The sequence below is a fragment of the Gossypium arboreum genome, chromosome 3, assembly GCF_025698485.1.
Source record: "Gossypium arboreum isolate Shixiya-1 chromosome 3, ASM2569848v2, whole genome shotgun sequence".
Taxonomy (NCBI): Eukaryota; Viridiplantae; Streptophyta; class Magnoliopsida; order Malvales; family Malvaceae; genus Gossypium; species Gossypium arboreum.
This window is the reverse complement of record NC_069072.1, coordinates 21,871,762-21,943,850: the sequence shown is the minus strand read 5'-3', so window position 1 is coordinate 21,943,850 and position 72,089 is coordinate 21,871,762. Positions and strand designations below refer to the sequence as shown.

Genomic DNA, 72,089 nt, shown 5'->3' with positions numbered 1-72,089 from the left:
ATATTTTTAAATGGGTATAGATGATTTTTATCAAGTATCGATAATTTTAGAAAGGTATTGATACCAAATGTCCATTCTTTTTTCTAAGTGCAGTAATTTCCCAAAATGCAATATTTGAAGTCCTAATGTACTCTAAAGGTCCTAATTGACTCTTAGATAAATTCTAATGTTTTCATGTGCATGAAAATGCAGGAATTAAGTGAGATTCATATGATTTATAAAGTATTACAAATTCATAAAAAATGACTAAGTTAATCAACTAAAGTTTAATCAAGCAAGTTCAAGGGCATCAAAAGTAAATTATGCTAGAAAAATATGGTCAAAGTAGATTAATCAAACACTTTAAACTCTCCCTATCTTTTTGCATATAAGAGCCATGGAATCATGCAAGCATGCTTTTTCAATACATTTTAAATCATATACAGTTTAAAAATCATTCAAAGTGCATAGAAAAGATTAAACATAAAGTCAAGTCAATGTGGTTAAACCTAGTTCTCTCTTAAGTGTCCAAAATCTTTTCTTATCTAATGGTTTTGTAAAATTATCAACTAATTGATGCAAAATGTCTACATACTCTAGAACAATATCACATCTTTGGACATGATCTCTAATGAAATGATGTCTTGTTTCAATGTGTTTAGTTTTAAAATGTTGGATGGAATTTTTAGTGCGAAAAATAGCACTAATATTGTCACACTTGATAGGAATGGTATCTATATCAATTCCATAATGCTTAAGTTTTTGTTTCATCCATAAAACCTGAGCACAACAACTACTAGGAAAAATGTATTTCGCTTTAGTGGTTGACAACGTAACACTATTTTGTTTCTTTGAAAACCATTAAATTAACTTGTCGCCTAAGAATTGACAAGTATCGGAGGTGATCTTCCTATCTAATTTGCAAACTCCAAAATCCGCATATGAGAAAACATGCAACTTAAAGTATGAATCTCTAGGATACCAAAGTCTTAAATTATAAGTGTCTCTAAGGTACCTAAAAATTCTCTTAACGGCTTGTAAATGTGATTCCTTAGGGCATGATTGATATCTAGCACACAAGCGACCACTAAACATAATATCTGGTCTACTTATGGCAAGATAAAGCAATGAGTCAATCATGGATCTATATTCCTTAATATCAACACATTTACCTTCATCATCTTTGCCAAGTTTTGTAGAAGGGCTCATTGGAGTAGCTTAAGGTTTGAGAATGTTCATCCAAAACTTCTTGAGCATTTTCCAAACTTCAACTACTAAAGTTCTTTTGGAAATGCTATTGATACTGCCCAAAAAGTATCGATACTTTTTTTACCTGGAGCAATACCGACTTGTTTTAAAACACTTTTAACTTGATTGAAAATACTTAAATCGGTTGAAATAATTTTAACTTGATTAAAAGTTGATTCAAATAGTTTTATAAGAGTTCAAAATAGTAGGTTCAAAATTATATCTCTTAGACATCATTTGAAATACAAATTTGCCAATTTTTTTGTTCAACTTTAGTTTTTCTTAAAAACAATTTAATTTATTATATCAAAACACATCATCAAATAAAGAAATTTTATATTCCTAGATTGTTCTATAAAGAATTACTACAGAATTTTTTATAGAAATTGATATTCTTGCTATATTCCGCTTAGTGCTCAGTGGATTGTTTTTATTAGTACAAAACGTAAACAATCATTGGGCTTCATTGTATCATCGAGGTTCATTTGACATTAGCTCTTTAGGACACTATAATATAGGTGGAGGTGAAAAGAACTTTAAAGAAAGTGACGTTGATACACACCTTGAAGTCTTCATTAATTTCTCATAAGTTCATTTTTATCCCCACACACCAACATGTTGTACATATTAATCATTAAAAATACACACCTTGAAGCCTTCGTTTATTTCTCATAAGTTCATTGCTATCCCTACACACCAACATACTGTACATATTAAGCATAGCAACCATACATCCATAAAAAGCAATATATACCATATGTCAAAATAAAAAAAATGGAAATAAAATTGATTTTACCAAGATATATAAAATACGAAATCTTATAATTAATGAAAATATGGGAAAAAAAAGTAATTTGATGGGCACTTGTGCAATTTCAAAATTTTAAGAATTTAAAAAAAAATTGAAGGATTAAAATTGATATTTTACAAGGTGAGGAAGAAATAAAATGGGAAACCTTATTTAAAAATTAAATTTTCAACTTTAAATTAAATTGGAGGGTCGGTGCAAGTGATAGGCTAGGATGGTAGCACGCGGACTGACCAAGGCGAGCAACGATGGTGTAGGAACGATGCAGCTGCCAAACCGAAAAAAGAATGGTGGAAAACGAGAAAAAAGGAAAAATTTTGGGTTAAGAACCTCCAATTTTGAGTGGGATTTTTTGTGTTTCTTTTTTTTTTGTCCCTTTTCATACAAATTAATTTTCTATTTATAGTAAAAAACCTTAAAGATCCTAGATTAATGCAACTTAATGATTTAACTAATCTACAATATAAAATTGAAAATTAAATAAATAAAACTATTTATATAAAATTAAATTAAATTAGTCTAAGAAAATAATAATAAAATAATACATATATAATAATGCTAATCCATCTACCTCTTAATTAATTAATAATAAATTCCATAATTATTCTAGTATAATTCTAATAATAATCACCCTATTCTAATAATTATCCTAAAAAATTTAATAACATAAAATCATATTCTAAATAAACTATAATAATAATAATAATAATAATAATAATAATAATAATAATAAACCAACACATATATGATTATAATATTTTTTTCAAATAAGAAATTTAAATTTATTATGATTATCATAACTTTTGTTTTAATATAACTATTACGATATTTTTTTTCACCATTGTAAATTGATTATAATTATTTTTAAATGTCAATTAAATAATATGATAGAAAATAAATAGTATTATTGTCAGTTCAAAAGTTTTTCAAACTCATTTTTTATATATACTAGTTTCTAATGCACATGCATTGCATGTGATTTCAAACATTTAATTTTAATTTGTTTTTAAATAACATATTTTTAATTATCATTACCTATCATAGATAATAATATTTTCTTCCAATTTTAAATAATATACAAATTTGAATTTATATAAAAATAAACTATAATATTATTTTAAAATTTTAAAAAAGTAAAGCAACATGCAATAATTTTAATAATAATTTATGATAAATATGAATAATATTCGCAATTTATAGAATTTTTAAAATTGCAAATGAAATTATATATAAATTACAAATGCAATTATACATAAAAACATATACAAATGCTAGTTTCTTTTAATTTTAAACAATTTTAATAATGTTCAATAAAAATAATAAATTAAATTATAAATAAAATATCTACCAATCTATAAGTGAAAAATATACTTAATTATATACATAAAAATATCCATAAAATTGTACATAAAAATACATATGACAATATTCAAACAATGTTATAAAGTAATAGATAAAAATATACACGGGTTATGCATAAATATATACAAAAACCATAAAATATACATAAAATAGTATTAACCTCAATACATTCATGAAAATATAAATAAAATTATCATGCTTATTATCTTAAAGAAATAATTTATCATCATAAATCCTTGTTGTATATTAATAATCATTACATAAATAAGAGTTATATATAGTACATATCAATACATCAAGTTTATTCTTTAAACTGATAATTATAAATAAACCATACGTATATTGTACATATTAATCATACTAGTGATATATCCATAAAAAGAGAAATACATCATATACATACGTAAAACAAAATTGGAAATAAAATAGACTTTACCAAGGTTATGGAGCCATAGAATTAACCACAATATGAGGAGCAAAGCTATTTGACAAGCACTTTTGCAATTTCGACTAATTTACCTAAAAAAGTTCATTTCCAAGCATATTTACGGAAATGGGTCGATTACAGAATTATTTATTGGAAAAGGACGGTTTTGGCAAAACGCTCCTACGTGGACGCGTTTTAAGGGGAAAATGTCAGCAAATCGTGCCCTTAGGGGAGCGTTTTTGCCACGTCAGCCAAAAACGCACTGACGAGGATGCGCTTTACGGACATGGCAAAAACGCTCCCCCTAGGGACACGTTTTGCTCCGTGTTTTTAAACCCAACAGCTTTTTTTTTTATACTGTTGGGGGGTCTAACGGTCAAAAAAAAGTATAAAAACCCCATCCTATTATTTTACACATTATTTCTTCACATTTTAGCAAAAAACCTCTAAAATTTCTCCCTAAAGCTCTCAAATTTCTCATTAAATTTCTCAAAGCTCTTTTTAATTAGTTATTTACTTTAATTTTTTTCTAAATTAGTATTATTTTTTTATAATTTCAAAAATATTTGATCGTGTTAGCAAGGGTCGGGAATTAATTAGTCTCGATCATAAACATATCTCCGTCAAACAAGTGAAAATGGTAAGGGTTAATTTTAATTTGAATACTATTTAATATTTTTTTCATTTATGTAATTTTAATTAATTTCAATTTTTTGAATAGTATTTAATATTTTTTCCATTTATGTAATTTTAATTAATTTGTATTTTATAATTTTTTATAACAGTTTGTAGATCGGGTATTACAATTTTATATTCGTAATATGTTTGGTTTGCCATCATCGTTGATAGAAAATTACTTGAGGAAAGCGGGTTTTTGGCACGCGGCCGCTATAGGTAGGGGGTGCAAGTTGGACCCGAAACTCATCAGCGTATTAATAGAGAGGTCGAGACCTGAGACGCACACATTCCATCTCCATGCAGAGAGTGTACTATCACTTTAGAGGACGTCCAGTTACAATTAGGATTGCCAGTGGATGGGTCAACACTCACCGGGTCCGTTCAATCTGCTGATTGGGAAGCCATATGCTACAATCTTTTGAGTGCGATTCCGAATAATATTTACGGAGGTCGAAGCGAGATGAGCTGGTTACGGGACACATTCCCGAAGCTGGGGAATGATTCAACTGAAGTACAAAGAATACGATATGCTCGGGCACACATCCTTGAAATGCTTGGAGGTTATCTGATACCGGACTTGTCATAAAACCTTGTACATCTAAGGTGACTGCTGAAACTCGTTGATTTTAGAGCAGATGGTGAACTTAGTTGGGGGTCTGTCGTGTTGGCAACATTGTACCGGAGATGTGCAGGGTGACACCATCAAATGAAGCCAAAATTGGAGGTTGCCTATCACTACTACAATCATGGGCTCGGTTTTGCTTTCCATTTTTACGTCCTCGAATGAACCACCCAATTACATTCTCACTCATAATGAGGTAAAATTTTTATTTGATTTAACAATTATTCCATAGATTTAAAATAAAATTGTATGTTGAAAATTTATTTAATTAGGTGGAACTATCTGGCGAGTTATGTTGGAATACCTACCGCTCTTGAAGATATACGGCTTCTATTAGACCAACGGTCGGAAGCGCAAGTAAGTATTAAATAATATATATACATAAAATAGTCATTTCATATTTAGTATTTAGTATTATGTATACAACTAATATTTTAATCCAGTTCATATAGTTTCAATAGACACCATACGAGGATCCGATAATACGGGCAGTAATTCCAGAAGAATTCTTTCAAAATTCAAACATTTGGCATGTTAAGGTCCCATTAGTCAACTATGTTATTGTTGAGATGCACTAGACAGATAGAGTGTTACGGAAATTCGGTTTCCGACAACTGACTCTTGAGGAACTTGAGGTGCTCAATAACTAGCACAGAATCGACTTATGGTGAAAGAATACGAATTCGACGGTATTCTGGCCTGAATATATCAAAATTTGGGAAACCGGTATGATCATATACCTGATCGTGAACCGATCATTGTCCAAGAGTTAGCGTGCGCATCGAATTCTATGCCATGGTTTAGGATCCATAGCAAGCCATATTTGCTGTCAGAAAAGAAAAGGCGTCGGCAAATTCGTGTCGAAAGGGAATGATGGGGCCCTTTAAATTCAATAAGAAGGGATAATGGCACGGGCCCATCAACAATGCCCACACAATCACAGCCCTAGCGCCTCAACCAATGACACCCACAGCAGAGCCCCTTCAGATTATGCCAGGTGCGTATCCTAGCCCTTATATGTATCCTAACCCTTATATGTTTCCTTTTTCTAGTCCTATGCCATGTTGGAACACATGGCCTGGTGCATCTCCTTTCCCGATGACTTCGACTCAATCTATGATATATAGGCCATCATCGCCAGAGGGACTGCACGAGGCACCATCGATGAGCTCATCTCATTACCATTCCTCATTGCCTTATGGGATTCAAACACCTCCATCGTGGGTGATGCAAACACCTCCACATTCTTTATTCTACCAAGGTAGGTCTATAACACCCCTAACACGTATTCGTCACCGGAATAGGGTTACAAGGCATTACCAGACTTATACACTAACATTTATACAAAACCGAGTCATAAATTTTGCATTCCAGATTAATTCTTTTCAAATTTCATTATAAAGTCCCTAATATGGTCCTACGGGGCCCAATACATGTTTTAGAAGTGGTTCGGGACTAAACTGCCAACTTTGGAACTTTTTCCTTGAAGATAGGGGCATGCCGTGTGGCCAGCCCGTGGGGCTCCCATGGCCGTGGGGCCAGGTCGTGGGCAAATCTGACTTGCACACATGGTCGTAGGAATAGCCCGTGTGACATAAACAGAGAGCCACACGGCCTGAGCACACGCCCATGTGACTTGGTCGTGTAAAAACATGATTTTTGACCATTTTTAAACTATTTTCACAAGCTAAACACATCTAATTCATGCCCAAACATTTACTAATAGTTCTTAAATCAAATATCATTCATTATGCCATTCAAACTTAGAAAATATTCATTCATTCACTTCAATACCTCTTAAGGATTATATACCATAATTCATATCAAAATTAAACTACATTATCATACTAGTCAAACTCATATAAGTTTAACTTCCAAAATATGCATATTTCATACCATGCTTCAACAACTTTCATGACTGTTCACTATCATGTACAAAATAACACCTTAACAACCTAGGTACATGCCATTTTACCAAAAGAAAAGTATTCACCACTTTAAGTCCTGGATTGGCTTGGATGCTAAGTTCTTAGCTTTCTTTCGTACCTAGTCCTGCGCACGGAAAAATACCGTACACTGAGTATACACTCAGTGGTATTTCTATAAACTAATACTTAAAACAATAATAAGCCATATATATACATTGTAACTTAAACTTTTTACTTTCATAATCTTAATCGCTTCACCCCTTACATTCATTGTACATCTCTTCTCTGTAGTTAAGCAATTCATATATATTTATATTTCATGTCTTTTGATAACGTAAACATTTGTAAATCAATCACAGTCACTTAATCAATACCAGACAGTCTTCAGTACTTTCATTTACCCCTATCAACATAACTCGGACCTAAACGGATATGCGGATCCAACCCACACACGGGGGATAATATACAGTGTTTCATCGGCCGAAACTGGAATACACCGTAGGGTAACGGTAACAGTAACAGTGTAACACCCCGAACCCGAGACCATCGCCGGTGTCGGACACAAGGGGTTAACAAGCCAAGTTCACATATTTTGCCCCCCAATTTGACATTTCCAGTCAGGCTGGAAAACTGCGTCACCGTCGCCTTAAAAATCATATCTCGAGTTTCAAAACTCGGAAACTGGTTTCGTAAATTTTCCCTGAATTTAGACTCATATATCCATCCATGGATTTATTTCTAGAATTTTTGGTCGGGCCAATTGGTACAGTTTATTAGTTAAAGTCACCCATGTTACAGGGATCGACTGCTTTGACCTTCGCGCGTTATAACTTGAATATCTCTCTGTACAGGGCTTTAATACTGGTGCCGTTTGTTTCTAATGAAACTAGACTCAAAATGGAATCTGTACATATAAGGCATGACTCCTAATTCTTTCTGGATAATTTATAGTAAATTTTTAAAGTTGCGACAGGGGACCCAGAAACCGTTCTGGCCCTGTCTCACAATAGCTCTAATATCTCTTAACATGTAACTCCTATGACCATTTCGTTTCTTCCATATGAAAATAGACTCATCAAGGTTCATTTACATAGCTTATTCACTATTTAATACCATTCCTACAAATTTTGGTGATTTTTCACATTCACGTCACTGCAGCTGGCAGCATCTGTTTTAAGGTAGGTCTTACCTATTTTGTAGTCTCCATGAACCAACTAGTCTTGCCATACATAGGTTCATATATGATCATTTTAACCATACCAATGGCTGATCATGTGACCAACATTCCCATCTCCAATCCATAATCACATCATGACACCATATATATATATACAAACCGCAAATAGTCTAAGTTCAGTACTTCACTTTTACGAGCCATTTTCGCATGGCCGTACACATATACATCACAGATATTTAAACCAACAAGGGTAGTCCTATACATGCCATTTCAAAGTTCAACCAAAATTTATACCAAAATAGAGGCGTTGATAGTGTGGATGACTTCGACTTTAATGATCCCGAATCCGATTGCTATCGGCGTAATCTATAAAACAGAGAGCCAAAGCAACGGGTAAGCATTTTTATGCTTAGTAAGTCTCAAGGAATAAAATCAGCTTTAATTTAAGCAATACATTCACATAACCAAATGCATCATTTCATTAATACACATTCTCATAATCATTCTTACTTCACACTTCATCATTATATACTTTCACAAAGTATCAACCATTCCAATAGCTGAAATTGTTAGTCGATTGAGCGAATGTTGCTCAAATATATCGACTTTCCAATGCACATATAAACGTACCCTATTCTTTGGGCTTTTCGAGCGTACTAATTGAATTTATTACAGCAACCAACACTCACCTCCAGCCCAAGCTTCTTGAATACAACCGGATATAACCACGTGCACGAATGCCTTGGTCTTAGCCGGATAGAATGACTCGCACGAATGCCTTGGTCTTAGCCCGGATGTAGCCACTAGCACAATTGCCTTGGTCTTAACCGGATATAATTTCAGCATAATTGTCTTCGGGCTTAGCCCGGTATCATTCAATTTCTCATGCACACATACATCAATAATCATTGGACATACATATTTCATTTTCGTTACTAAGGCTCAAACACAATTATAATCACTAGCATAATCGCCGGGACTTAGCCCGGGTATCATTCGAATACTCATACACACATAAATCAATAATCAATACATCCATATTTCATTCCACATAATTCAATTAAGGTCACTTCTTGAGGACTTACCTCGGATGTTGTCGAACGGCTTTTACGGCTATTCGATCACTTTTTCCTTCCCCTTGTCCAATTGTGGCCCTCTAAGCTCTTGAGCTAATTCAAACAAATTCAATTTATTAAAACCTCATTGTGCTAGCTTATGGCGAATATGACAAGGAGTTTAAATGGTCAAATGGCCACCCTTTAGCTTGAATACACAATGGTCATGCACATTTTATACTACATCAAGCAATTCAATACAATTCATTCGGGCATCAAGGAAAAGCTAAGGCCTTCAATAGGCTACCTAAGGCCGAATATACATGTCCATGTTGAGGCCAATTATGCACTTAATACCACACAAAAACAGCATGCATTTTACTAGTTAATGCTTTGCATGTTGTAGCTCAAAACTTATAATATAGCATCAAGCACTCATATGTGTGCTAGGCAGAATGTGCTTGCAATTTTACAAGCATTCTTCAACATCTTCTTCTTTAAACAAACATATTCATCACTTACTTCATAGCCAAAACATCATGTGCAAACATATATATACATATATGAGCATGGCTGAATTTCAAGGTGTCCATAGCCATCTAAAACACAAATTTTAACTAACATGCAAGAAGCATGAACCATGCTCATGAATGCATCATGGCGAATACATCATAATCATGCCCTTTTATCTTCAATCATGGTTAAACAAAAGAAAACTCAAAGTCTTACTCAAGATGGCTACAAAGAAATTTCAAGAGTAGACAATCCATCATTGCATGCATCATCATCAAGCTTCACACTTAACATGCAATGGCTTTATCACAATACCAACCTTGACCAAATACCACTTCCATGGCATAACAAGGATTTGAACCATGGCTAACATGAACATCAAGTTGGCAACTAAAACATGCATGAATCTCATGACACAACCTCATACATACCTCAATCTTGATGCAAGTTTAGCCAAATATCCTTCTAGATCTCTTCTAAACAAAGGAAATGAAGCAAAAATCTCTTCTTCCTCTTAGTATTTTTGGCCAAAAGGAGAGAACAAGGATGAACAAATTTTTTGTTTTCTCTTCTTGGTTGCACTGCAATGGGGAATGCTACTCTCTCACACACATTTTTTTCATTCTTTTCTTACCCATGCTTATTTGTTTATTATTTCTCCCTAATGCCCAACAAAACATGTTTCATGACATGTTTAGCCCATATCTCTTTGTCATGGCCGGCCATCACTTGTAAAAGGGAATTTGACATGCAAGTCCATTATTTTGCATGCATGCTTTAATTAGTCATCACACATTTCCCTATCGTACTTTCAAAGTTCACTACTAAGTCCTTTCTTGTGGAATTCACCTTTATAACACTAAATCAATCATCATAAAATGTCATACATGAGCACACACATATTATAGGCATCAAAATAAATTTTTAATTATTTTTATGCCTCGGTTTTGTGGTCCCGAAACCACATTCCGACTAGGGTCAATTTTGGGCTGTCACAAACAGTAACAGTCATAGTCAGGTACGAAGTACCTCTTCGGAATGAATCTGGAACAGTCACAATAGTCGACACATATAGTGTCTCATCGACACACAGTCGAAATATCCCTGAACACTTCCAATCCTATGGCATGCCAATTGTATCCGACTAGCCCGACACTGTTAATAGGGTATTCAAATCGTTTCATTTCAATACAGAAGTAGTAACAGTTTCCATCATATCATTCATTATACATTCTAACTATTAAAATAACAATTACATTGTATTAAATCATTAAGCATAGTTTATAGAAATACAAACTGAAATTCTCGGGTTTATTCGATATCCTCGTTCACTTTCTCCTTTCCCTTTTTCGATGATGTTTCCGATGCTACGTTGACTACATAAAATTTAACATTTAAAATTATCAATATATGTTATTTAATAACACACTCTTTAATTTCCATGTAACTTTTACTATATTTCCAATTAGGTCCTACCACCATAACTATTCTTTTTCTTCAGATAACCTTATAAATTTCATTTTATACCTACTTTAAACAAGTTTCAACTCTTAATTTTCAATATAAAACACCAATTCTACAATTTAAACAATTTAATCCCTACTATAAAAAAACTTATATCTATCTTTACAATTTAATCTATCTCCCACTTCTAACTTGAATTTTTATCAATTAAACCCATAATTCTTTCATTCATTCAACTTAATCAATATCTAAAAATTCAATAACTTTCTAAATTTCAACATAACTCAAATAGTATTTCTTCTTAGGATTCTATAGACACCATGATTACAAGAAAAGGGATTAAAATAACTTACCACTTAAAGCTTGAACCTTAAAACCCTATTTTTCCTTTCTTTTTCTTTCCATTTTTCTTTCTTTCTTTCCCTGTTCTGTTCGTGCCCTTCTTTTCCTTTTTCTTTATGTTTTGTTTCTTTTATTTATTATAACTATTATATTATATCATTATTATTATATTTTAAATTATAATTATTATTTCTTAAATATTAAGTAAATACATATATATTCATACATTTGTACCAATTAAAATAATACACATGTATTTATACTTACCACACACTTGTCACTTAAGGTTTATTTGCTAATTTAATCCTTTGAATTTTCTCTATTCTACAATTAAACTTTTACGCTATATTCAATCTAGTCCTTTCACTAAATTAGCCTTAATTCAAGCTAATTCACTTAAACAAAGTCTAATTAACTACACTACTAGCTTCATAAATATTTCTAATGAATATTTACGAATTCATTTTACAGAAATTATGACTCGAAAATTCAATTTTTTCTTTGACCTTAAAATTGGGGTCGTTACATTTCTCCCCCCTTAATAAATTTCGTCCTCGAAATTTACCTAAAAAGATATGGGGGTACTGTGATCTCATTGTATCCTCTAATTCCCACGTTGCTTCTTCAATATTATGACTTCTCCACAATACTTTTACTAAAGGAACTTGTTTATTATGTAATTCTTTTACTTCACGTGCCATTATCTTAACCGGTTCTTCTTCATATGACAAATCAAGTCGAATCTCTATATCTTCAGTTGAAATCACATGAGATGGATCTGATCGGTATCTTCTCAACATAGAAACATGAAAAATATCATGAATCTTCTGTAATTCAGGAGGAAGAGCTAAACGATATGCCACCGGTCCAATTCTTTCTATAATCTCATACGGTCCAATGTATCGTGGACTCAATTTACCCTTCTGACCGAATCTCAAAATTTTCTTCCAATGAGAGACTTTAAGAAATACTTTGTCTCTAACTGAGTATTCAATGTCCCGTCATTTCAGATCTGCGTACGGTTTTTGCCTATCGAAAGCTGTTTTCAATCGTTCTCGAATCTTTCTAACAGTGTTTTTCGTTTCTTTAATTAATTCTGGACCAACCACTTTTCTTTCATTCAGTTCCATCCAACACACTAGTGATCGACATCTCCGACCATACAAAGCTTCATACGGTGCCATTTGAATACTTGATTGATAACTATTATTATATACAAACTCAGCTAATGGTAAATAACGTTTCCAACCTGATTCAAAATCAATGATAATAGCTCGGAGCATGTCTTCTAAAATCTGAATGACTCGTTCTAACTGTCCATCAGCCTGTGGATGAAAAGCTGTACTAAAATGAAGTCGAGTACCGAAAGACTCATGTAACTGTTTCCAGAACCTTGATGTAAACCGTGTATCCCGATCAAAAATTATTGATACAAGAATACTATGTAATTTTACAATTTCCCAGATATTAGTTTCTGCCAACTTTTGAAGCGACCAATCTATTCTGACTGCTATAAAATGAGCTGACTTTGTGAGCCGATCAACAATTACCCAAATAACATTTTTCTTACCAGTTGACATCGGTAACCCAGTTACAAAGTCCATCGTTATGCAGTCTCATTTCCATTCAGGAATATTAATAGGCTGAAGTAATCCAGTCGGAACTTGATGTTCAGCTTTAACTCGCTGACATGTTAAACATTTAGCCACATATTCCACTATATCTTTTTTCATACCTGGCCACCAATACCTTTCTCGTAAATCACGGTACATCTTCCTTCTTCCGGGATGTAATGCAAAAGAACTGTCATGTGCTTCTCGAAGTATTAAGTCTTTCAACTCTGAAGTAGTTGGAATACAAAGTCGATTCTGATATCTCAATCAATTATGCTCATCAATGCTAAAATTTTCTATCATATCATTCTGCACCATCTCTTTCTTCTTCATTACCTTTTCATCTTCTAACTGTGCTGTTCTGATTTGATCTAATATTACCGGTTTTACTCTCAATTCAGCTAAAAGACTTCCATCATCAATAATACTAAGTAGTGCAAACATTGCTCTCAACCCAGTTGCAGCTTTTCTACTCAATGCATCAGCTACCACATTAGCTTTACTTGGATGATAGTCAATAACACAATCATAATCTTTTAAAAGTTCTATCCACCGATGCTGTCTCAAATTCAATTCTTTCTGTGACAGAAGATACTTGAGACTTTTATGATCAGTATAAATATAACACTTTTCGCCGTATAAGTAATGTCTCCAAATCTTTAAGGCAAATATCACTGCTGCTAATTTTAGATCATGTGTCGGATAATTGCGTTCATGCGGTTTCAATTTTCGTGAAGCATAAGCAATTACCTTTCTGTTTTGCATCAATACACACCCAAGACCATTTAAGGAAGCATCACTGTACACGATGAAATCTTTTCCCGACTCTGGCAAAATCAATACTGGTACCTTTGTCAACATTTGTTTCAACATTTCAAAACTTTTTTGACACTGCTCACTCCAAACAAACGAAACATTCTTTTGCAGTAACTTTGTCATCGGTAAAGTTATTTTTGAAAATCCATTCACAAACCTTCGATAATATCCATCCAATCCAAGGAAACTACGTACCTCTGACACATTTCTGGAAACTTTCCACTGAAGTATGGCTTCAATCTTCTTTAGATCTATTCTTATCCCATCTGCTGATACAACATGACCAAGGAATACAACCTCCGTTAACCAAAACTCACACTTACTCAATTTCCCATATAATTGTTTTTCTCGCAATATTTACAAAACAATTCGAAGATGCTGCTCATGTTCAGTTTCAGACTTCGAATATACTAAAATATCATCAATAAAAACTACTACAAACTGATCCAAGTACGGTTGGAAAATTTGATTCATAAGATCCATAAAAGCAGCCGGAGCATTTATTAACCCAAATGGCATCACCAAAAATTCATAATGCCCATACCATGTACGGAATTTTGTCTTCGGTACATCACTCTCCTTTACCTTCAACTGATAGTATCCCGACCTCAAATCAATTTTTGAAAATACATAAGCTCCTTTTAATTGATCAAATAAATCATCAATGCGAGGTAACGAATATTTATTCTTAACAGTCACCTTGTTCAACTGTCGGTAATCAATACACAACCGCATCGAACCATCTTTCTTTTTAGCGAACAACACTGAAGCTCCCCACGGTGATGTACTAGGTCGTATAAACCCATAGTCCAACAAGTCTTGTAGTTGTACCTTCAGCTCCTTCAACTCAGTATATGACATTCGATATGGAGGTATTGACACTGGATCTATACCTGGGTATACTTCAATCACAAATTCAACTTCCCGATCAGAAGGTAATCTAGGCAATTCTTTAGGAAACACATCAGGAAATTCACATACAGTTCAGATTTTATTGCATTGACTCTCAACTGAATCGGAATTAATAACATATGCTAAGAAAACAGCACATCCTTGATAAAGAAGCTTACTAGCTTTAATTGCTGAAATAATACGAATAGTCCCACTAGCCCGAATACTATTTACTTCAATCTGATCACCACTTTCATTTTGAACAGTGAATTTCTTTTTATAACAGTCCAAAATTACTCCATGTTCTGATAACTAGTCCATGCCCAGTATAATATCAAAATCGCCAAATGGCATAATCAACAGATCAACAGAAAAAATGTTATCCTGAATTATTAATGGACATCTTCAACATATCTGATTCACTAACATAATTTGCCTTAATAGACTAGACACTTCTATCGTTGCTTTAGACAATTTAGATTTTAAATTTCCTGTCTCAACTAGTTTTGTATTAACATAAGAATGTGACGATCCTGGATCTATTAAAACATAAACAGGTTCTGAATGTAATAAGAATATACCTGTCACAACATCATGAGTATCCCCCTCATCTCGAGTTCTTACAACATATGCTCGGGCTGGAGCTCTTACTTCAGATTGCTGTGTAGCATTTTCACTAGCTTTTCTAATTCCACCTCTAGCAACTGAACCACTTCGGCCTGAACCTCGGCCTTTGGAAACAGATTCAGATCTTTGTGATACCGTTGGTGCTGCCTTACCAATCTTTGGACAATCCTTTACAAAATGATCAGTGGATCCACAACCTCTAGTTAACTTTCTACATTTTTCTCTATATCTGTTTCCACAATATTCACATTCTGGAATTTTAACATTCTGGGCAGGGCTTCTAATACTGCCAGTAGATATAGTAGTTTGTCTCTTTCGACTTTTGTCTCCTCTTTCTAATCTTGGACTGAATCTTCCACTACCACGAGATTTCCTTGATCGTTTGAATTGCAGACTTGAACTAGCAGTTCCAGGACGTTTTCCAGCTGAACGGACAGTTTCAGACTTTTTACTCTTCCCCAGTACTTGCTCAATCATTTTAGCTCTTTCTACTAAATCTACAAACTCTGTAATCCGTAAAGGCATCAATTGCAATTGGAATTCATCTCGCAGTCCCCTTAGGAATCGCTTGCATCTGTCAGCTTCAGTCGGTACAAATTCAATTGCATATCTGCTCAATCTTAGAAATTCTCGTTCATAATCCACTACGGACATATCTCTCTGTTTCAGCATCAAAAACTCCTATTTTCGATCTTCCATATATGTCTCTCCCAAATAATTCTTCAAAAATTCCCGTTGAAAGAATTCCCAGTTTACCTGTTCTCCTGGTATATTCTGAATCACTGATTCCCACCATATGTAAGCCTCTTCTTGTAACAGAGAAACAACACATACTAAACTTTCCTGTGGTGTGCATTCTAACTGCTTCAGAATTCTCTTGGTAGTCTCTAACCAATTTTCAGCTGTTGTTGAATCAGTTCCTTTTGATCCCAAAAATTCTGTAACTTCATACTTTCGCAGTTCCTTAATAGGAGCTCGTCGGGTAGCAGGGGTAGAAATAGTAGTAGGCATACTTCCTACCGCTCTTTGAAGAGCCTCGACAATCATTCTAAATATTTCTATATTATCCCTTCCAGTATTCGGTGGTTGGTTACCTACCGGGTTTATACTTAGGGTTGCAGATTCAGGTTCATTTACATCACTTGATTCATCTCTACTGTACATTTCTTGATCGGTTCCCTCGATACTTTCATCAGACATCTTTTTCTCACTATAAAACAGAGTTAATTTATCAGTATATAAATCAGCATCCAATCCCAACTCAAAGTTAACATAATAATGGCATGTACCTCTAGGCTCAATTTTGAGCTCGATTTAGTCCTAGAATCGACTAAACTTGAGTAGCTCTGATACCACTAAATGTGACACCCCTAACCCATATCCGTCACCAGAATAGGGTTACGAGGCATTACCAGACTTATACACTAACATTTATACAAAACCGAGTCATAAATTTTACATTCTAGATTAATTCTTTTCAAATTTCATCATAAAGTCCCTAATATGGGCCTACGGAGCCCAATACATGTTTTAGAAGTGGTTCGGGACTAAACTGCCAACTTTGGAACTTTTTCCTTGAAGATAGGGGCACACGCCCGTGTGGCCTGTGACATAGCCATGTGGCCAGCCCGTGGGGCTCCCATGGCCGTGGGGCCAGGCCGTGGGCAAATCTGACTTGCACACACGGCCGCAGGAACAGCCCGTGTGACATAAACAGAGAGCCACACGGCCTGAGCACACGCCCATGTGACTTGGTCGTGTGAAAACATGATTTTTGACCATTTTTAAGCTATTTTCACAAGCTAAACACATCTAATTCATGCCCAAAAATATCATTCATTATGCCATTCAAACTTAGAAAATATTCATTCATTCACTTCAATACCTCTTAAGGATTATATACCATAATTCATATCAAAATTATACTACATTATCATACTAGTCAAACTCATATAAGTTTAACTTCCAAAATATGCATATTTCATACCATGCTTCAACAACTTTCATGATTATTCACTATCATGTACAAAATAACACCTTAACAACCTAGGTACATGCCATTTTACCAAAAGAAAAGCATTCACCACTTTAAGTCCGGGATGGCTTGGATGTTGAGTCCTTAGCTTTCTTTCTTACCTAGTCCTGCGCACGGAAACATACCATACGCTGAGTATACACTCAGTGGTATTCCTATAAACTAATACTTAAAACAATAATAAACTATGTATATACATTGTAACTTAAACTTTTTACTTTCATAATCTTAATAGCTTCACCTCTTACATTTTGTCATCTTCATTTCCACTTATACCCTTATACCATGGTTATCTTCGTGCTAATATTCTCAACTTAATCATCTAGCCTTCATAGTCATGTCTAATTCATATCCTTAATGTCACATATCAGACACTCACATTAACATGTTTCTTTAAGTGTAACGCCCCAATTTTCGGGAATTCTGTGAATGTTAGCATAGGTTTAATTATGTTAGTGTGCCTCTAGAAGGCCCAAGCTTAAGATAGAACCCGGCAATTTTAGTTAATTTTTTTGTTCCATAAGAAAAAAGGGGTGAAATTATGAAATAGGACCTATGTGAAAATGTTTGAAAATGCTATAGGCTAAATTGAAGTGGCCAAATAAATAGGAGTGCAAAATAGGAGGATTTGCATGACAAACCTCCCATTTTACATGAAGTGGCCAGTCATCATGTTGTTGTAGACAAAATGTGCACTTGATATCCATAATTTATGGTACAAATTGATACAAATTGATAATGGGTTAGGTAAATGTTCCATGATAATGGGTTAGGTAAATGTTCCATGACGGGAATTTCATGTCTTTTGTATTAAAGAATTAAATGGATGAAATATGAAATTTTATTAAAAAAAAGGGGGTGAAAAGAACAAAGTTTTGTCCATCTTTGTTCATCATAGCCTAAAGTTAGAGAAGAGAAAGGAGAGGAGAGGAGAAAGCTCTTGAATGTTCGGTCACTTGGGGAAGAAAATTGAAGGTAAGTTCATAGTAGTTTGCTTTTAATTTGAGGTTCATGAGTTCTTTTTAATTCTACCTTAACTCTTGAAGCATATTTTGGTTTTTGGTTGTGTTGTGAGCATTTGGTCATGAATTAAAATTAAGGAAATGGTTGTTGTTTCATGTTCTTTTGATGAAAAATGGAAGATAGGTGAAGTTGAGCCAAACAAATGAGCATGCATGTGCCTTAGATGCTAAGGGGAAAAATCGGCTAACATGTTGTGCTTTAAAATGATGAAATGGAGACTATACTTAAGTAAACTCATATATATGTGATGATTGATTGGTGATATACATGTTTAAATAACATGCATGCAAGTTATGTGTGAAAGAGTGATTTGGTAATAAATCGCTTGGGACAAAGAAGATAATGTGACTTTGGAAAATCACCATAAATTGTGGGAGATGAGTTAGAAGTGCATAAATTATGTAATTAAAGCTTAATGAGTCTAGTTTCAAATGGAATTTTGAATTCTGTACAATGAGAAATTTGATTCAGTAATGAAGAGTGGTCGATTAGTCAAACAAAGGAAACATGGGAAACTTTAAGAAAAATCGGTATTGATTGGCCATACCAAAATTCGAAAATTTTATGGATAGAAGATATATGACTCTATTTTCGGGAAAATTAACAGCACTTGATTTGGAGTTTCGTAGCTCAGTTATAAATAATTTAGTGACTATTGCTCGGAAGACGACTTACGGTGAAATTATGATTATGTGGTAAACATTGACAAAATTTGTTAATGAGTTGCTTATTGATTTCTTATAAGCTTACTCTAATCTGTAGGTGTGGTTGGCCGAATATTGTAAGGGGTTAATACGTAGTTCGTATTTGAATAGTTAGATTAACGTATTAGTAATCCAATTGTAGGTGGTTCACGTGTGGATCTCGTCAGCATATCGTCGCAAACAGGTGTGTAACTGACACCCTCTCATAGACTAGATTGGCAAAAGTCGAAAAGCTGAAATGCCGAAAAGTCAGTATTTTGGGAATTTGTGAGTGTGCGAATGCTCGTAAGATAGTTGGGTTTGTATATTTGGTAATCTAAAGTAATAAACTGCAGTACGCGCGATTTCGTACATTTTGATAATTTGGGCTTAATGGGCCAAAGATCGGGTTCATGGGCCAAAGGGCCCAATTCAGTAAGTATGTGCGGTAAGTGTTCTGATAGTACGTAAATAGTTAGGATATGCATGAAAACCCTAAAAGTAGCTAAATTACTATAATACCCCTATGTATAGAAAATTACTGTTATAACCCTAGGTGCAAAATTACCGTTATACCCCTAGGGTTACTTTTGACTGAAAAGCATGACGATCTAATTCTGTATGATGTATGCCATGATTATATATCTGTTGCATGGGGACTTGGGTTATACTATAGAGGAAGCGTCCTGGTGGCTATGCTACAAATTATCTGATCTGGTGGCTCTGCCACATATATCTGCTTCCGTGGCTCGCCACAATATTCAGATCTGGTGACTTCACACAATATCCGGCACCTCGCTGCGATTTCTGTGGTGTGTAGCGGTTGGGTGGGTCGAGTAGTCTCCCCACATGGTGTAAGGCTGGTATGGGGGTGTTATGGATGAATCTGGGTTGGGTTTCTGCATAAACATGTAATATTTGTTCTGTTCTGTTATGGGCCTATGGGCTTTATTCTGAATTCTGTTTTGGGCTAAGGCCAACTTATTCTATTTCTGTGGTTTGAGCTGATATAGGCTATGGTTGGGTTAATTTACACACTGAGTTTCCCCAAACTCACCCATTTTATTTTCATCCACGCAGGTAATCCCCAACCATAGTGGGCTTGGAGCTGTGAGGGAATTTGGAGTGGCTACCCGTTCTGAAAGTTTGATTTTCTTCTGGTGAACTGGACATCCTTTTATTTACGTTTGAAGTTTTGGGTTTTTAAATGTAATAAGGCCGCTTAATTATTTTTGATGGTTTTAATATGTATTACTAAGATAGGTATTACTTATTTTAACTGTTGAAATTGGATAGCTTTAGGGCGCGTTTTCAAAAACAACAATTGATTTCAAAATAACACGACAACAAGCAAAGCTTCCGCAATGAAAGTATTTTCCAAAATTAATCACTTTTCCTAAAAATGACTTAATCAAATCGGTTTCCTAGAAATATCCATGACGTTAAGGTGTGGCAATGGCGGTATGCATGTCTAGGATTGGATCCGAAGGGAGCTTGGCACTTAAGTAGTCCGATGGACTCACCACCTCTTTTCCGGTTTCCTACCTGGTGCACAGCTTCCATTCACTTTAACCTATAATGAAATTATCTTTTAAAACACTAAGTAAGTTTTTCTGGATCAACAATATAAAATGTTTTGAACGCTTCGATGTGGCATGTCGGATCCGGTCATAACGTCTGGGCCGGGTTTGGGGTGTTACATTAAGGCATTCTACACCAATTTCATTCTTCATCAACATCATTAACTTACTCTAAATTTACACTTTTATACTAAGAATATGATCACATCTATTGATCAAAGTTCATCCATTAATAACAAGCCATCATAACATGCAAATCATCAAGACATTAGAACAATCATGCAAAATCAATTAGGTTTATAATCAAATGATCAAATATAAGCCATATCTCCTGGCTCTATACCGTACGCGGAGTATACGCTCAGTGGTATTTCTATAAACTAATACTTAAAACAATAATAAGCTATGTATATACATTGTAACTTAAACTTTTTACTTTCATAATTTTATTAGCTTCACCCCTTACATTCATTTTACATCTCTTCCCTGTAGTTAAGCAATTCATATATATTTATATTTCATGTCTTTTGATAACGTAAACATTTGTAAATCAATCATAGTCACTTAATCAATATCAGACAGTCTTTAGTACTTTCATTTACCCCTATTAACATAACTCGAACCTAAACAGATATACGGATCCAACCCACACACCGGGGATAATATACAGTGTTTCATCGGCCGAAACCGGAATACACCGTAGGGTAACAGTAACAGTAACAGTCATAGTCAGGTACAAAGTACCTCTTCGAAATGAATCCGGAACAGTCACAGTAGTCGACACATACAGTGTCTCATCGACACACAGTCGGAATATCCCTGAACACTTCCAATCCTATGGCATGCCAATTGTATCCAACTAGCTCGACACTTTAATAGGGTATTCAAATCGCTTCATTTCAATACAGAAGTAGTAACAGTTTCCATCATATCATTCATTATACATTCTAACTATTAAAATAACAATTACATTGTATTAAATCATTAAGCATAGTTTATAGAAATACAAACCGAAATTCTCGGGTTTATTCGATATCCTCGTTCACTTTCTCCTTTCCCTTTTTCGATGACGTTTTCGGTGCTACATTGACTACATAAAATTTAACATTTAAAATTATCAATATATGTTATTTAATAACACAATCTTTAATTTCCATATAACTTTTACTATATTTCCAATTAGGTCCTACCACCATAACCATTCTTTTTCTTCAAATAACCTTATAAATTTCATTTTATACCTACTTTAAACAAGTTTCAACACTTAATATTCAATATAAAATATCAATTCTACAATTTAAACAATTTAATCCCTACTATAACAAAACTTATATCTATCTTTACAATTTAATCCATCTCCCACTTCTAACTTGAATTTTTATCAATTAAACCCATAATTCTTCCATTCATTCAACTTAATCAACATCTAAAATTCAATAACTTTCTAAATTCCAACATAACTCAAATAGTATTTTTCTTAGGATTCTATAGACACCAAAATTATAAGAAAAGGGATTAAAATGACTTACTACTTAAAGCTTGAATCTTAAAACCCTATTTTTTCTTTCTTTTCTTTCCCTTTTCTTTCTTTCTTTCCCTGTTTTGTACGTGCCCTTCTTTTCCTTTTTCTTTATGTTTTTATTTCTTTTATTTATTAAAACTATTATATTATATCATTATTATTATATTTTAAATTATAATTATTATTTCTTAAATATTAAGTAAATACAAATATATTCATACACTTGTACCAATTAAAATAATACACATGTATTTATACTTTCCACACACTTGTCACTTAAGGCTTATTTTCTAATTTAATCCTTTGAATTTTCTCTATTCTACAATTAAACTTTTACACTATATTCAATCTAGTCCTTTCACTAAATTAGCCTTAATTCAAGCTAATTCACTTAACCAAAGTCTAATTAACTACACTACTAACTTCGTAAATATTTCTAATAAATATTTACGAATTCATTTTACGGAAATTATGACCCAAAAATTCAAATTTTCGATGACCTTAAAATTTGGGTCGTTACAGGGTCATCCTCCCAACACTCACAATCGGAGCACCCACAACCCCTGCCGGAGCAACCACAACCCCCGTTGGATCAACCACAACCCCCATCGGAGCAACCAATAAGGAATCCAGCGCGTAATCGTCGACCACCCCTATGTGGCACTGATTCCGACCGGCATATACATTGATTTTTTTTAATATATTTTTACAAATTGTTTCTATATTATTTCTTTTAATAAAATAAAAGTTGTTTTTAATATTTTAATAGTAAATTAATTTTATATTTTTAATAAAATAGAAGTTCTTTTGAATAAGGCGGAATAGAAATAATGCAACATAGTTTTATTACAGCAATTATCAACTATTTCGGTTTGGACATGATTGAATTGTATGACCTGGGTTCCTACACCATCCACACAACTTCTATTGGTTCATTATTTCCCGGTTATCTATATTATTATGTATTCTACTTGAACAAGGTCGACCTTTTGGTTTGCAATGCAATTCTCTATCCGATAATAACTTAAATGGAACAAGCGATACAGACGACCACTTACATTCATCTGGGACCGGTAGGAATACGTGTCCCCACACATTATACATGTATTTTATTTTGTACACTTGGTCGACATATCTCATGGGATCCAAATGGAGATTCTAACAAGCTGCAATTGCATGAGCGCGTGGATAACGAAGTGTGGCAAACGTCCCACAGTCGCAAGTTCTATTTATCAGGTATACACGATATTACTCTCTGGTAATACATTGGCTCAGTCTGTTAAGCTCTGTCACACGAAACCATAGGTTGTTGCGATCGTGACACACTGTGTGCATCATGTTGGCCTGCGCCTAGAGGTGATCATGGGCCGGGCCCAAATAAAATTTTAGGCCCGTCTACTAGGCTCGGGCTCGGCCCGGCCCAAAATATGGGCCTAAAATTTTGCCCAAGCCCGGCCCGAAATAAAATTACTAAGCCCGAGCCCTACCCTACCAAATTTATATTAATTTTTTTTTCTTATTTCATTAAATAAAAATTTAAAATATAATAAATCAAATATATTTAAAAACATAAAAATAAATATTAAAACAAATAAAAATAATACTAAAACAATTCTTAAAACAATACACAAATTAACAATATAATAAAAATAGTTATATTAAAAATTTAAAATAATTAAAAATAAAATAAATATATATATTAATATATAATTAAATGGGCGGCCAAAAACTCTTACTCGAGGTCTGCCCGCTTTTTAAACAGGCCTCATTTTTTTGCCCAAGCCCATTTTTCGCCTATATTTTTACCCAAACCCTCCCATTTTTCTAAGGGCCTTGGTGGGCAGTCAGCCAGTGCCCAGCCCATGATCAGCTCTACCTGCGCCTTCGCCTTGTTAATTTCTTGCAAAACCTTCCAGAACTATACATGGCCTCCCTGCATTTGGCCTTGATAACTCGCTGCCCACTTTAGAAATAGTGCTGCCAAACGAAAATATGTCTCTCACACAACAGAGGTTATCGGCAAATGATGCGTACCATTTAGAAAAGAATTTATGTATTCAGCCAGGTTTGTGGTCATATGACCATATCGTAGGCTGCCATCGTATGCTTGTGTCCATAGTTCGAAAGGTATGTTACAAAGATAATCTGCGCCTTTATCATTAACTGAACGCAAAATCCCCAACATCTCATGAAAACGGTTCTTATTGATCTCGTACCCTACCAATATAAGTTGATAACGAAAATTACATACCAATATTCCATTTAGAATAAATTGAATATTACAAACAAAAGTATATTAATAGAGATTAAATACGCATGTTGGTCACTTGCCATCGTTCAGTCATAGACCGATATTGCCTGTAGTAGTTGGACGCAACGTGCCTTAGACAATATTGATGGTGTGTGCGATCCCATAGGCTTCCCTAATATTTCAGTCATTCAGTTATTTCATTCAGGTAGGGGTTTAAGCAAGCTTACCGACCCTACAAAAGGTTCACAGTCGTCTCGGGCGACCCATACAACCTTAGCTACAAATTAGTGGAAATGGGCTCACACGCCCATGTTGTACGTCTTTGTGGGCCTATACGCGTGTTTGATTTACCCGTGTAGGCACACACCCCCATGTGGCCCACACAACCCAATAGGTCGAGCCCGTGTGTCACACACGGCCTCGCCAAGCCATTACACGGTCGTGTTATGCGCTCGTGTCATGAGTGTACGGCCTGGTTCGTTGAACACACGCCCGTGTTCCGTCACATGACCTACCATTCAGGCAACCACACACCCATGTGGCATCGATAGAGAACTTTTTCGACTTTTCATTGAGTCGCGTTTCCTGCGTTTCGGTTACACACCTGGTTCAATTTCGACGCGTAATCACTCCCGAGCACTCCAGAACCTATACTCGACAATAAAAAGCCCAATTTTAGTCACTTAATCCGAATTGCTATGAACAGACAATTCTCAAAAACCATCGACAACCTTACTTCGCTTAAGCAACCCCAATTTCGCACAACCACAACGTCAATTGAGATCCACCAGCCCCTTAATTTGCGCCTAAACAACAAGTGACTCTCGTCAAACAAATATTCATTGAATAAATCGAAAAGAACTCACTTATCACTTACTAAATAACACACGAAAAGTACAGACGTGAAATGACGACGAGAACGAGGCAAAAATCGAGTTTGGAGAATAAGAAAATAGTGTGAAATCAGGAAAAAAAATGCAGCAATAAGGAATTTCGGCTACAGCAAAAAGAAAAAAATGAAAGAAAAGGCATCATTTTCTTTCTCCGAAGAGAATTTTGGTACCGAAGTGTTTCTGCAAATCCCCACTATATCAAAAACCCTTAATTTTCTCTATCAAATTCTACTAACCACCCACTACTCGGAGTCCACTACTAGCACAACTCTAGCCGAACTTCGAGCAAAAATAATACTACTTGCCATCGCAGATAATCAAACACAAGACCTCCAGCATGCTAACCCCCACTTAACCACTAGACCAGTAGGCCCATTCTGTTATATTTTCACACACTTATCCTTATAAGCCTACTGGCCAGAGATAGGGATTATTCATATAAAAACAAAAATTTTGTTCAATACAAGACTTGAACCCAAGACTTCTTAGACACTCCTAGACTCATAACCACTGATGCAGATGGTATTTGGTGACACAAACATATAGAAATAAATATAAGGTATTTTTGGGGCGTTACAGTTAGCCTAGGTAAAAGGTTGCAGCGGTGAGTAGTGAAGGGCCAGGGCAGGCGAGAGATTGGGATGACAGCATGTGGATCGATCGAGGTAGGCAACAGTGATGTAGAAATAGTGCAAATTAACTCCCTATTTATAGTGAAAAAAAACTTAATAGTCCTAGATTAATCTAACTTAATGATGTAACCAATCTACAAGATAAAAATTGAAAAATAAATAAATAAAAGTTATTTATCTAAAATTAATCTAAATTATCCTATGAGAAAATTAATAAATTAATAATATATCTATATATATTTTTTGTGATACAAAATAAAACTATCCATTATCCCTCCCCAACCCCTAAATAGGAGAAAATGTACTTTTGTCACTGGGCTAGAATTTTAGTCTGACAAACCGTACGGTCTTAGGCCATTTCTTCACTTCAATTAGCTTAAGTCAGCCTAACCCTTGGAATGCACCAGAAAAATATAGTGACAACAACTTGAAACAAAAAAAGTAACAAGAGAGTTGGAAAGCTACGAGAAAGCAATGCACATTAAGTGTTTGAGTAAATGCTCTCAGTATATTCTTAACTCAAGAATAGCTGAATACAATGAGATTAATATAAAGGAAGAGAGAGGCCTTTTTCTATAGTTAAACTCCCCCAAAACCAACGGTACAGATTGAGTTACATCGGCGGTCAAGATTAGCGCCTCTCTACAATTAAGAGTCCTAAAAGATTTAAACTCTATACAATCTTATCCCTTTAGGATTTACTTTATTACCCTGTAACTCCAATTTGACTGAAGTGTTTCACTGAGCTACCAAGGCTTCAAGTAGATAAGCTTCTCCTTAGGTTCCATGAACCGAGTCAGTTCATGTGGGTCAAATGAGCCACATTTAATAAGTTAAACTCTATGGGACGTTCTGTGTGCAATGGTTACAAGCTTTGATCCGCGGCCTGTGACACTTTAATGAGCTTGAACTCATGTCTTCCTATACTAGCAATAATATCGATGTGAACCAAACTGAGACTTAGTCGCATAATATATGTGTATAAAAATACTAATTCATCTAACTCCTAATTATCCTAATTAATTACTAATATTATTAATAAAATCCATAAATATCCTAGTGTAATTGTAATAATAGTCATCTTATTCTAATAATTAACTTAGAAAATTTAATAACATAAAATCCTATTCAAATAAACTATAATAGTAATAATAATAAATAATAGAACACGCGCAAAAATAATTTAACTAAACTTTAAAATAAAAGATTAACTACACAATTAGTCCCTCACTTAAAGACGAAAATATAAGAAATCACCATCAAATTTCCTTGGTTAAAATATGCTCGGAATCTCTTTACTATTTTTACATTTATAATTTAGTTTTTCTATTTTTATTTTTAAGAATTTAAATTTTATACTTTTCATATTTTAAAATTAATGTTTAATTGTTAGTATAATTTAAATTCTTTTGTTAAATTCATTGATGCAACATTTTAAAATAATAAAAATTACTTGATAGTTATATAACGTAAAACGACGTTATAATTGACTAAATTTAATAAAAAATTTTAACGATATTAACAATTAGACTTGTATTTTTAAATACAAAATATAAAAAGATTAAATTTCAAATGTACAAAAAAAAACTTCAATCATATTTTAATCACTTTAGTTTTACATAATATTAAGTGTTAAAATTCTTAATGATGCAATATAATTTACAATAGCATACTTTTGCATGAGGCAAAATTATAAATATGTGCTAATTTTGAATATATATATATATATATATATATGTTTTATTTATTTATTTATTTATTTATTTAGATTGATTTTATAATCTTTTAAGGAAATATATTGTTTTTTAATGTGGTGCAAAACCGTGGAACATACTTTTGAAAAGTTTTTTATACCGAAAGCGCTTTCCATTAATATATTATATTTTCTGGTTAGACTGTTAAAGGTCGGTGATCTAATCTTAAAGACTTTCATTTCATTTTGGTTTTCTTTTTATTTATATTGTTTGAATTTTTTTAATTTTATTTTAATTAATTTTTTAATTAATAAACAAGGTGTATTTAAGTTATTTATTTTATTTTTAAAACTCCTTTATTTATATAAAAATAATAAATATGTAATTATATAATGAAAATATATATTTATATATATATCATGTTAAATATATTTTATTTTTAGAATATTAACTAGTTTTTCTGATATATTTTTATATATAAAATATTTACTTTTTTCACCTATAATTTGAGTAGGATAAATTCTAATATTATAAAATCAATTAATTATTTCAAAGATTATAGTTATTTTTATATGTAAAATATTTTAAATAATTATTTCAAATACTATTATTTTTAGTAAATATAATTTTTATATGTGAAATATTTATTTTTCTATTCATATCATGGGGTGTGGAAAATTTTAGTATTATATATTTTTGTGCGTGTAATTGAAATAATTAGTTGAAATATTTCACATATAAAAATAATAATGATATTTAAAATAATAATTTGATTTTATAATATTAGAATTTATCAATTACCATACTCAATGGAAAAATAAATGTTGGAAATAATTTCATATTTATTATCTTGTTTATTTGAATAAAGAAATTTTAAAATAAAATAAATAAATAAAAACTCGAAAAAATACCCACTATGTTTATAAGTTGGACCAACCCATGCCTTTAAAATAAAATCACAAATTTTCAATCATCTAACAAAGAAAATGACTTGTCAATAGGAAACTCCTTTTGTATAAAATACTTTTCAAATGCGCATCTCACAAGGTGCTTTTGCGCCACATTAACAAAAACAGTTTATTTTCTTAAATAACCATAAAGTTAATTTAAATTCCTAATTTTTTTCCACATATGTCAATGCAATTTTTTTTTAGGTATTGATTTATCGATTAATATTTTGATTTTTTTTTTTTTTGAGAAACCAGTTAAAACTCGTGATTTAAAATTATTTAATGTATTAGACAAAAACATGGAATTTTGATGGAACTTAAGAGGGTGTCCTCCCGGTTTACTATCGGAACAGACATTTAGTTACTGTGCCAAGATAGAATTAACTATCATAATTTATGGGCCAATGAGACTTTTGCATGTTTATTAAGGTAAAGTAGTTTCAAGATATACAAATAAAATGTATGAATTTTTAATTCCGTATTTGATTCTTTCTAATTATTCTTCTATTGTACAATTTAATACTATATTTGTGAGTACATTATATCCAAAATAGAAAAAGAATTGATGAAAAGTCTAATCCCAACTTTTGACTCAAATCAAAATTTGCAAACAAACAGCAATAGAATTCTTCTAAAATTTAATATATATATATAAGTAAATTAAATTAAATATGAGTTTAAAACATTTAAATTTTATTTGAAGGACCTAGATGCATAATTAATATCAAGAGGGTATTTACCTTTCTATTTAAATTTTAGTTTGTAATTAAAAAATGTAGGCAAGAAATTACTTTTTTACTAGTCTCCAATTTTGAAGAAACAAAAAATTATCCTTTTTTTGGTTTTCTTTTTGTCAAGAGTGAAGTTAGATTATTAAATAATATAATTACATAATTAACCCTTCCTTAGTAATTCAATATAATTTCAGTCCTTAATTAAATAAAATTTTATTTTGATTCCTTCTAAAATTCAACTATAACCATTAAACTTACTTGATTCCTGACATCGTCTCTGATTATCTTGGTCGAAACAACCACATTCTACTACACCTAAAACAAAGCCTTCGGGAGTATCCTTGAGGCTGGAAAGCCATTCAAGATATGGGTTTATTTGAAACATTATATGTATACAAAAAGATACTACTTTCTGCAATATCGAGCATACTGAAATGTATGCTAAACCGCCTACAGATACAGATTAACAAGGAAATGGCAAAAATTGAAAGACAAAATGCTTCTTATTGTATCTATTAAATAACTAAATCCATTACCAATATCCAAGATATCCACCCTAATCAGATTGTAATAATAGCAAGGGAAGGGAAAACATTACCAAAATGTGGTAACAATCCACCTGCTCCAATTTACTACATCTCACCAGCTAAATCTTCAAACCTCCCAATGCAACGTAACCAGAATGGTTCCCTCAAGGATTATTGAAGCAAAACCGCTTTATCATGGAGGAGGTGGAGGAAGATGGGATTTTGCCATTCCCACCCATGCAAAGATTCCAACAGCAAGAATTATCCATCCAAATACGTCGTACTTTAAATCACTGCTCTTCTTCTTCTTGGCAGCCTGAAAATGTACAAATATATCAGCAAATATCTTCTATGCTATGAACTTAGAGAAAAGTGTTGGGACAATGTCATATTGTAAAGGTTTTTTGGGCTCAGAAGTTTAAACTCCGATCCATGCATAAGCACTCATTAATTGACGGAACAGTTACAAATAATAAAACCACCAATATATCTTTGTAGTCATTTAGCAACCCAATCAATCGTGAGTTTGATGTCTGAATAACCTAGGGATTGATGTGAACACCTTTTTTCCTTTGTCGATTACAGTTCTTTGAACTAGAATTCATACCTAACAAGCAGGGATATTTTATTACCTAAACCTCACAAAAGCCATCATCAAATTCTAATGAACATATATGTCAACAAAAAGGAAGTTCTTTTCCATAAGAAATTATTGCCAGTCCCCAGAACAACTGTATGCAAGGCCAAGCTGCCAAGTCTTCAACTTTTCCATTGCAACATAAAAAAAATACCTAAACCCGAGTAATATGCAATTTAACCGTTTCTGAGAAGGCAACATGCCGCAAGGATCAGTCAGAAAAGCAGAATATGCACAATTATATGTGAATGTGATGCAACCTCACACTGATGTGAAAACATTTATTTCAGTCCATGGTCTGTTGGCTCACTAACTCAGATCATGAGATAAGGCTTACATAAAATTATAGGAATTATTCACTATTCACATCAATTAATACTCAATGAACTTATGCAAACAAATAGTAACTGCTAACTCAGATCATATGATAATAAAAGATAATATAAGCAAGCACTTCCAAGGCAAAAAGAAGTATGGAAACAAGCAGGGAAGATTTGCAAGTCAATGTAAATAATTAAAAAAAATACTCACAGTTGAAGTTGAAGAAGCAGAAGATGCCCCACCCATACTCTGTTGGCTAGCTGCAGCCTTTTGGAAGTCCATATGTAGCTCTGGAGCCTAAGAAGATGAACAAAGTCCAAGCTTATTTAAAAATTTAGGCAAATCAGAGCACAAAGTATCATCAGCAAAACATCCACTCCTCACCCGCACTGCCCTAGATTCTCTTTCCCAAGAAAATAAACACATCCATTTAACACAAAAAAAAAAATTAAATAAAAAAGAAATGCAAACCAGCTTAAAGTAGGTAAAACAAAAGGAAAACACCAATCCCACTAAACCAGCCATAGTAACAAAATATCTTAATATTTAATTAAGCACTAGCCATAACCTTATCATTAACAAGGTATCCTGCTTCTGTCTTTCAGAAAACTAAGTCCAGATTACCACACCAAGTTCATTTCAAATAATTACCACATCAAACAATGCAGCTAAAATATTAAAACATCAATTAAATTACTTAGGAAAGTTTGTGAGGTTATATTTACATAAAAAAAGCATACATCTTTGTTCCCGTGTTATGAAACTTAAAAGAAAAGCAGGTTTACCTTAGCTGCAACTTCCAAAGACTTTTGATAAAGCTCATTGCCTGGATCCTACAACCCAAAAAAATATTTAAAAAATAAAACCCAAATTAGCGTCCGAAACCCTCAATTTGGGATATTCAAAACAGGCATAAGAGTCAAAAAAACAAAGAAGTTACCGCATCAACAGCTCTTTGGAAAAACTGAGCTGCCTTATCAAAAGAAACTTTTGCCTCGTCAGAATCGGTAGTCATAAATGCAGTAGTGGAAAGAGCGTTTCCCATGCACCACAAAGTTTCGTGCTTGGATGGATTTATCATCAACGCCTCATCCAATTTCGAAATTGCATCTAAATGATCAATATTCATTGCATTAGCAAAAACTAATAATAGGAATAAACTCAAGAACATGGTAGAGTACCATTTATCATCTGCTTTGCATCTGAAACAGTCTGAAATTGAGCTAATTCGAGTAAAGCCCCTCCCCATTTGGTTAAATTCTGCAAACATTTTTAACAGATAATAGGAAACGCAGAACAATTTCTTTAAAAGAAAACCTCAAACCAAAGAAGAAAACAAGAATAAAAGAATTAAAACCTCATTACTATTAAAATCAATTAACAGAGGAAAGTAACTGCAAACAAAGAAACGAATTAAAAAAAATTGAAAGGAAAGAAATAAAGAAGGAACCTCAGCATCGAGAGGGTCCTTGGCGTAGTTGACTTCAGAGGTTTTACGAGTGTGTTCGGCGACTAAAAGGCGATCGAAGTCGGCTTGAGAAAACTCCATTTCCGTGATTGATTTATTCTGTTAGTTTAGAAAGTGAGGGAAGAGTGTAGCCGCTAGGGTTTTTTCTTTTCCTATTGGAGAAGTGAAGTAGAGAAGGTAACATAAACTTATGACAAAAAGACCGTGATGGCCCTCGACCCTCGATATTTGGCGCTCCTTTTGCCTTTCCTTTGCTCTCTTTTCTTGTATGTTTACTTCACTTCCACGTTGCGGATACCAAGGGTCACCCCTCTTACTTTCTTTCTCTCTCTTTTTTAGGGGAACTTTAAATTTGGGTCACAAACTTTCAGAACTTTTTATTTTGGCCATGAAAATTTTTAAAAATTGCAAAAAGAGCAGTGTCATTACAAACCATTTTCATTTTAGTTACCCACCCTTATTTTCAGGGTTATGCAATCTTAGTGTGCACTCAATTTAGTCATCTATCTTTAGTAAATTTCTATTTTAGCCACTTATTTTATCTTTTTAATGTCCTTTTTTAGAATTAATTTTTACAAGGAAAAAAACTTGAATCTTTACAAGGAAAAACATAGGTTCTTACATGGAAAAACCAATTTATATTTTTAATTTTCTCAATTTTTTCTTTTCAAGAATTATTTTTAATTCTTTAGAAAAAAAAGAAAAATCTAAGGTTTTGCAAGAAATTACCTGAGTTTTATAGGAAAAACTTAAGTTTTTACAAAAAGCATTTTATCTTTTTTGAATTAATTTTAGTTTTTAATAAAATTAGGAAAACCTAAGTTTTTAATCATGAAAACATGAATTTTTACAATGATTTGAATTTCATTTCTGCAGCTAAATAACTCAATTTCTCATAAAAATTTTTTTTAAATAATATTAATTCTAAAAAGGAAATGAATTACTAAAATGAAAACCTACTAAAGTTGAGTAATTAAAGAGAGTGTACAATACTATTGTTTAACCCCAATTTAATGATGAGTGATCAAAAATGAAAATGGTTTGTAATGGTAGTGCCATTTTTGCAATTTTTTTTTATTTTTAGTGTCCAAAATAAAAACACATGAGAATATTTAAGGGATCAACTGTGTAATTTACCTTTTTTAAGTTAAAATTGTAGGGTTTTTTTTTTTTTGTTTTACACTTTGCAATATCAAGTTAGGGGCAGAGAAATTTGATGTAGGTTTTAGAAGCGCAAGCTGCTCATTGCTGCCAATTGTCTATGGTTTGGAGTGGAATTGAGATAAGAATAATATTAATCCACTTTTATCCTTGTTGAGGAGTTCACCAAAAATCAACATTGTAGAATCTAAGAGAAAGCAGAATAGAGCATAACGTGAGGATTCTTGCTTGAAATCAACTGAGAGTCATCAGGTTCCTCAACAATAGTTGCTCCACCTATAAGACCAGGCATCAAGTCTGATATTCAAAGTGAAGGGATCTTGGGGCACATGTTTAGGTGCTTTGTAGAGGGTCAGCATTGAAAGAGCAAAAGATAGATGGAGAGATCTGGGTTTTATCAATTAGACATATCTTTCTATATTTAAGCCCTCAAATTTCATTGAATAAATGTTAAAAATTATTTTCTTTTAAGTATTTATTTTAAATTTTTATTTAAAATATATGTTTATTTTTTAATTTAAAATTTATATCTAAAATAAAGCTGGACAAATAGATGTACAGATTCAAATGTCTAAAATTTATTCTTTTTTATAATTTTAATAAATGATAAATTTTAAAACTATACATGAACTTTGATTGTGGTTCAAATGTATATATAAAATTTTATTTTGATTCATTTATACACATTTAAAGAAATAAATAAATTAAATAATTTTATATTGGAGAAATATAATTATTTATGTATGCAATGTGTAAACATAAAATGGTATTATATCAATAATGATGTTAATAATTATTAAGAATTAAATTAAATCAATTTTTCATGTGTAAAATTACTTGAAATCAGAGTTGTATGTTTTATATATTTATTTGAAATTTTTAGAATTAGGATTAAATTAAAACCATTTGTAAATTTTGAAAGTTAATTTTTTTAAATTCGACTAAATTGATATAATATATAAAAGTTAAGAGCTAAATTTATTATCATACTGATTTTTAACTACCATGTTACCCTTCCTCAAACACTAATACTTAGCAAAATGAAAAAAAAATATCAGTTAATAGGATGACAAAAATGTTGTGTATTTTACTTTTTCAATAATAATTTATTAATATTTAACTAGTGCTCTTCAATACTTATTAATATCTGTTGTTTAAAAATATACTTTGAAAGTTAATTAATAAATTGATTTATTTACCCTTAAGTTAAATTATTAACGCTTCCCTGCGTTGCCATTATGGTGCAGTGTTGTTAAACCGACAAGCTTGAATGAGTTCTTTGCTGTCTGTCAACCTACAAGACTGGATTTTCACCAATATAATGCATCCTTCCCACCATGCTATGGATCATAGCAATTGGGAAATCAAGTTTCGCTTTCTCTGCTGGTTACTATGTAACCGACCGAACAACAATGAGAATTTTATTGAGGAGAGTGTGCTTGAGCGGGGATACGGCTGGGTAATGAGGTTGCCAGCGCCTTCATGGATCGAGCTGATGGCGGCCAAACGAATGAGTGTACCTTATCGTAATTTCTTACGTCATGTATAGTAGTACACATTGTAATTATATAATTACATAATTTATAATTTTAAAATATATTAATTATTATAAAATTTATTAGTATAATAAAATAATTTCTAAACAAGTAAAAAATTAAAATCAAATCATCATATATATTATGTTAGTCTAAAAAGTAGTTAATAATATAATTATCGATAAAAATAATAATAAAATAAACATCATATGCAATTTTTATCTAATTGTTCAAGTACATATTTGTTGGGTTATTCCATCTTTAATATTTAACATATGCTCATTATCCTCATTTGTCGATCTTTGATCAAGTTTATCATCATCTAAATTTGAATTTGCATAATTAAGATTATCAAAACCTCATTCTTCCATATGTTGTTCAAGAATAGATCATCCTAATTCTACCTATTATTGAAGTTATAAAAATATACAACATGCTAGCACGATTCAACATTGTTTTTTATGTTATACTTAGGTAATATTATTAAAATGACAAATATTTTTTAGAACAACAAATGTCTTCTAAACCACATCTCGAAACCTTAAATGTCTCAAATTAAAGAGTTCGTGAGCTGTTTATAATATTTGTATCTGGCACCATTCTCTCAAATGGTATCATATCCCACAATATGGTGTAAGAAAAAATTTCTATTTACATAATTAACATAAATCTTATAATATTTGAATTTACAAGACAAATAATATATAGTTTTAATTATAAAACTTATATAAATTTAATTTGAGAAAAGACTTATGCTAAATTATATCATTTTGTATACATATTGTATAATACATAAATTAAGTAAAAATATATAAATTTTATAATAAATAAATTTTATAAAAAATTTATAAATTGTCCAAAAATTTTTAACTTCTTCTAAATAATATAATTTTTGTCATATTTTAAAAGTTGTTTTTATAAACAAATTATGATAAAAAAAACAATAACAATTTTTATAAGTATAAATTTTTTCATAATTTAAAAAATAAGATTTAAATAACATATTTTTATTATAATTTTATAAAATACACTAATTATTTTATAATATAATTCTTTAAAACTTATAAAATAAATTTTTTATTATGAACATCTCAAACCCTTATATATGTTTATTTTTGTAATATAATTTTTATAATTTGTATAAAAATATTTTTTAAAATTAGGTTTGGAGATAATTACTTGCTTTCGTTTCATCGATAAATTTGAAATAGGCTCGTCTCCGTTACTGTTTTATTACCAAACTCCCACAAACAACCCAAAATCCAATGGCGAATCCAAGTCCCATGCTTATATAAAACCAAAACTTCTCATCTCCACCTCCTAGTCCCCATTTTCATCTTCTCCATCTCCATTGACAATGGAGGACCACAAAGCTCTGGGCTTTCTTGATATATAGAAGGATCATTGAAAGTTTGGAACTGGTTACCTGTCGGGATTTGTCTCGATAACTTGTTGATCGACAGATTCAAATGGTTCAACAAAATCATTGCGATCATGCTAGCAGGAATTGAGCCTTAAAGATTGTTGTGCGAGAGATCAAGACTCTCCAACAGGTTGCAAGTTCCCAATGTTCTCCGGTATCTTCCTACTAAAATGGTTCCACGATAAGTTCAGAGTGACCAATGCTGAAAGCTCTGTTATATGATCTGGTATCTCTCCTTTTAAATCATTGCTCGACAGATCTATGACGTTACCTTTTGAGACAATCTCCACATGTTGTAAGAATCGTATATGCTGAGTTGAGGGTAATACATATGAATAGGACCCAGATAAGTAAACGCTTCCAAATGACCCAAGCATTTGGGGATGGTCCCTGATAAGTTGTTTTGAGCAAGGTCTATGATGTGAAGATTGTGAAATTCACACAGTTATTAGGGAATGCTGCCTGTCAAGAAGTTGCCTCGCAATCCCAAGTAAGATAAAAGGAACAGATTATATGAAACTAAGTCTGGTATCGTTCCAGAAAATCGATTTTCTCCGAGGTAAATAGATAACAACCCAGAGCAGTTCTGCAAAACCAAAAAAAGCTCGCCAGAGAGATTGTTACAGCTCAATGTCAAAAAGATAAGAGAAGGCAATTCGCAAAGAGAGCTCGTAACATCACCTAATAGATTGTTTTTTGACAGATCTAAGATCACTAATTTTCTCAAGCCCTGCAACTTTCTGAGAATTGTTCCTGATAAACAATTACTTGAAAGATCAAGAAAACTCAAGGTTTCCATTTAGTTAATTGAAGCAGGGATGCTACCATTAAGAAAGTTCCTTGAAAGATCCAAATTTATCACTTTGGACATCCTTTGGCCTATGTTTGAGAGAACTAGTCCACAGAAAAGATTGTTCCTCAAAGAAAGTTGCGTAACATTTGGTGTCGAAGGTGGAAAATATTTTTAAGGTTGAAATTAAATTATAATTTGTACCTTGATAAAAATTTAATTTTAATTTTTTATATTTTTAGAAGATTAAAATATAATTTTATTTTTAAAGAGTTAAACCTTTATTAATTTAAAATTTTAAAAAGAAAATAAAGAATTTTTCCAATATAGGCCCGTAGCTACGCGGCTGGCCATAAAGGTATTTAACCTTCCAAGCGATTGAATCCTAAATCTACCCATGCTCCGATATTATAACCAAAGCTAACTGAACCGGGAAGCTTTCCCCTGAATTGGTTATCCGAAAGATCCAATTCCACCCACCAAAGGCTAGAAGTTAGGTTCCAAAACCAAACAGGTATCATGTCTGAAATCCCAGCAACAGACAGTGTGAGTTGAGAAGCTTCAACTTGAGTTCTGAGCCATGTCGGAAAACCAGGACCCAGTTGGCAATTACGGACAGTGATTTCAGATAGACTGTAAGAAGGTACCCAGTCTCGACTCAAGTTGAACATTACAGATTTGCTTATGGATGATGAAGCAAAACGGTATAATCTCGAGAGGATCCAGAAATGGTTTTCAGTGATGATTCTTCCCATGAATTTCCATAAAGATTAAGTTCGAATAACCTCGTCAGTTGTCCAATGTTTTGTAAAACTGTCCCATTCATGGAATTGAAAGATAAGTCCAATATTGTCAAACTGGACAAGTTCCCTATAGACCATGGAAGTGAACCTGAGAATGAGTTTTGGGCAAGTCGAAGGCACCGTAAATACTTGAGCTTTCCCAAGGAATCAGGCAAGTTTCCTTGGAGACTATTTGAACTCAAATCTAAGTCAGCTAAGGTATTATTGCTGCAGCCACCCAAAGCATCTATTAAACCCTTTATTTCACCATTAATCACATTTGATGACAGATCCAAGGTGCGAAGTTTATACAGGCTTCCTATTTGAAACCTCGGGTATGGAACCTTTCAATCCACATTCATAGAGGTTAGCACGTTGAAGAGTGGTTATATTAAATAACCAACGAGGAATCCAAGTGCTGAAATTGTTGTAAGAAAGATCAAGTGTTGAAAGTGAAGTAAAGTTTACCGTCAAAGACTCTGGTAAACCATTTAGTTCACAGCTCGACAAGTACAAAGTCGTCAGGGAAAGAAGCATATTAACAGCCTCAAACCAATTATTTGCCTTACTGAGATTCATGGCTCCAAGGTCAAGATATAGCAAAGAAGAGAGACCAACCTGAAGCCCAAAGCTGCAAAGGATAGGATCCATACATTGATAGATCAAGATATTCCAAGTACGACAGGTTTCCGAGACTATGAGGAACCTCACCATTAAAGGAAGCTTCAGAGAGGTCAAGGTACCTCAAATTCTTGAGTGAACCGATGAATTCCGGGACCTCCCTTGGAAATTATTTCCGCTCATGTCTAGGTAACTCAAATATTTCAAATTAAGCAAAGAAGGATTCAACATACCGCCAAGACATGTTCGGTTGTTAAGTGCTTCACTTTGGCCGAATGAACTGCAAACATCAACGGTTTTAAGGTCAAGCTTGAGGATGTTGCCCGTTGTATTGCTGCAGTTGATGCCGGTCCAGTTACAACAATCCTTTCCAAGCCAAACGAAAGCCAGCCTGAGGGATCTTTCAAACCTTTTCTGAATTCAAGCAATGCTTTCCTCTCCCTCTCAATACAAACGACATTCCGAGAATCAGTATTAGACTCTGCAGCTTCAAGGAAATTTGATTTAGTTAACAGAAGAGTAGAAAGAAGTAGAATTTGAGTTGAAGTTCTCCGGGTAGCCATAGCTTGTTTGAATAAAAGGATTACAAAGTTCAAAAGATAGAGATGCCATTTTATCAACCTGGATTTCAAATGCCAAATGTGCTGAATAACCCCTCTGCTCAACAAAATTTAAATTAATAAGATCTAAGGCAATATATTGACTTTTGATATTTTTAATTACTAGGAGTAAATCCTAGAAATATTAGCTTAAAAGTATAAGCATAAAACAAAAGATAAAAAAAAACCAATACAATAATAAACATGGATTACCACTCATCCACAAAAAGAACCTCCAATCATTGGGGGGAAAAAAAGGACAGACGCCATTAAAAATGGTGCAGATCTTTGTTTCATCATCTTAAAATGAAAAATAAAGCAATGAGAAAAAGAAGGAACCTCGGTGTCAAGAGGGTAGTTGTCTTCAGAGGTTTTTCGAGTGTGTTCGGCAACTAGTAGGAGATCGAAGTGGGCTTGAGAAAACTCCATTTCTGTTATGGTTTTGAACTGATGAGTGTAGCCACTAAGTGTTCCTTCTTTTTCCTTTTTCGTTTGAAATTTTTATAGAGGGAGCCAAAGACGGGAACATGTGAACAACGCGAAGTTGGGCAAAATACCGTGTAGCCCTCGACGTTTGGCGTTCCTTTCGCCCTTTTTTTTTTTTTCCTTTTACTTAAGGGGTAAAAGTATCATAGAACCCCCCCTACTATACCGTGATTGCAATTTAGCCCCTCAACTGAATAAATGGGCAAATTATCCCATGTACATTAGATGAGTGAGCAAAACAGCCCTCCATTAAAATTTGGTGTATATATAAGGTACATTAACAAATTTAGCCTTTAAATTTTACAAGTTTATTCAATTTAACCCTAATATTTTATTAAAAGTAAATTAGAAAATTTTAAAAGTAATAAGGCTAAAGAGTAAAAAAGATTTAGTAATAATTTTTTAAATCAATAAAAGCCCTTTTGAAATTTAAAATTATTTTAAAAATAATAAAAATTTGACCTCTGCTCTTTTATTGGATCAATATTGTTATTTTTCAATAAAATTTCTAATTTATTTCAAATAAAAGATTAAAGGTCAAATTAAATATATCAAATTTAAAAACTAAATTTGTTATTATACCTTACATATATGCACCAAATCTTAATGGAGAGACTGTTTTGATCACTCATCTAAAGTAAAGGAGCTAATTTGCTCTTTTTTTCAAAAAAAGACTAAAATATAATCCAAGATATAGTATAGGGAGTTTTGTGGTACTTTTACCCTTAGGGTTGTGATTGCAATGGAACCGAACTCCTTAAATATGATTGAGAAATGTTTTTTTTTTTTTTTTGAAAAGTTGCTTTGCAACGATTTGTATACACTAAAATTATTTGATTAAAATTTTAGGAAATTTGATTTGATATATTCAGCATTTTTTAATAATATAATATTACTTTACAAAATTATTTTTGTTACTTTAATATTTTTAATAATTGTTATTATTAAAAACATTTAAATTAAATACTAATAATATATTTTAATAATTTTTCATTAACTGATATTTGACTTGATCAGCAATGTATCATATTCTCACATTTTGATCAACTTAATTGCATGAATACGTTTGAACTTACATTTCAACTTAAGATTGTGAAGATTTAGAACTTGCATTTTTTCCCTCATTATATTGTAAATATAAATTCGAGTGTATCCATATAATATATATATAGCGTGAAATTGTCTTAATGCTCATTATTTTCCATTACTTGTTGGTGAGTAATTTTCAATGGAATGTTGGATTCCTAAGGTAAGTTAATTTTTTTATATTTAACATTGAAATCACTTTCCGACTAATTTTGAGAGGTAATATGTAATTTGTCCCCTGAACTTGTTCTAAAGTACTTAGTTGGTATTTAAACTTTTTTTATATCTAGTTAGTACTTGAACTTGTATTTTGTCACACACATTACCTTAATTTATTAACAACATTAATCTTTCAAGGGTTAACATGTAGTTTGCCCTTGAATTTGTCTAAAATTATTTAATTGGTATATGAATTTGTTAAAAATATATTTTTAAAATTAATTTATATTTTTGAAATACTTTTATTTTTAATTTATGTCTATCACATGTCATATTGAGAGGCTACCGCATGTCAATGTAAAATTAGTCATCAATGCCATGTTAATACAAATTAATGATATTAGTATAAGGTACTAATCTGAGTGGTGAAATAGAAATTTAAGAATCAATTAAAAAATTAAAATACCGACTAAATACTTTTGAAGAAGCTAAGAGCATAAAAAAGTATATATATATTTTGAATAATAGAGCATAAAAGTCTTAAATCCTTAAAAAGTGATAAAATGTCATCTTCTAGATTTTTAAAGTCGGAAGGTGTCCTGTAATGACATGCGTTTGATAAAATATTATATCAAAAATTGAATTTAAGTAAATATTAAGTTTTAAATAAGATTCAATTTGAATTTTAATATTTAAGGGTATAGTTTGTTTTGATTTGTGTTGTTTTCAAATTTTATAATATATTGTCTTTAAAAAAATTATATATTACGTCATTTATATTATATGAAAATCAAATATATAATACTCTAATTATTAGAAAAATATTTAAGTTAGTTATGCTGAATTTCTTTTAGAGAAATAAGTAGATAAAATTAGTAAATATTAAATAAAATACCACATATTTTATTTGAAAATTAGTAAATATTAAAAATTAGATTGAATATGTCAAAAGTTCATTTACTCTTTTGAAATTTAAAATTTAATCCATGTGCTTTAACATTGAGACATTGAGTCCTTATACTTTTTTTATTTGAGAATCTTGATCCCTTCGTCCAATTTTACAATTATAAAAAAATAACTTTTTAACCCTAAATATTTATAATTTTTGTCAATTTAATCATTACTTGTTAAAACGCATACAAATATAAAATTATATAAAAGTTTTATATTTTCAATAAGAATTCTTTTTTGTCAAAATTTATGGAAAATAAAATAAAATCTCTTTGAAATTTAAAAATAAAATTCCTTTTAAAAATTAAATTATAAAAGGGTTAATATAGTTTTGGCCCTTCAACTTGGCAATTTGGTCCTTTTTGGTACATGTACTTTTTTTGTCCACTTTAGTCCTTGAACTTGACAACTATATCTATTTTGGTCATTGAACTTGGATTCTATCAATATTTGATGATGAACCCAATGTTACTAGAACAGGATTGGATCAGATGGATTGAGAATTTATTGATATAATGGTCTAAACAAATGAGTTTAACTGATTGACTCGGAAGTTACTTAAAATTGGTAAAAAAATTAAAAATTAGGACAAAAATCGACAGTTGAACTAGTTTCATATATTTATTTTTTAGCTTTTATGAAATTTTAATTATTATTTAATTATTTTCAATCCAATGGCTGAATCGAGAACCGATGGTCTGACCCACTCAACCATTGATCCGATTATTAAAACATTGAATGTGACACTCTAAGATTGTACTACACTATCACCTGAAAATATATATATATATATATATTTAATTTCAAATGATGATGTGATGTAATTTCAGAGTGCCACATCATCCAACTTTTATAATTTTCAAGTTTAGGGACCAAATGAACCCAATTGTCAAGTTTAAGTGCCAAAGTAGACCAAGAAAAATTCCATGTACTAAAGTGATCCTAATTGCAAAGTTTCAGGGTTAAAAATTATATTATTCCTTATATACATGTAAGTTCCAATATTTTAAAAGAAATGTGTTCTGTATCAATTCACTCAAACATAGGCCAAAGGATGTCCAAAGTGAGAAATTTGGATCTTTCAAGGAACTTTCTTAATGGTAACATCCTTACTTCTACTAACGAAATAGGAACCTTAGAGTTTTCTTGATCTTCAAAGTTAGCAAAATTAAGTTTAGTTTCAAAGTCAAGTTTAGCATTTGAGTTTTTTTTTTTAAACATCATAATATACGTGTTGAATATCTATTGGGTCATATAGTGGCACTTGATATAACTATCAAATTGAACATCGAAATTAAACTCGGTTCACAAAAAGGGATAAAAAAAACGTAAATACTTAATTGAACATTGAAGTAGGCTAGATGAGCATTGTGAGGACTTCATTTACCTCCAAAAAGCCTTATTATTGCATCGGTTGATTTGGTTCGATCAAATATCAAGCATATACCACATTCTTTAATAACATGTTGTCATAAGTTTGTTAGAAAAAAAAGGCCAAGACTTCAAGTTTTCTTTCTCCACAATTGCAAATGGTATCAAAATAGTGTTTCGTTTCCCATCTTGAACAACAACAATTAAAAAGATTTGTGTAGAGGCCCAAATTTGGTCGAGCCCAATAAGCCCAAACAAATAAATAATTACTACCCAATTAAAGCCCATTACAAATTAACCCAATACCCAAGCCCAAAACTAAACCCTAACCCAACTAATCTTAAAAATTTTCAGCCAACAAACCCTAGTCTCCTTCCCTCCCCTTTGCGCCGCGCCGCTCCTCACGTGGTGTCAACGCGTTCAACGCCTGACCGCCTCTGGCTCCTCTGTTACCTCAGCATAGCACCCTTTGGCCTCGTCCCATTACCTGCAAAACAAAAAAAGAAAGCAAGATAGAGAGCAGAAACACACAACAACAGCAAAAGGAAACAAACGATAATAAAAAATGTTGTATCTTTCGGCTATAAGAGCCATTTTTCCAAATTGATGTAAGGGGGGGATTTTCTTTTTGGAGAATACAATCAAAAAAGAGAAGTTTAAAATAGATTTAAAAAAAAAACAAAGGTTACTGACTCATTTTTCTTTCCTTTTTATTTTCATTTTCATTTTTTTCTTTTTTCTTTTTCTTCTATTTTCGAATACATTTGTACATGTTTTTTTTTTCAAAAATAGTATATATATTTAGATATAAATATGGAAAAAAAATATAATTTTTTTTTACCTTTTTGGCGATTTTCGGCCACCATACAGCGGCCGATGATCGGTCTGGTGGCCGGACTCTGGCGAGGTTGAGAGAGAGTTGAGAGAGTTTATTTTAGTTTTTTTTTTTAGAAGAGTAGGAATGAATTTTTTTTAAAAGAAATTGAGTTATATAGTAATAGCTAAACGGCGCCGTTTTGATGTTTGGGTTCAGAGGCCAAAACGACGCCGTTTTGACCTCTGACCCGCGACCCAACCCATTTCCTTGAGGATCCGCGTGTTTCCTTATTAATGGGGTATTTGCGCGTCAAGTCTCTCCGCATTTTTTGTTTTTCTAAATCCAGTTTTCCTTTTATTCTGATTTTTGCCTTTAGATTTTATTTCATTTTTAATAGGGTCCATTTGAATGGTGTCGTTTTGAAGGAAAGGGTAAATCTTCCCTTTGGTCCCTCATTATATGCGCGCGTCTCAATCTGGTCCTTTTACCCTTTTTTTTTATTTTCGCAAATTCGCCCTTTTATTTTATTTCATTTTTAATTTAACCCAGGGCCTTTTGAACAAAACGCAACGCATAAGGACTAGGGATATTATCCCATTTAGTCCTTGCTAGCTTCAGCGCATCGCAATTTGGTCCTTTGACTTTATTTTATTTCTATTTTTTACCCAAAAACCCTATTTGGCTTTCAAATGGGTCCCTTTTGTTTGTTTATTTATTTATTCATCTATTTATTTGTTTATATATATATATATTTATTATTCTTTAGTTTTATTTATTCATTCATTTATTAGTAAATATTATTCGTTTACACTATTAGAATCATTAATTCATAATTCTTTTATTTCTTTTTAATTTTATTTACTTTTGTTGTATTATCTTTTATTGTTTTATTATTTATTCATCTATCATTCATTTTTTTATATATATTTTCTTTCATTAATTACTCATTTTATTTATCATCATCATCATCATCATCATCATTATTATTATTATTATTATTACTATTATCATTATTATACTATTACTATTAGTATTATATTTATATTCATGATTATTTTATTTTTCTAACATTATTACCGTTTCTCTAATTTTATTTATTTATTTATGTTTCTAATATATTTCCATTCATTATACTTCTATTTATATTTATATATTAATATTACTTTTATTTTTCATATATACATATTTTATTCTTGTTATTATCGTTTTATTTATTTATATCCTTTTACATAGTTTTTAAACTTCAAAATTTTTTATTTATATTGTTAATGTCATTTTTATTTACTCTTTTAAATAAACTTTATTTATTTTATCGTTTCCTATTATTGTCATTTTACTCTTTATTTATTTATTTTATATCTTTACATATTTACCTTCTATTTTAAATTATTTTATATATAATATATTTTAAATTTCTTAGGTGTTGTTTAGTTATACTAATTTAGGTGTTAGTCGCTTTTAAATTTCTTTGATTGTTGTTCGTTTTGAATTTTCTGGCATTACTTATTTTAAAATATTTTTATATATTCTTTATTTTAAAATTTTTATATATATGTGTATATATATGTTGCTTTGGATTATATTTATATATATATTTTTAAACTGTTTTTGTATATTATTTATTTTTAAAATTTCTCTTTACATATCATTTATTTTAAGTTCTTTTATATGTTTTAAATGGCCCTTTTATTTTACCTTATGTATTATTTTAATTTATTTAACATATTATTTATTTAAAATTTGCTTTATATATTACTTTATTTCAAATTGTTTATATTTTATTTATGTTGAATCTTTTTCACATGTAGTTCTTTTTGAACCATTCTTTGATGTTATGTGTTTTAAATCTTAATTATTTCATTTGTTATTTATTTTAAACTTTTATCCTATTTATCTTAAATTATTTTTTTGTATATTATTTTACTTCGCTTGTCTTTGATTATTGATTGATATAAAAATAATATACATTGTGAATATGGCTATTACATGCATTAGAAATTATTTATTGGCATCTTCATATTGTGGCATTGTAATACCCCGAAAATCTTTACAAGAATATATTATCCTTGATATAATAAAATAAGGAAATAAAGTGATAAAAAGGGAAGTTTTGAGTTATGGTAACATTGGGAAGTAAATTATGATATCTTGATTCAGGAAAGGACTAAATTGTAAAAGTCAGAAAAGTTTTGTTGCCTAAGAGTAAATACTCAAGACTTAAGTGGTTAAAGTGTAAATATGAAAAGTTGAAGGACCAATAGTGTAAATATTTTAAGGGTAGAATGATCTAGAAACTAAGGAAAATGGATAAATTAGGACCAAATTGAATAAGTGAAGAACTATGAGGGACTAAATTGCAATTTTATCAAATTAAATGATGACTCAAGGATGGAATTCTAAAAGATCATGAAGGGCAAAATGGTCAATTAGTAAGAGAGAGAATTCTAGAATGTAATGATTATGTTGATGATATTTTAAATTAATTAATTAGATAAATATTATTTTATTAATATTTTATGAGATATTTAATATTATTTTATTATTATTTATTTAGTATATAAGGAAAGAAAGATGAAGAATTTTCATCATCTTTCCTTTCCATGCAAACCAACGAGAGAAAGAGTAAGAAGAAAAGAAGTTTTCTTTCTTTACAATTTAGTCCTTTCACCAAAAATTCATTATTCTCACCTAAAAATTGAAAGAATTTCCATAGCCATCAAGAGAGAAAGATATCAAGGAGATGATGGGGAGCAAGAATATCAAGTTGGATTCAAGAAATAGAAGCTGGAGGAGAGAGAAAAATCAAGTTAAAGATTGAAGTTAATAAGAAAAGGTAAGAACATTAAGATTTCAATATACTTTTAAGTCTAATATTGTTGAAAAAGCATGGAATTGATGTTAATGTAGAGTTTTCTTTTATATGGTTCCATGTTTTGATATATTAGTGAAGGAAATGAGAGAAAATAATGGGAAATATGGTAGAAAATGGAAATAGGAGTGTTATAAACTTGGTAATCAATATGTTGCACTAAAGTAGTTTTAGACAGTAGTAATAGGCTAACTTTGAAAAATCACCAAAAATGATATAAATTGAATTAGAAGCTAAGGGTGATATGGAATTAAAGCTTATTGAGTCTATTTTTATATAAAATAAATATAGAAAGTAAAGTAATTCTTTATTCTGAGATATTTATATTTTGTGAGACTAGTTCAGAATGATTTCAAGATCCCTTGTTCTGACTTGAAAAATCACTAAAATTATAAAAAATAATTTTGTTACATACTTTATATGGTTAAATTCCTTAATGAGTCTATTTTATAAGAAACAAATTATAACATCATTTGAATTCTGTTTAAAGAGATAATTAAACTTTAGTAAAGAGTGGTCAGAACTGCCAAATAGCAAAACAGGGGAGACTTTAATGAGTAAACTGTACTAATTGGCTAAACCAAAAATTCTGAAAATTTTATGGTAAGAGTACATGTGAGTCTAGTTTCAGGAAAAATTAACGGATCTTAATTTCGAGTTCTTTAGCTTAATATATAAATAATTTAGTGACTATGACGCAAATGGACAGTTTTGAATGTACATATAAGTAAATAGTGAAATTATTGATAATGTTACTTGTTGCATGTTATATAAATTAAGGATGTGGAATGGAGAGGACGAGGAGGAAAATATGTATGAATATTCATCTAGCATGGCTAATTTGCATGTTTTAGGCTTAGGGACTAAATTGAATAAAAGTAAAACTTTATGGGCACTTTTGTAAAAATGTCAGAAATGACTAAATTGCATGAAATAGATTATTTTATTATTTAAATTACAAAATTTAATGAAATTATCAATTCAGTTCAAGATCGTGGGAAAACATGTTTTAGGATTAAATTGAAAAGTGTTGAAATTGTGAAAATTTTGATATTTTATAGAATTCATGGACTCATTATCGATATGTATGATAATAATAGCTGGAAATAAGGATTAAATTGCAAGAATTTTATTTTCTTGACCCTAAGGATGAAATCGCCATTAATTAAAAGTTTAGGGCAAAATGGTAATTTTGCCGGAGCATTAATTAAATGCATTAGAATATGAAATGAATGAAAATGATGATCAAATTTATTTATAAAGATCCGAACGACACAAATACGAGACTTGATCATGGAAAAGAAAATATATCGAATAATGAAATCATAAACACGAACAATCAATGAGGTAAGTTCGTAACTTGAATTATATTCTTAAATGCTTGAAATGCATGTTTTGATATGAATATGATTTGAATGTTCATTATATGAAAATTTATGAAACATTGATATATTTGATAAAATGGGAAGAAATCTCGGTTGAATGAAAGGAAAATTCGATGGATCTCGAAAAGGAATTGACGGTAAAAGGATCTAGCCGAACGGGTGATCCTATCCTGATATAGCCCTCCAAGAATATGTGTAAATGGATTTAGCCGGACGGTAATCAATTAGGTCTCAATTTAGCCTCGATGGTAATTCAGATCCAAGCTCATTAGAGTAATTGTCGTTGCAGGATTTAGCTCGACCGTAATCCCGACAATACTCTATGAGTTTATATTACAGGATTTAGCCTCGACCGGTAATCCCATTGTAAGAATGAGGTTCATGGAGTGTGCTCTCGATATAAAATGTAAGACCATGGTTGAAAGATACCATGGCAACTCGATATGAAACGTAAGACCATGGTTGAAAGATGCCATAGCAACTCGATATGAAATGTGTAAGACCATAGTTGAAAGATACCATGGCAACGTGACATGAAATGTGTAAGACCATGGTTGAAAGATACCATGGCAACGTGACATGAAATGTGTAAGACCATGGTTGAAAGATACCATGGCAACGTGACGGGGAAATGAATAAGACCATGGTTGAATGATACCATGGCAACGTGACAGAAAATGAGTAAAACCATAGTTGAAAGACACTATGGCATCATGTCGAAGATAAATAAGATCGTGGAAGAGAAACGCCAAGATATCTGTTGAACAACTAATATTCAGGTAATATAACAAATGGTTAAATGAATTGGTTATACAAAATGGTAATGTGAAATGTTTACAGGAATTGGTCATATGGAAATAAATGTACAAAATAGTTGTATGAAATAATTTATAAGATAGATAAATGAAATAAGTATAGGTACATGGAATTTAAATTATGTTAAGTTTAATACGAACCATTACCGAAATAAATATACCTAAGATATAAGGAAATGATGGTGCATGAAATGTTGATATAATGAAATGAATGATATATGTTATTAAAGAAACGGTAAGAGAATGATATGTATCATGACATGTACATATGAGATTATCTTTTTATGTTAACATAAGGAAAATATGTAAGTTAAGACGAGTATTAAATTCAAATATGACATATTGAGAAAATAAGAATTTATATGAAATATGTGTAAGTACACTAACAAGTGTTGTTGTTGATGCTTAGGCAAGTGCCAAGCCATTGATTGAATGGTAATATATTTATTGATGCATTGAATTGATAAGTATTTAAGTGAATTTCTTTTTAGTGATTTGCAAGTGGTAGTAATGCTCCGAAACCCTATTCTGGCAGCGGATACGGGTTAGGGGCGTTACAGGCATTCATTAATATTGTATCTAATTCAAGTTTCATTATCCCATGTTCCATATTATCGTTCCATCTCATTTCATCATTTCAAAGGTTGCGTTTAAAATTTGTTACATATCCTTACTAAAAACCGTTTCATTTTATCCCCAACGAATAATGCATATTGTTAAGTGTTGCCCTGGCTATTATTCAAAAACAAAAGTTTCAAAATGAGGCAATGTTTCGCGTTTTGGAACATCGAGAAATTGTGCCCTAGCTTACGGGGTTTCGATTCTCTCGTTGATTCTAGATAGCCAAATATCCTTTTGAGTTTTAAAATACACGGAAATCCAATTAAAATTAAAGACGACTTTGTGCTCGGGAGTTCATGGTATTGTGTCCTAACTTACGGGATGTGATACTCTGATATCTCGAGATAAGGAAATCTTTAACAATCGTTTTGAGCTAATTCAAGCATTTTTAAAATCAATGTTAAAAAAGGATCGTATTTCAAATCCATTCCCGATTTTTAACTTTCGACATTAAGACACTAACTAATCAATTCGGTACCAATTTTTGAGCGTGTTGGGGGTGCTAATCCTTCCTCGCACGTAACCGACTCCCGAATCCTTTTCTCTCGAGTTTCGTAGACCAAAAACACCGTTTTAATAAACTAAAGCATTTTATTAAAGCAAGGGTGATCCGATTACACCTAATAAAGATCGGTGGCAACTCCCGTTTTAATTTTCATTTTCAAATAAAGTCGATTCACGTTTTCAAAAAAATGGTTTCGACAATTTGCATATATTTACTGTGCATCCATGTCTAGTCTTTTTGGACAATGAGCTTACAATTTGGCCACACCCTAGTCAATATATTAAATGTCCAAAATAATCGGTGGAATATTTGTGTGCCCCACTAGTTGACTAAATAGATCATATGCTTAAGGGTTTACGACTCCACCAAGGTACCTAATGCAAACTGTTGCATTGTTTCTAACCTTAATCGCAACTCATTGTAAGAGTTATCCCAATCTCCATATAATCATGACTTAACCTTCTATTTTGCGTGCTAAGATTTTTGATAAATGACAATGTACTTATACATTAATGCCCTATACCTAGCCCAATCGCTGGGTCCGAGCTACAGTGTGTCACATTCGTTACCGAAGTAACTAAGGTCAATTCACAAAATATTTTAATAATCGATTCACACTTTATATCATAATCTCATTACAATTTATTATCAATTCATATATATCTCATGTCACATAGCATGTTTCATTCCATATTCATATCACATATCATGTATCATTTATATCACAATATTTTCTACTTCATTCAATTCAGTCCAATTTCTTGACGTTTAATATCATCCAATTCGAATCATTTCATACGGCAATATAAACTTAACTCAAATCATGCAATCAACATATATATATTCAATGATCTCAAATTATAGAAATATAAATTGAATTCTCTTGTCACTCATCAACGATTCCCGCTTTTTCTTTCCCTGTTGACGGCCCGACGCCGTATTTAGCTACGTTCAGTAAATCAATAAATAAAACAATATCAGATTTCATCTAATTCACATTTAAGTACAAAGCCAAACATATTTTTCATTTTATTCAATTTAGTTCATATACTCGGAACATGCGTATCATTCACTATCTAGTATTGGATCAAAATTTGATTTCACATTTTTTCACTAGGGACCCTATACTTTTTATTCATAGCATAATCTCGTGACTAATTTTTAATTTATTCAATTTAGTCCCTAATGTTACAAAGTTATCTAACAAGTTTGATTCAATTTTCAATTTAGTTCTTTTTATAGTCTAACCTTGCTAATTATCAATTTCTTCAAATTAAACAAAAAATCATCAACTTCTTTTTAATGGTAACTTGCTAAAAACTTAACAATTAGACAAACTGATACATGAGCTAGCTAAATCAAGCTTCTGTGATCATAAACTATAAAAAAATCATGAATTTTAAATTGTTATGTTATAATTTTTGCTTAGCCGAATGCTACCTTTAAAAAGAAAGGTGTTTTCTCCCCTTTTTTTTTATTTTTTTATTCTTAAGGACGATGTAAGAAGATGAATGCTCATCTTTCTTTCACTAACTTAACTTTTATACTAAGATTATAACTTAATTAGCCTTAATTAATTAGTTTAATAACAACTTTATTATGTTAATTTATATTTTAATTAAGCTAGTGGAAACAACCATCATCATCCACTAATTGATGACATACAATGATTAAATAACCATTTTGACGATTTGAATAATTTCTATTTAGGTCCTCAAATCTTTTCTTAATTAAAACTCAATAGCGATCATATTTTTACAATTTAATTCCTGAGTTTTAATTGACTAATTTATTGATTAAATTACTTAACCAAACTTCAATATAATTTCATACTAACTTCCTAAATCTTTATTTTTTGTCCTTACAGACTCAGTTTATGGAAATGAAATTCCAAAATCGTGTTTTTCGACAATAGTGAAATTTGGATTACTATAATTGTTAAAATCACCACCACTAACATCATCATCATCTTATTATCTTATTTATTATCGATGCTAGCATTGGGAATACCTTCAGACCAAAGATCACTAGATTATTTAATATATTCTTTTTCATTTGGAAATTCGTATTCCTCATCATCCACGTTTGAATTAATAGGAATTAACGATGTTGATAATGTAACATATATGGATTGTCCAAAGCTTCATTCAGGTTGAGATCCAACCCACATATGAATAATCGTCTTCCTATTGGAGTCCATGGTGATTCCGCATACAAGCTTTCCATGTTGTATAGTTCACATATAGTTGGAGAAATATTAAAGACAAGTGTGGATGAACTTGGAATATCATGTACTCCGCAACTTTGCTCAAGATCGTAAAACTCAATGTACAATTATGTTGCATCATTTTCGGTTGAAAAATGGGCTGATATCATAGTCTCGAGATCACCATTATCATCATAAAGCTCAACTGTGCTATAAATGAGTGGATTATGGGACATTTTAAATCTATACATCAGTTTAGACAATATCCTTTTGCATCGAGTTGCGATTTTTGAATTGATCTTTTATGTTAGTTGATAAGTTTGACAATTGCATTGAAACATATATTTATTTGACACATTGATTAAAAAATAACACCAATTTTTATGTTACAAATTCTCCATTATAATAGACCGTTAAAAAATTGTTGTCCATCTTTAAACTTAAATAAAAAATAATTAAAAGCTATAAATTAATATAAAATACCAGTACTTAATATAATATAAAAATTCAAAATTAATAATTAACACTACTTACTTAATATTCTCAAAATCAAATAAATGCTTAAAATAAAACTAGGAGTTATCAAACTAAGGTGGAGTGAGGTTGTTGAAAAAGTATTACCTTTTTTTTTTCTTCTTGGTTGAAACTCTTTAAACATGAGTTTCATACAACTTTAAGGTAGAATCTAAAAGGTGAGTAGGAATAAAGGTTTTAAAATTTAATTTTACAGTGTTGGGTGGCAAAGTATTAGAGTCTGTTTAGTAGTGCTTAAAAAAATATTTTTGGCTTAAAAAACACATTTGAAAGGAAAACTGTGTTAAACAAATTGTTTTAGTTGAAATTTTTTGCTTTTCAAAAATACTTTTGAAAAAAAAAAGCTAAAACTTTTAGCTTTCCCTCCTAAAAAATGCATTTAATGCTTAATTATTTTTTTACCCCCCAACAATATAGTAGTTTTCTTTTTTTTCTTGATGCTTAATTACAAATGTGTTAAAATTATTAATTAAAAATAAAAAATATTTCTTAAAATAATACAAATGCGTTAATATCTAATTACAAATATTTAATGGTTATATTTAAATATTTAAAATATATTTTATATATTCTAATTAAATTTTATAAATAATTAATATTTATTACTTAAAACATTTAAAATTTATATTTCATATATTAAAATATTAATAACAAATTATAATAAATTATTTTTATATTCTTATTAAAATATAATAATATTAACTAATTTAAATATTATTTAAATGTATATTTATTATTTGATAACATGATGTCTAAAATAAATATTTTTATTCAAAATACTATTTGATAACAATATTAAACACTTAAATCTAAAACGAAACTTTACAATATTATTAAATTTACCTCATTTACCCAAAAATGACTTTGATTGATCTGAACGCTAGTTTTGATTGACACAATAAACTTAAATTGGATATTGGCTGGTAACATAAAATCCACTACTTTAGTTTCCATAAATAAATTTATTGTTTTATATAGGCTATTTATTTTCTGACTGTGGAAACCATCAACCTTGAATCCTTTAAATTTTTTCTGAAAAAACAATATATGAATATAAGTTACTCCTATTATCTTTCCTTTTTCTATAAACGAAAACGATTTAAAAGTTCAGATTTCTATTTACCAAAATAAATCCAGAAGCATTTTAAATCACAGTACTTTTATTTGGCGCCAAAATAACACTAGATATGGCGGGTAAATTTTATGGGACCAAAGCACCCTCAGTATTTGCTTATAAAGAAGTCAATAATAGTTGAAAAAAAGCGTAATTATATCCGTCAAAAGAGAAACCATTTTTACCCTTACGAAAGAACAACAAATTTCCTGCCAAATAAAAGCCCTAAATTCTCCTTAATATTTTGTTTTCGCTTCCAATTCTTTACAGTACGTTCCATCAATGGCAGAAGACGAAGCCGTTGATCCGATCAGACCCGAATTCCCGACGGCAAGGGTCAAAAAGATCATGAAACTTGACAAGGACATCAACAAGGTGAACTCGGAGGCCTTATTCCTCGTTTCATGTTCCACCAATCTTTTCCTTCGATTCCTCGCCGAGAGAACAGCCGAAGTCGCCGCCGAGAAGAAGAAAAAGACGGTGAAGCTCGATCACCTAAGAACCGCCGTCAAAAGGCATAGACCAACGAGCGATTTTCTTCTCGACTCACTTCCTATTCCAGCCGAGTCTACTCAATCCGTTGCTCGCTTCGCGACGGATCGAGATCGTTCCCGGTCCGTTGGTGATAAATCCGCCCCCGCTGGAACCCGCCGCATAGACCACTTCTTTCGTAAGCCAGAAAATGAAGCTCCGATTCAGATAAACGATGCATAGCATTTCCTTTTTTTTATTAGCGAACTCTACAGTAAATGCTTGTTTGCTTTTTATAAATTTCCTTGTACTCGATTATGATTAGTTATTCAATTATTGCATTTCTTGAGTAATGAAAAATTGAAAACACCAGCTACTTGATTATTGCGCTCCAAAATAGCAAGAAATCAAAAATATTTTCCATTCTTTTTCATTGTAAGGACAAATGTTAACTTAAGAATTCGAACCAGAAGACTTTATATAACTACACAGCAAGATTTTTTTTTTTTTTGACAAACTGAACTTATTCTCTGCAAGCATATATATATTTCCTCTTCAAACTTACAATAAGCTTTTCCGGTTACTTGTGCATTAGATCAGAATGGATCTTTCCGGTTACTTGTGCATTAGATCAGAATGGATCTCTCATGGTTTCAAGGTGATAAGGGGCCAGAAAATGTTGATACCACTGAAGCTGTATCATCTCTTAGCTGAGAGGTGAAATTTGGTCGAGGAAATATCCTCTTTCCTTGCTCTTTCTTCCCTTCTTTGATGAAGGATGTACCAAGAGACACCGAGTTTTTGCCATTTGATCCTAGCTGCTGGATACTCAAGGAAAGCCTCCTGTTTAGAGGGCTTGCATTGCCAAAACCTCCATTTAAGCTCTTGTTTGAAAGGCGCCGATTACTGGTGGATGGCCTAGATGTAGTGAAGTTTTCTTGCTCAACTACTACCTGGCTTTGGACCTTCTTTATCTGCTGAGAAATATTTCAACATATTAGAGAGGTCTGGTTGATTAGGACATTATAAATGTTGAATTCTATCATTGGTTGCACATGGAATTATACTAACCCGTTGCCTTTGCTTTTCTTCTTCTCTTTCTTGCCTAGACAGGTTGTACTCTTCCAACATTGCCAAAAGAGGTACCTAGATAACCATAGATGTCATTTCCTTATAGCAGCTTGTTTGGTTGATTAGTCATGCTTGAGATATTATGTGAAAAATATTACTTCAAGTCAGTGCATAGAGAGTTTTCATACCCAGGGATACAAGTAACCGATTCTAAAGTTGGGAGTTGCATGTCTTGATGCATTACTTAATGATTTACCATCACATTCGCTGAAGCATGGTTCTTTTTTCTTTTTTTGTTGGTTATATGAACATTATTGTCACACTATCGAAGAAACGAATGTTTAGTCAATATGTAAGGAATATATGATATTTACCTCATCATACAGGAAAACTTTCCTTCTTTCTTCTTCCCAACTCTTGGTTTTTGCTATGAGTGAATCCACCAATGCTGCATGAAACCATTCTGTGAGAATCTATATCTCCAAAAATAAATCATTCATTCATGCAGAGTTGCACTGGATAAGATATTAAGATTCACTGTTTGACACTTGAGAAACATGTTTCAAGGTAGAATGCTGAAGGCTTAACACAATCTAATTGATCATGTACCACAGTTCGGTGATTTACTTGGCACATTCTGTAGTTGTTTAGTTCAGTCTAGTTGACGAATTCAATATAATATTGGTATATGCTTATACACCTTTTAAAAAAGTCAATGCCATGAGGGCTGTAACAAGTTCAGTTCTATAAGTATTTCTAACATGAAGGAGCTTTTCCTTTTTATACCTGGGATTTTGTTGACTGTTACTCGGGCCCTTTCTGCACGTCTCAGGTTCCTGTGAGCGCCCCTGCTGACTGAATATCTATTCTCATCCTGAAAATATTCATGAAATGGGAAACATGAAACAGATACAGCTAGAGAGATATCCAACTAGTTCTGCAGAAAAGTTGTCGTAAGATCGTTAACCATGCTATATTCTTCCAGCCACCGCTCCTCATCACGAGCTAGTATCCATTTTTCCACCTTCTCCATTATTGATTTTCTACTTGAGGCTTCTTCCTTTGCTCTTGATATCTGTTCATCTATGCTCATGAGGAGCTCGGCATAGTCAATCTCCCCTTTTGTACATCATATAGTTAGATCAAAGATAAATTAGATTTAAACAAGAAGAAAATAAATTTTGAGAAAATATGTTACTTGTTCAATCCCACCTGTGTTTATCAGATTTAGTATATTTTCCATCTCTGATCTTGAAGGAATCTCCATGTGTGATTTATTGCATATCTCTTCAAGCTCATTCTGTTTCTTGAGAAATAGCTCTTTCATTTTGCTTGCCTTTAATTGATCCAATCTCTTAACTTCAGCTTCGGCCTTGAAACATTTAAAAGAAACTTTTAAGTTTATAGCGCTTTGATAATTAACTTTTAAATGATGGTGATTACACCAACCTGTTGGATTATATCCAGTGTAAGGCTTCCAGGATCAGATACTTCAGCTGACGAGACTGATAATTGATCAATAACATGGGAAAACAAGTAGCGATCTCCATAGGATGTATCCATTAGGCTCCATAAATTTTTCAATGCTTTACCAAGTTGGTGAAGCTGCAAGTTGACAGAAATTCAGCTGAAGAGTTTGTGGAAGTGACAGAAATTCAGTGAACTTATGGAAAAAAGTTATCTTATGACTGAGCTGTATGCTGTCAAGGAAAAGGAAGAACAAGTGATTGTAGAAGACTTTACTTAAGTAGAATTCATGGCAAATCTAGGAACAAAAGGTTGACCACTCAACCAATAAAAAATCTTCTGATCTTACAATGATTTATGTTTATGTTGTCATTTATGAGGTTAGATAACAATTATGAACCATGTACTATTTGCTGCAGGGCAAGAGCATGGTGCTAGCTCCCCTTAAAAGATCATACGGAAGAATAATGGCATAACATTATACCTTCTCAAGCCGCTTTTGTTTTTCTTCTTGCAGTGACTCCACTGTGCTGTTGAGTTTGGCCAAAATACTGTCACTTATGTTTTTCGAAATCCCACACAATTCATTCAAGCTTGGGTGAACCTTAGTAATAATCATGGAAGATTCCATCCCCAATGTTGCAGACAAATTGTGAACAGAAGCTATATATTTTTCCACTTGCTGGAGTCTGTTGTTCTTCAGAAGAATAAAACCAGAAAGAAAAGTATATGATGTTAATTAGGATGATTCCTCTGTACAACTTCCTTAATACAAATTTTGAGGATATTATGTACCTTCTCATTGTGGAGTCTTTGGAGCTCATTCTGATATTCCTCAAGTTTCTTCAAAGAAAGATCATTCTCATTCACCTTGACATTTGTTATGGAGTCATCATATTCTGACTGACCAGCAATTTCGGCAGAGATTTTCTGAATTTGCCCTTGTACAGCTCTGAACTGGTTTACTCTCTCTTCTTTCCTCAACCGCATTTCCCGCAATGCTGGCGTAATGGAATCAAGTTGTTGCTTTATTGTTCCTGACATTTTCTCTGGCTGCAGAGACATTAAGTAGGAGGTTATGGAACCAAGCAATCAACATTAACAATTACTTTCTCGAGCTGCATGTTGAGTGGATCAAATCTCCATATTTTTATTGCCCAATTTTACTGCTAACAGGAACATTGTTCTCAGTTGTTTCGTTTACGACAAAAATCAATGGAATCTAGATTGCTTTTATCCTTTTGATGTTTTGAACCATATGAAATACCATGCATCTTTTGATATATACATATATGTATGCGTGTGTGTAGGTTAAATATGAATTTTCAGCTTCAAACAAGGCAGAGATTGATCGATATGGTACCCGTCCGGGAAGGGATCGTTCACCAAGGGACAAAAGAAGGTGAGTGAATTCAGCTTCAGATTCGGCGAGTTCCTGATGAAGGCGAGCTCTTGACATATTTGCTCGGTCAACTTTTCTCCGGTAGACCTCCAGACATTCCTGCTCTAATTCTAGTAGAACCTTCTCTCTTTCTGACTGATCTTCTCCAACTTCATTCCATATCATCTATTCCATTACATATCACAAGGTATGATCTGATTACAACCACAGCTTTACTTAAAATATTATCAAGGGGAAATAAAATAGAGAATCTCTTGCCTGCAACTCTTGAAGTAAATATCCACATGAAGTTTCTAACAATGCAGAGCTTCTCATTCCAGGAGGCGCTTGGAACGATCCCATCCTTTCTGTATACCGGTGATGACTACTGCTGGGAGACTTGAAACTGCTAAAAAGCTGGATGCTTTGGCTAGGACGCTTGGACTAAAGGGTGGAACTTTTTGGTTTGAGTTCTTTGATGAGCAACCAAACCATGTTGTGAGAAAGAATAATGGGGTTTGAGCTGTTTGCTTAAAAGACAAGGCTGACAGAGTTAGGTGCTAGTGAAGCTTTGGGTTCAAGGGTCATCCGTTTTTGTGGATTTTCCAGCTCCAGCTTTTCCCTCTTTTTATTTTCAATTTAAATATGAAAAAGAAGACAATATGACTCTCCATCTTAATAAATTAAGCTGAGGTTCCTTTATAAATAAAGTGATGTAACCTGCTTACTTGAGGTATGTATTGTTAATCAAGCATTATATTGTATGTATTACATTAACATTCATCTTAGGTGAAGTCTTTAAATTAGATTTAACCGTAACTTGATTCCTAAGCAATCCGTGACCAGATGGAACAGTTTTGCAATCCATTGTTAGAATGTCAGAGTCAGGAAAAAGGAACTTCAGAAATGGATGATGAAGCCCCATTGCAATGGCTAGGAGATTCGGAACCATCTGATCCCATGGTTCAACCTTGAGGTACTTATCTCTCCCTCTATGATGATTAGCTACCTAATTGTGAAGTTAAGATATTCCAAATTTGCAATAATGTTAAAGATTCCTTGCATAATTTGGATTAGGAATGAAACAAATATAATATTCAAGAGAATTTGGAAATAGTTAGTGAATCATTTTCAGCCCAACACATTCCACCTCATTCAACAAAAAAAAAAAGATTTAATGAGAAATGAAGGTGTGTCTTCCTTATCATTAGCCAATTGGTGCTTTAGTGATATTGAGGATTAGGTTTGTAGTGACATAGATGCCAAAGCAGGAGGGCCCTACTAAGCCGGGTTGCTTTTTAGTTTGTAAGAACTTATCTAGAAAAGGAAAGTGAAAACCATGTGGCTGCTTTGCCAATTGCCACCATAGTATGTCTGGCAAAAAAGGCTTCTGGCTTAAGACTTGGCGGTTGGGACCATAGGCAGTTGGCTCTAAAAAGACAATTTTTTAGTCATTTCTTAAAGAATGTTCCCACGCCCAGTTTTTAATTATTGTTGTTGTTGAGAATATGATTTAAGAATTTTAAGTTTTTTTCTTTTTTTTTTCTAAAAGAATTTCCAAATACAACTAAACCCAGATTCCATGTTGCAAAATAAAAGAGAAAAAAATAAAGGAAGAAAAAGAAGAGGAGGTTTTGGTTTTATAGTTGATGAATTGGAGATGAAATTTTGTCCTTAATTTTATGAATTTAATTCTTGTAATTATTTGATTTAAAACTTAAAATTCAATAGATAATATTAATTAGGAGGATTGCTTGGGTATGTTTAAACACATTATTTTATGATGTTTTGAGTAACATAGAGTTAGTATTTGATATATTAATAGTGAACAATTTAAAAATTGTCACATGTTTTTTATTTTAAATGTTTATTTTTCTATTATTTTATTATACCTATATAAAATACTTTGATTAATTTTTCAATTCTATTTGTGAAATCTAAAATTTCATTGACAATGACGTTACTAAATTCTTAATATATTATTTTTGCAATTAAGAATATAGATAGTAAAGTATAATAAAAATAGTTTTATGTCAGAAGTCAGTTTTCAAACTAAACTAAACTAATTAATTTGATTTGTTTAACATTAGAGCAGTGATGAAATTTTCAAACGTTGGTTTTGATTTAAGATTTATGTCAAATCTCAAGAGTAGAGTCTCAAATATTTTTACAAATTTTTAATCGACACATATTCCCAATCTTATGAAATTGATTGTATAGCTTAAACTTTATCAAAAAAAAGATTGTATAGCTTAAAAATTTAATTGTCAACGTATTAAATGAAGTAATACTATGTTTTTCTAATTATACTATCATAATACCCGAAGCAAGTTTGTCAAAATCAGTAATAAGCCAAAGAAATCAATTACACGAAGCCTCAACAGCAATAAAATGCTCATATAACTTTACAAAAAAACCATTTTAACCTTCTATTTTATTTTTCATCCTTTTTAGTTTTTAAATTTGTATTATTTATTGAATCATCATAAAATTGAATAGAAAAATTAATGTTTGCTAATTGTTAGAGTTTGTATGACTCGAATTCTATTTGACATTGATTAAAATAAGATTTTTTAACTTATAGATGTAGTCGAAATTCTTTTTATATCAATCAGTTTTTAACATTAGTGAATTTCTTTCTCTGTTCGTGGTTTTTTTCCCTTAAAGAGTTTCTGTTTTATTTTCCCTTTTTTTATTGCTTTGCAATCGTTTTATTGCTATTATCGATGTTTATTATAACGTTAACTTTGTTGAATTGACATATGCATGGATTGTCACGTTAACAATTAACTAATTTTTAAAAATATTTTCTTTGTTTTAATAATTTTTGAATTTTTAAATTTAATTAATTATTAATATGACATTCACGTGACAATTTGCGTGTATGTTATGTCAACAAAGAATTTTTTCATTCATTTTAAGTGATTTAATAAATATCACAAGTTAAAAGATTAAAAAGATGAAAATTTAAATATAAGGTTAAAATCCTTATGCCTAAAATATTTTAGCTCAATCTTCTCACGACATGAAAATTTTTAACCTTGTCATATTTTCATCAACTATGGTCGTTTTCATTAAGTTAATCAATCCAATACAGTACTTGCAAAATTTTCTAAATTTCTAAATTTTTATTTTGAGTTCTTTTATAATATAAAAATTGAGGGGATGAAATGCATGTAATATATAGAAATTAATTAAATTTCAGTGTAATTGTATAATTTTAAAAGTGCAAAAGTATGAATTTCAAATTTATCACCCTTTAAAAATTAATGGTTTAGAAATTTAGTCTTATTTTTATATTTCAAAATTTAAGTTTAATTATTAATATAATTAAAATTTTTATTAAATTTGTTAGTGTGATATTTTAAAATTAAAAGAATACATTCATTCAATAGTAATATAACTAAAAAAATATAATGCAATAAATTTAAATTTAACAAAATAATTTTAACAGAATTAATAATTAGATTTTAATTTCAAAATTTAAAAATAAAATTAAATTTTTGAAAATAAAATTCAAAATTGTAAAGAGTAGATAATCCTTCATTTAACTTCTTTTTAAATGAAATTGAGAGCTAAAAGCATGATGTTTAGAAAGTCAGAGCTAATTCCTAGCGGTGGATTTTGGGACTTGCACAAGTTTGATCCATCATGTGTAGTAAGTGTTGCCATGAAGTCACCTGCAAGGTTTGCTTCTCTAGATACAAGTTTTCCACTATTTACGGCATACGTCTTTTATTCTTCTTGCCTCAAATCCCTTAGGTCATCATTCAACATCATCCTCACAACTGTTTAATCATCAGTTTTCGGAATCTCTTTTCTCGCGCTACCCGCAATCCGTCTAGTATTGCCCAAAACTTGGCTTGCAAAACTGTGCAAGTATCAAAACTGCAGCTATAACCCATCAACCACTTGCCATTCCAATCTCTAAATACTCCCATCCCACAACTGAAGCTCTTTCCGGATTGTCTTGCACAAATCCATTAGTATTAATTTTAAGGCTTAATATAAAATTTGGTATTTGAATTTAACACTTTTTCTTAATTTGGCATCTAATTTTTTTTTTTGGCTTAATTTGGTACTTGAACTTGACATTTTTTTCCTAATTTGATACCTAAATTTTTTTTGGGCCCACTTTGGTACCTAAGTTTCTTTTTAGGTTCAATTTGACACCTAAATTTATTAAATGTTATAAAAATTACAGGAGATCAAACTTCCTCGCACTTAAGTCATTGTTTGTCCTCAAACAAAACGTCAAAAACAATAAATCAAAAGATGACCCTTGAGCAAGTATAGTACAAACATTGGTTTCGGAGTACATAACTAGGCATTTCATATTTACACATAATCTTGACATGATATATAACTGACTTACCATTTTTGATATCAAACACCTAAGTTCAGTATATTATGAGGTATACAAACATTAAGGTTTTCAAACTTATGAGTCAATCAATAAATCATACAGGTAATTTGATTATCCTAGTAGACAAACAGTAGAAAATGTAATTGTTTAATATGATGGCAATTCATAAATACGTCTACGTAGATCACATAGGTAAGCACCAAAATAGTTTCAAGTACGAAAATAGTTTGGCACATTGTATTGTTCCTTATTCTCCCCCTTAGTGACCCTTACCCGCTCATCGCCTTATTTTTTCTTTTCTCACATTCCTTATTTTTCCACATAGGAAGTCACAACATAATATAACAATTACGGCTAACTCACAAGTTTTTGTGCACTAATGAACGAACTTTTCTATTTTTGTGACTTTGTCACATTTTTTCCTTTTTCGATACATCTCACTCAAAAATGCTTTTACTTTTCAAGTACTTTTTCTACTAATTTTGATTTTCCTTTTGAATTTTTCTTTTGTTGCACATATTGGCTAACCTATAATCACTATATCACACTGATCTTTCTTATTTCACTTTATTTTTACAAAATTTGCATGTATCTACTTAACCCTCAATATGTATGACAGACGTCTATACTTGTGTAGTTCAGGACCAAAGAAAAAGGGCAAGTACAAATTGATATTTTGGCTTGGGTTTTGTACGAATGTTCATCAAGAAGTGTTTTCTGGCTAAAAAATAGGTATTAAGGATGAATAAACAGGGTTAGCTTTTTGGCTCAAGGTGGATACCAAACAATACTTTAGGTCATCCTTAAGTATCTCAATATTCACAAATTTAATAAATCAAACAATCACAAATTCAATAATCTATCATACATACTAGCATGCTCGTTTCCCTGTATTCTCTATATCATTTGGTGCATTCAATTGCTCAATGCCTATTTACAGTGTAATATATAGAACTTAGTAGTCTAATAAAAAAAAATTAAAATCATCTATTACCATGCCAAACTTATAGTAAATACAATCAACCTACATACATGTTCCTAACCAATCACTTATATTTCTACAAGCTCAAACACACAATTGAAAATAGAAATAAAAATAAAAATTGAAAAAATAAACAAATTTCCTATGTTAGCCCCCCACACTTTAGATAACACATTGTCCTCAATGTATAGCCCGAAAAAGATAAAAAAAGAAGTTACTCGATTGATTGTGATAGTTCCATACTTATATTGGTGGGTGCTCCTTTCCATTTTTCGTCTGCAAGCTTGAAATTGTTGTGCTTCTTTCATGTGGAGTTTTTTTTTTAAAAAAAGAAGCAAATAATAATCTACTGTTGATCCTACTCATAAGAATAATAATTAAAAAGTATCCCAAATACAGTGTTTAAACGTTAACAATTAAAAAGTTCAACCATCTTCCTCAAAATCCATCTCCTTATCAACTTCTTCTTCATCCGAGCTCTTTTCTTGCTCTTCACTTTCTTGTTCCTCTTCTTTTTACTCTAAATGCATTGGATCAAACATATTCGATGAATAATTAGGTACTCTAATATTGTTCTGCCATGAAATTCTTGAAAAAATGGGCCCGACTCTTGTATCTAGTGAATCATCCAATCCAATTTTTGACAACTGCTCTTTCCAATTTTTTTCCAAGTTGCCGTCTTTACTTTTCGTTGAGATAAGGCTGGAGTAGTCGTATTCTCTTGTTGGTGTTTGTTCCACTCCTTTATTTGTTTCGTACGAAGCTCCATGTATTGCGTATATAATGTATCTCCTATGATACTTCAAGACAACTTCATATATTGTTCAGTGGACATCATTGATACACTTGTTTTTTTGTACAAGGCTGTCACTAAATAGGGGAAAAGATCCCGACTTTCTGGCCGCTGACGCATTGTTTCATATATTGATATATCCATGCTTCGATGCATACCTATTTTTTCTGCAAAATAGCATAAAGCAAAATTCCTCGAAAAGTATTGACATTAGGGACATTTAAAGGAGGAGAAATTCAGGTGCATAAAATTTGGATCCACATTTTTGCAATAGGAAACATTATTGCTTGATTAAAAGATGTAGGAATATCGGTACCTGGGCAACACTTCCATTTATCCCTCCCTTTTGTTAGGTAATTTATAACATTGTCCATATTTATATCTTTAAAATATTCTAAGTTTATTTCTTCCACAAAATCTTTTTCATAGAATGGAGCGTTATAAAAATTGCATATAACTCGATGGGTGATTTTCACTTCTTTCTCTCGCACAGGCATCGTTTCCCACATGGCACTTTTAGTCTTTCTAGAGTCTTGGTTCCTAAAATATGCGTAAAATTATTAAACCACCGGGACTACAGTAAAGTTTTTTAGGATCATACAAAAGCATTCCCATTTATGGTATCGGACCAAGGGCCAAATATCTTGACATAGTGTCATTGATGGTTTAAACCTTGGTTCTTGAATAAATGTCTTTCCTTGAATTTCTAAAAAATATTTTTTGACATTTTAATTTGGAAAATTCAAGGGGTTTGAAATCGTTGATAATTCTGGTTCGTTAATTCTCCTAGATTTTTCTTGTAGGAATTTTTGACAAACTTTTCTATCTAAAGAGTCGATAAAATATCAAGCCATATATCTAATGGTATAATAGAAATAAATTAGGAACCCATAACCTTAAATGGAGTGCGTCAAATTCCTTTGTAAAATTGATGTGAAGTAATTCTGTAAATGTTTTGTCTTAGTCCTTACACTTTAAGGAAAATCACACAAAAAATTGTTGCAATGGAAGAAAGGGAAGTTTAAGGTTTAAAGAGATTTTGAGGAATTTGAGAGAGTTTAGAAGTTGAGAAGGGTTTAGTTTGAAGTTAAAATAGTTTTTAGGTTTTAAAAGGGTGTTTTAGGGTTAAAAATCAGGCTCAAACATGGTTTATGCCATTGAGTTGCATAATCAGGTTAGGTCAAACCTGTAAAAATTTACAGCGATGTCGTGACACAAGCATTTTGTGTTGCGATACCCCTGGCAGGTTGCCGATGTCTCGACATCGAGGTTCGATGTTGCGACACGTTCTAAAGATTTTGGAAACCTGGGTAAACTGCCCTCTATGTTGTGACACAAGAGTATTGTGTCGCTACATTGAGATGATTTTCTTGATTCTATCTATTCTGGTCGAGGTGTCATGACATAAGGTATCGTGTTGCGACACAAAATCTATTTTCACCTAAGCTTCCTATTTTCAGAGCGTCTCAGTTTTTATTAAAAAAATTAATAAAAATTAAAGTGTAAACTACTGGTTAGTCAAAAATGCAAAAATATACATAAAATTAAAACTTAATTAAGAATGTCAAGTTTTATTGTTGGATTCATCCGTCAGCTCTGTTAGTGTACATGTGGGTGATTTTGTAGTTTCGTTAGTATTTGTCTAGCGTCCTTCATGCCACTCCACCTTCCTTCTCTTATCTCGTTCTTAGAACTTGTTCTTCCGACCTGCACTAATTACAGAGAACACTTTCCTTAGCTTAGGGTAGTTAGACTTTTGGATAGATATTTCATAACAATGCTTTCCTAACTTTTCCCTATCTCCCCTACTCTTTTGGTGACCACATTTAAAAGGTTTTGTCTCACCACTGATCTTTATTGTTAATTCGTTGTTCTCTAGGTCAATTGTAGACCTTGATGTGGCTAAAAAGGGTCTGCCCAACAGAATGGGTATTTCACGGTCCTTTTCAAAATCTAATATAACAAAAGTGATCAGATATAAAGCTCCTTACTTTAACTAATACATCTTCAAGCACTCCCTTAGGTTGTACTGAAGACCTATCATCTAATTGTAATGTGATCTATGTATCTTTGAGATCCCCTAACCCAAGTTTTACATAACTAGATAGGGGCATCAAATTAATGCTGGCTCTTAAATCACATAGAGCCTTACTAAAATGAATGTCCCCTATCTCTATAGGTATCGTAAAACTCCTAGAGTCTTTTAGTTTTGGAGGGATATGTTTTGAAATAATTGCACTATATGAGGCATTTATGTTAACTTGCTATCTTCTTTTTACTTTCTTACGCTTAGACATAATTTTTTTTAAGTATTTGGTGTACTTAGAGACTTTCTCAATTAAGTCATTAGAGGCAATTTAACATTTAGGGAATTAAATAAGTTTAGAAAACTTACAAATTCTGCCTAATCCCGTCTTTGTTTCTCTTTCAACCTTAAAGGGAATGTACCCTTGATAGTACAGATTCCTCTATTGTCTCATCTTTCAACTCAGCTGTTGGCTTGACTACTTTTTTAGGTTTCAGTTCAACATCAGATCCTTGAGGGTTTTCTTGAAGATCTTATGAATCCTTCTTATTTTCCTCTTGAGTTGGTTTTTCCAGGCTACTTAGTACTTTGCCTGAACGGTGCGATTACTTTCACTTGCTCCTTCCTCTCTCTCAAAGGATTATTCTCTGTATTACTGAGATTCCGATGCTAATTTTTCGTTTTATCTCCCATCATACTCATCAAATGACTCATCTGATCTTTCAACTTAGTTAATGTTTTTGTTGTATTAGTGCACTTAGACATCACTTATTTTATTTCAGTTCTCATTGACTACATCTCCCCCTTGATCTGATCCAAGCGTTGACCATATATAGTATAGTAATTTGAGTTGGCCCTTTCTTAAAGCTTTTGTAAATAAAGAGGTTGATAGTTAGCATTTTTAGGTTGGTTAAGACCATTTCCTCCTCATTGGTTTCCTCCCTATCTCATGTTCGTGTGGTCTTTCCATCCAAGATTATAAATATTTGAATACGGGTTTCCACCCCTATTCTCGATGTAGTTCACATCCTCGGTAGGATTATTGATGTAATGGAAGAATGGTTTATCTCCCTCATACATTGATGATGCACTGATTGATGACTCTATACGGTTGAATTTGTCCACAATCTATTGGTATTTATCATCCTCCGACAACTTTTACCGTAGGTGGTTTCTAGTTGTATGTATAGTGCTTAGTTGGCCACTGGTAGGAGTTCATTGCCATATTTTCTATCAATTCATACACATCGTCGTATGTTTTATTCATTAGGGCTCCTCATGCAACTCCATCTAGTCCTGTACACGCGTGTGCATTCAACCCATGATGTGGGCATATCTGGATCAGCGTTTTAAAATGCACCCAGGCTTCATGAAAACCTTCTGCTTCTAATTATTTGAATTTTGTAATCTCTCTCCTCAGTTGGACTTTCTTGCTAATAGGAAAGAACTTTTGTAAAAATTTTCTTGCGAGTTCATCCTATATCGTAATAGATCCTGGTGCCTGTGAATCTAACAAAGAGAAAGTGTTATCAATTAAGGAGAAGGGAAACAGACGAAAATGAATAGCATCATTGGTGACCATATTTAAAAGTATCACAAAGATGAATAGCGTCCTCCGTCATTGTACCTCTGAACAGCAAATTATTCTAGATCATCTGGACTATTGTTGGTTTGATCTCAAAATTATTAGTTATGATGGCTAGCCTTGTTATACTCCTTTGAACCATTTCCAGACTTGGTAACGCGTAACCCGTCAAGGTTCTTTCATTACGTGCCATAGGTATATTTACGGGTAGCTGTTGTGGTGGTGGCAAGTCTTCTGGGTTATTATTTTTAATTTCGTTAATAATGGGTTGTCTCGTGGTGGTAGATTTCCTACAGCAGGTGGTGGGTTATGCATCTATTATTGTTGTTGTTGTTGCTGTCAACGATTCTTATGGATTATTCTTTTTGGATCAATCGCTAGCTCTATAGACGTTCCCCTACTATGAGTCATACACTGAAATCAGAAAGGAAATAAAAGATGTTAGTAAAAATAAAATAAAACTTATATGTACAATTTAAATATTTCCTAATTATCTTATTAAATGTAAAGACAAAACTTAATCTAGTGATGTTTCCTCCTTGGCAATGGCGCTAACAACTTGATCGCCTCCGGACGTACTAATATCTAGAGTGAGAATACTGCACAAAAGATATAAAATAAGCGGTGTCCGTAAGTATACAAGTTAGGTTGTAATATAGTTACAACGAAGTAGGTAAGTATTCTGAGGATTTTTCCCAAGGGAGGCGAGTGCTAAATTAATTCTAAACCAAACACAAATAGATCTAATTAGTAACTTAAATAAATCATATTATGATAAAATATAAATAGAAGTTTTTGGGGTTTTATAAATAAAAGAACAAAATAACATAAATGGAAAGAATTTTAAAAAACTAATTTATAAACTCCATCAAATCTAGTTATGGGTGATTAGCTCGTTTTGGTAGTCATAACTAATTCCTATTTTGGGTTTTTATTCAATTAACTAGTCATTAACCTAGTCGGATCTCTCGATCTTCCACTAAACTAATGAGTTAGCAAAAACTACTTATCTCTCAACCTCACAGTTCAAACCAGTTTGGGGTTAAGGTGTTCACGGATAGGCATACCATGGAGAAGGAAAAGTCCAACAAACTAATTGAGGAGATAGTTGAACTGGTGTTTGATTCGATAAATACAAAGTTAAGCACTATGAAGGTACCATTCCCTACTCAATTAGAGGACAAGCAAAAGAGAGACGGGATTGATTTTATGAATTTTTAAATCTCTTTTAGATCCCTCAATGTCAATTTACCACTCTTAAAACTCATCGAAAAGATCTCAAAATATGCCAGATACCTAAAGGAAATCATGGTATGACATAAAAAGGTGAAAAAGGGCTAACAAATTGACATTAATGCCTCGTGCAATGCTTTAATTACGAAAAAGATACCCTCAAATTGAAAATTTTGGGTAGCTTTATGATTCCAATAGAGATAGGGGATCAACATTTCAATAAATCCTTTTGTGATTTAGAGGCCAACATAAACTTAATGCCTAAACGATTTATCGAAAACTTAAACTGGGAACCTTGAAATCACCTCGATAATGCTACAACTAGCCGATAGATCCTTGGTACACCTAAAAGGTGTCCTTAACGATGAATTGGTTAATGTAAGAGGATTTATAATCCCTGTTGAGTTTTTAGTCCTCGATTTTGAAGAAGATCAAGACATCCCCATTCTGTTGGGTCGACCGCTCTTGGCCATATTTAAGTCGACCATCGATCTCAAACAAAACAAACTAACAATAATCAATGACGAAAAAGAAGTGTTCAAGTGCGGTCACGATTCCCAAAGTGAGGGATCAGTTAGGGAGGAATGTTATGTGTTGTTTGAATTAATCCTTAATTGCCTTGATTGAACGTATTTACCGAGTTGTATGATTGCAGGTAAGTGAAATACTAGAGAATGACACAAATGGAGAAATCCCGATAGGATACGAAATGATTGGATTATCAACGATAGCCATGAGAAACGAAGTAAACTGATGGTTAAATTCAAGGAATTATCGGAGAAGTTCGGTAGTGCGACATAAATTTTAAACCATTGAACTTCAATAAATTTGTAAATATTGTAAATTAGTTTTAATTTTTTGTTTAAAGTTATATTTTAGGATAAGTATTTTAAATTACATGTTAGAATTAGGAGAAAATAGGTTTCCAGACACAACGAGACAAGTAAAAGCTAATTACAGAAAAAATGGGCGACAAAAGGACTTTGACACATCTCGAAAGAGTGGAAGCAAGGTCATGTTGCAACATGCCAAGGCCATGGTGTGACACGACCCTTGTGCAATAGGAACATGAAATTTTCATGTCATGTCGCGCCATAGATTGTGCATGACGTGATACAACCACTTCTAACCTAAATAGGGTGAAGTTAGGGTGTCGTGTTCCCATTTCAGGCTAAAAGTCCGTTGGAATTCTATTTATACTAACTGGTTCTAATCCTAAAAAAACCCCTTCAAACATCTAAGAAGAGCAAAAACTCCTCTCCAGCCATCACATCTTAGTCTTGGGTTCTAGCTTCAATCTTTCGCATCTCTGATATTCAAATTCTACAAGTAATCTCTCCCTTTTTCTCCTTTTCTTTGGTAGTTGTTTATTTTTTTTCTCTTATTTCAGATTTATATTCCACATCAGTTTGATGAATGGTTTTCGTAGGCAACAACCTAAGGTTTCGCGTTCTAACTCTTTTTTTCATTAATTTTATCGTTTGAGTTTTTTTTTTCAAATTTTGGAAAAATGAACCAAGAAAATAACAACATACCTCCCACACACTAATTAATTTTGATGCCCATCACTTCCATTACCTGAAAGTAGAGAGGTTCTACCTCCAAATGAGTGGGCATTATTTCATTCAAGAATATGGGTTCAATCCCACCATGTCTACTTGCGATGAGATTTGGGATTTGGTGCAATCCCATCATTGGAACAACTTTTGCACAACCCCTATCGAACTGGCGATTGGTGCAATAATTTATAAGTTTTATGCCTCCTTGAAGGATAGGGAGAATCATAGATAGCGGGGTGAGACGATCACTCGTGTTCTTTATTAAGGGAAAATATGTGTTGATTGCACCTCACGAAATATGCTGATATTATGATGCCCCATATTATAGTGACGATTATCTAGAAAATTTAGATTTTTTTACATTCGAGAAACTAGATATAGAGGGGATAATTAGTTACTTGATGGAGGGTCATGACGAGTGGACTCACCATGCCAACACCGAGGTGCCCCTCAATTTTAACACAACCATTATGTTTTTGATAGCGAAAATGTGGATGTAATTTATTTCCACTCGCTTGGCACCCACACACAATGCTTCTGACGTCATCGCATATAGAGCGGTTATGCTTTGCTTTATTTTATAGAAAATCCAGTTTGCATTGGCCATTAGGTCTATGAAGCAATGCTAAACTGAATACAGAGCCCAAGAAAAGTATATATTTTCCACACCTTATTACAACCTTATATCGACGAGCGAAAGTTCCCATGTCTCTAGTCAAGCCATTCACGAGATCAATGAGGAGCATAATTAGAGACAACATGTACGACTAGTTCGTTGAGCTCCAATGAAAGAAAAATCAGGAAGTCGGACAAAGGAAAAAGCAC

The 72,089-nt window shown here is 32.0% G+C and overlaps 5 protein-coding genes, 2 long non-coding RNA genes, 1 other non-coding gene and 1 pseudogene across 9 annotated transcripts; 4 read left to right on the top strand and 5 right to left on the bottom strand.

Annotated features, from left to right (window-relative positions):
* Window positions 1–19,448: 19,448 nt before the first annotated feature.
* LOC128290202 (uncharacterized) lies at window positions 19,449–20,615 on the top strand. Its single transcript, XR_008279845.1, has 2 exons — window positions 19,449–19,496; window positions 20,372–20,615. It is a non-coding gene; the product is annotated as an uncharacterized LOC128290202 (long non-coding RNA).
* A 9,316-nt stretch (window positions 20,616–29,931) lies between these two features.
* LOC108462800 (mitochondrial import receptor subunit TOM20-like) lies at window positions 29,932–32,828 on the bottom strand. The gene is made up of 6 exons (XM_017762703.2): window positions 32,483–32,828; window positions 32,214–32,292; window positions 31,973–32,142; window positions 31,818–31,865; window positions 31,243–31,329; window positions 29,932–30,390 (listed from the first exon to the last, which is right to left on the bottom strand). Exons 1-6 carry the CDS (start codon window positions 32,579–32,581, stop codon window positions 30,268–30,270), a joined length of 606 nt encoding a protein of 201 aa, XP_017618192.1. The 5' UTR covers window positions 32,582–32,828; the 3' UTR covers window positions 29,932–30,267.
* A 1,020-nt stretch (window positions 32,829–33,848) lies between these two features.
* On the bottom strand, window positions 33,849–36,996 carry LOC108466217 (putative receptor like protein 25; annotated as a pseudogene).
* Window positions 36,997–37,666: 670 nt separating this feature from the next.
* Window positions 37,667–38,173, bottom strand: LOC128290289 (receptor-like protein EIX1). The gene has a single exon (XM_053025590.1). It carries the CDS (start codon window positions 38,162–38,164, stop codon window positions 37,772–37,774), a length of 393 nt encoding a protein of 130 aa, XP_052881550.1. The 5' UTR covers window positions 38,165–38,173; the 3' UTR covers window positions 37,667–37,771.
* A 703-nt stretch (window positions 38,174–38,876) lies between these two features.
* LOC128290290 (uncharacterized) lies at window positions 38,877–39,397 on the bottom strand. Its single transcript, XM_053025591.1, has one exon. It carries the CDS (start codon window positions 39,373–39,375, stop codon window positions 39,037–39,039), a length of 339 nt encoding a protein of 112 aa, XP_052881551.1. The 5' UTR covers window positions 39,376–39,397; the 3' UTR covers window positions 38,877–39,036.
* Window positions 39,398–54,458: 15,061 nt separating this feature from the next.
* On the top strand, window positions 54,459–55,168 carry LOC108467321 (DNA polymerase epsilon subunit C). The gene has a single exon (XM_017767945.2). It carries the CDS (start codon window positions 54,613–54,615, stop codon window positions 55,042–55,044), a length of 432 nt encoding a protein of 143 aa, XP_017623434.1. The 5' UTR covers window positions 54,459–54,612; the 3' UTR covers window positions 55,045–55,168.
* A 30-nt stretch (window positions 55,169–55,198) lies between these two features.
* LOC108467320 (65-kDa microtubule-associated protein 8) lies at window positions 55,199–59,125 on the bottom strand. 2 transcript variants are annotated; one of them, XM_017767943.2, is made up of 11 exons: window positions 59,000–59,125; window positions 58,703–58,906; window positions 58,135–58,392; window positions 57,824–58,036; window positions 57,322–57,477; window positions 57,085–57,244; window positions 56,840–56,991; window positions 56,659–56,746; window positions 56,247–56,320; window positions 55,873–55,947; window positions 55,199–55,778 (listed from the first exon to the last, which is right to left on the bottom strand). In XM_017767943.2, exons 1-11 carry the CDS (start codon window positions 59,081–59,083, stop codon window positions 55,455–55,457), a joined length of 1,788 nt encoding a protein of 595 aa, XP_017623432.1. In that variant the 5' UTR covers window positions 59,084–59,125; the 3' UTR covers window positions 55,199–55,454. The 2 variants fall into 2 exon arrangements, with proteins under 2 accessions (XP_017623432.1, XP_017623433.1); XM_017767944.2 differs by having other exon boundaries at window positions 55,199–55,775.
* Window positions 58,813–59,891, top strand: LOC128290288 (uncharacterized). Its single transcript, XR_008279989.1, has 3 exons — window positions 58,813–58,928; window positions 59,062–59,453; window positions 59,567–59,891. It is a non-coding gene; the product is annotated as an uncharacterized LOC128290288 (long non-coding RNA).
* Window positions 59,892–68,203: 8,312 nt separating this feature from the next.
* LOC128290843 (small nucleolar RNA R71) lies at window positions 68,204–68,309 on the top strand. Its single transcript, XR_008280628.1, has one exon. It is a non-coding gene; the product is annotated as a small nucleolar RNA R71 (small nucleolar RNA).
* Window positions 68,310–72,089: the final 3,780 nt, after the last annotated feature.

Bases quoted from the DNA above. Each gene is read 5' to 3' on its own strand.
- LOC108467320 (XM_017767943.2), bottom strand. From the start codon at position 59,083: ATGGGATCGTTCCAAGCGCCTCCTGGAATGAGAAGCTCTGCATTGTTA. The intron at 58,393-58,702 runs GTACCATATCGA...ATGTCTCTGCAG, and splicing joins AACGATCCCTTCCCGGACGG to CCAGAGAAAATGTCAGGAAC. The intron at 56,992-57,084 runs GTGGGATTGAAC...GATGTACAAAAG, and splicing joins ACTAAATCTGATAAACACAG to GGGAGATTGACTATGCCGAG.
- LOC128290290 (XM_053025591.1), bottom strand. From the start codon at position 39,375: ATGGCTACCCGGAGAACTTCAACTCAAATTCTACTTCTTTCTACTCTT.
- LOC108462800 (XM_017762703.2), bottom strand. From the start codon at position 32,581: ATGGAGTTTTCTCAAGCCGACTTCGATCGCCTTTTAGTCGCCGAACAC. The intron at 31,330-31,817 runs GTAAACCTGCTT...TCATCTTCTTAG, and splicing joins CTTTGGAAGTTGCAGCTAAG to GCTCCAGAGCTACATATGGA. The intron at 30,391-31,242 runs GTGAGTATTTTT...GTACATTTTCAG, and splicing joins CTGCTTCTTCAACTTCAACT to GCTGCCAAGAAGAAGAAGAG.
- LOC108467321 (XM_017767945.2), top strand. From the start codon at position 54,613: ATGGCAGAAGACGAAGCCGTTGATCCGATCAGACCCGAATTCCCGACG.
- LOC128290289 (XM_053025590.1), bottom strand. From the start codon at position 38,164: ATGGGAAGAATCATCACTGAAAACCATTTCTGGATCCTCTCGAGATTA.